At 35.5% G+C, this 72089-nt stretch overlaps 4 protein-coding genes across 5 annotated transcripts in view; 2 read left to right on the top strand and 2 right to left on the bottom strand.

The window, feature by feature from the left end:
- Positions 1 to 7229, bottom strand: part of LOC112032843 (sulfate transporter 1.3) — a 27093-nt gene extending 19864 nt beyond the window's left edge. Inside the window, exons 1-7 of one of the 2 annotated variants that reach the window (XM_065775246.1) lie at positions 6975 to 7229; positions 6508 to 6664; positions 2388 to 2704; positions 2237 to 2285; positions 1923 to 2130; positions 1470 to 1644; positions 1288 to 1353 (exon numbers count right to left, since the gene is read on the bottom strand). In XM_065775246.1, coding sequence (XP_065631318.1) covers positions 1288 to 1353; positions 1470 to 1644; positions 1923 to 2130; positions 2237 to 2285; positions 2388 to 2684 — 795 coding nt within the window. In that variant the 5' untranslated portion in view covers positions 2685 to 2704; positions 6508 to 6664; positions 6975 to 7229. The remainder of the gene's footprint in view (positions 1 to 1287; positions 1354 to 1469; positions 1645 to 1922; positions 2131 to 2236; positions 2286 to 2387; positions 2705 to 6507; positions 6665 to 6974) is intronic. The other variant, XM_065775247.1, reaches the window with a different exon arrangement.
- A 7931-nt stretch (positions 7230 to 15160) lies between these two features.
- On the bottom strand, positions 15161 to 35295 carry LOC112032846 (protein TIC 40, chloroplastic). Its single transcript, XM_065775219.1, has 10 exons — positions 34773 to 35295; positions 34625 to 34682; positions 34476 to 34512; positions 25482 to 25575; positions 23989 to 24029; positions 20963 to 21008; positions 20561 to 20655; positions 16320 to 16423; positions 16067 to 16114; positions 15161 to 15583 (listed from the first exon to the last, which is right to left on the bottom strand). Exons 1-10 carry the CDS (start codon positions 35018 to 35020, stop codon positions 15524 to 15526), a joined length of 831 nt encoding a protein of 276 aa, XP_065631291.1. The 5' UTR covers positions 35021 to 35295; the 3' UTR covers positions 15161 to 15523.
- On the top strand, positions 28458 to 31317 carry LOC136068294 (protein TIC 40, chloroplastic-like). Its single transcript, XM_065775243.1, has 2 exons — positions 28458 to 28744; positions 31001 to 31317. Exons 1-2 carry the CDS (start codon positions 28495 to 28497, stop codon positions 31108 to 31110), a joined length of 360 nt encoding a protein of 119 aa, XP_065631315.1. The 5' UTR covers positions 28458 to 28494; the 3' UTR covers positions 31111 to 31317.
- A 6520-nt stretch (positions 35296 to 41815) lies between the features above and the next one.
- LOC136068285 (uncharacterized) lies at positions 41816 to 42673 on the top strand. Its single transcript, XM_065775218.1, has one exon. It carries the CDS (start codon positions 41816 to 41818, stop codon positions 42671 to 42673), a length of 858 nt encoding a protein of 285 aa, XP_065631290.1.
- The last annotated feature ends 29416 nt before the right edge of the window (positions 42674 to 72089 follow it).

Genomic DNA, 72089 nt, shown 5'->3' with positions numbered 1-72089 from the left:
TCTCTTCTTGCAAAACTAAAGAACACACTTTGCTAAGAGAAGGAAAAGGTTCAATAAGCAAGATTTGTCCAATCAGATTGCCATAGCTATCATTCAACCCCATTAAAAAATGAAAAACGTGTTCTTTGTGTTGTGCATCTAATTGAGATGACTTAGAACCACAAACACAAGCACAGCTACAAAAAGTGAAATGTTGATTATTCACAAACTCATCCCACAAGGTCTTGAATTTGGTAAAATAGGAACTCACTGAGAGTGATCTTTGAGCCAAATGTGAAATCTCCTTCTGCAACTCAAACAATCTTGGCGTATTATCTTGAGAAAGCTTATTCTTGAGATCAATCCACAAATCTTTCATAGAATTGATGTACATAACACTAGCCTTGAGGTCAGGACTGAGAGAATTGGTTAGCCATGAAAGGATCGTAGTGTTTTACCTGTTCCAAGAATTGATCAAAGGTGAAGTTGGATTTGGTTCTGAGATCGAACCATTAACAAATCCAAACTTGTTTCTGGAACTTAAAGCCAGAAACATAGATCTCGCCCAGGTTATGTAGTTCTCAGGACCAGTAAGAGGCTAAGATGTGAGAATCAAACCAAGATTTTCATTTGCTAGTAAGAAGTACGGATTGTTAGCATATTCATCTGCTATCGCAGCACTGCCAGTTGGTGTAGAAGAAGAAGATGCACTTGAGGAATCTGAAGCCATCAGAGACTAAGAGATCAAATTTAGAAAGAAAAACTTTGTTTGGTTGGTGAGAAAATGAAAGAAAATCGCTCTGATACCATGTAAAATGAGAAAATGCAAAAGGGAAATGCAAGAACTTGCTTTGAGAGAAAACAACTCTGTATTTGCTTATCAATTTATTATAAGCAGTTAATGAATAATTAGCTACAAACTTTGTATACATACACGGAAAACAGAGGCTAAACATGGTGCCCAAAAATATTAACTAACTACTTAAAACATCAACCAATCAACTAATGACAAGTGGCAAAACTGTAACTAACTGCTACAACTAATGCTTAAGTGAAACGGTGCATTTTTCTTTTCCTTTCTTCCTTGCCGTTTTATATTTACACCCTTTATTTCCATTGTCGTTTTGCTTATTTCTGTTGCTTTTGTTGCTGCTGTCATTTAAGTCATCTTCAACAACTCCACCAAAGATTTTTTATTTTTTATTTTTCTTTATGAAGTAGATAAAATGAAAATTAAAAAAATAAATCGTTATAGTTGAGAGAGTATAAAGTGAAACATAGTATTTTTATTAAAAATAAGATACTTACGGTGTACTTGGTGAGCCAAAGGAAGGCCAAGAATGACAACCCAATTACTATGGTCTGCCAGTTCCACTGTACAATAAGTTAGAAAGTCATTCACACTCACTCATGGGATTTTCCTACCCATAATAAACATTGACATCATTTGATGAAGAGAAAAAAGAAATATAACGTTACAAACTCTTTACCCCATGATGTACTGTGCCAAAAACTGAATGCATCACCGAAATAATGTCAGTGTTCTTTGTGAAGTTTGTTATACCAAGAAGACCTTTGAGCTGTTGAAGGCCTATAGTAATGGCAGCCCCACCCATGAATCCAACAATGGCAGCATGAGACAGAAAGTCAATTAACAAACCCAATCTGCATGCAATGGTCAAGCCATCATTTTAATTTTCATATGATTGATGCATGTTAGGGACACTATAAGTTTTATTGCATAACAAAAAGTAATTTAACCATTCATTTATTATATTATTAAAATCTACCAATCATATTTATAAAAGTCAAATTATGGAGTATTTTTTAGCATTTTCCACCTGATATAGCTATCTAAAAAGTCTAATGCTGAATTGTCAATGAACAACAGCTAAAAATTACTTAACCAAAAAAAAAAAAACAGCTAAAAAATAATAATCTACCTGAAAAAACCAAGTGCAAATTGAGTGACTCCAGCAAAAAAGGTAGCAGTGAATACAAGACGCCTATAAGCAAGAGCATTTTTCTTTGGATCAATCTCATTCTGCGCCATAGTTCCAATCAAAAGAGACACCACGGCCACTGGTCCTATGGCAATATCTCTGGAGCTACCCATGAAGGCATAAATAAGAGGTGGAACACAGCTAGAGTCTAGAGAAAAGTCAACAACAAACAGCATTAATTATTGATTAATAAAGTAGAACATATTGTAGCAAAAAAAAAACCGAGGATGTTTATGTGAAACAAGGAAACTCACATAATCCATATTGGGGATCAAGATTTGCTAGCTTTGCATATGCAATATCCTAGTAGGAAAAATATTTGAGCATCATTAGAAATGGAAACTGGAAATTAATAAATATATTTAGCTAAGCTTATTTTATTTTATGCAAATATTTTTCACTCACCTGAGGGACACACAGGCTAGCTATGGTGAGTCCAGCAATCAGGTCACCTCTGAACTTTTGTAGGTTGTAGCTTCTTGCCCATTCAAGAATCGGGAAAATTGCTTGGAGTACAAGATAAAACTTTGTATGACTTCTTTGGCCCCGAAAAGCACGTAAGGGTTCATCGTGGAAGAAAGTTTCCTTGATAACAGATTGAAATTCTGTGAGAACATTTTGCTTAGGAGGCCTTTCCACCTTGTGAATTTGAGAAGAAGGTTGTGGATGGTGTCGCGATGAAGGGCCACTCCCAATCTCCATCTCGTGAGTAATGTTAGGTTCTAATAGTTTTGAACAATTGGCAAACCATGAGTACAAACTTGTCTAGGTATAGATTTTAGAGTCTATAGGATATATTAGACAATGCTCAAGGTACTGCAAGTTAGAATACAAGAAAAAAAAAGTTGCAATTCAAGAATTCAAAACATGCCAAGTTCGATCGATCGAGATGCAAGTTTTGCAAATTTTAGTTTCGACCCACTACTCATTAAGCCTAATAAGTTATTAGAGTTTCAGATCTATTTCACATAATATTTAAAGGAAACCCTAAGGCACGTTTTGTTGAGTCTTTGGAAATGTTCTTGTGAGATCTAAAAGGTGTTGTGCCTTCTCTTTTCAAAGTCACTACTGGAAATCATTCTCATACCTTCAGAACCGGTAGATCTGAAATTGTTGCAACAAGATCATACATAGTTAATAATTTAAATCTTCAATGATAGTTTTGGAGTCACAAACTGGAGAGTTTGTGTTGCTAAATCTTTGAGTGAGATCTTAAAGTCACAAACGTGGGAGTTTGGGTTTAGTAAATCCAAGGTAGAAGAGTCTGTGGAGTCAGAGCTGCAAGTGGTCGTGTTAGTAAGTTCTACAAGAGGTAACTTTAGATTTATGGTTTAGATTTATTGTAATATTTCATTTTATCATAGTAGATTTGTTTTACCTTGAAGATGGTTAGATCAAATCTTCCTCAAGATTTTACCTTGAAACAGTTGGTTTCATTAGTTTCTCTAGATCATTATATCGTTATCTTATTTATTTTTCTGCACTACATGATATAATCTATTACTGTTTAACCTAGATCTCATAATTAACCTAAGTAACTATTTAGCTGATTCATTAGGTTAAATAATCTGTTTTCAAGGGGTCTAAACAAATAAACAAGTAACACGCCCGCTCATAGGAGCAAGAAACTAGTTAGCCCTAATATATATGTATATCAAACCTATATTAAAACAATGGAGCAGAGAAATTGATTAGAACTCAGAAGCTACTGCTAAAAATGATTTTTATTCAACAGAAGCAAATTGTAACAAGTCAATGGTTACTAACTATGGAAAGTAAGGCTGAGTTAAGCCGATAGATAAAGATGGAAGTACAAGATACAGGGAAGTTCTCTTATTGCTTTATATATATAGGCAAGCTTAAACTTTTTTATTTTATTTTATTATTATTTAGCTTCAGATATGAGCATCTAGCTGTCACGGATATGAAGTATACAAAGCCTTTTTTTTTTTTTTTTTGTTCCCCTTTAAAGAATATATATATATATATATAACACGATATTCTCTTAGATAGGAGTACACAAAATCTGAATTTTATTAATCTGAATTATATTTGAAGCCTAGCTACAATATATTTAAATAGTAAGAAAAAAACCTACTGAACCATGTATTTGTAGGACAAGTATCCTAGTCACAGCATTGTGAATATTAATTTGGTCTTGCTCACTTTCTACATGGCATTAGAGCCATAGCTTCTAGAGCAATCTCTCTACTTGCGTTAGATTTTTTTTCCATATCAAATGCCTATTTTCTCTAAGGCCCCGCAACATGCAACGTCACGTGTATATATTCTTATCATCATAAGAACTAACAATTTATTCTGAGCAGAATGAAAGGAATACACACTACAACGAACCTCAATTGATCGTAGTAGTTTTTGTAGGTGTCTAATTTGTTAAAGATACTGAAATAGATGTGAAAAGCAGAAGTATAAAAGAGTAACACAAAAATTACATTGAGTAGTAGTTCAGTCTTTTCTTTTTCTACAATACTACTTTGCGTGGATAACATTTGCTTTTCTTCTTTATTTATAACTCACTCATTTGCGTGGAGTAGTATAAAGAAAGTTTTATTGTCCAGTTAACTAAGAACCCATTGAAAGCAACTTGAGATATCTGAACGTGTGAAAAAACTGTCGAAATATCAACATTTTTTTTCCACTTGCATTCAAATGAATATTCTCTAGGGAATCTCTCTCAATGTAAACTCTATATATCCAAGTTGGTCTTCTCGTTCTTATTTTTCTAGGGTTAAATTAAAAGTCCAACTTGGTCTTTCACAGTCTAAAATGACGAGTATGGTGGTGATGCCGTGATGGGTTCCATCATTGTCAAAACCAATCCAGACATAGTTGTAAGCAGAAAGTATAAAAAAATAAGTCAAATAGCCACAAGACCATAATTTTTTTATATATAGTGAATAAATTAAGTTATTAAACTTTAAAATAATGAAACAAGCAAACTCGAAAGACGTCCTCATATCGAGCGCCACCGTATCTCCGCATTGTATTCTCATATATATATATATATATATATTCAGCTCAATAAAAAATTTTAATTTATTATTATTATTTCTTAAGAAACCAATAAACAATGTCAAACATGAAAGAGAAATAGAAAGGAGGAAAACAAATTACGTCCAAATTCATTGAACCTAAAAGCGTTGAATCTCTCCCCGTAAAACTAGTAGAAGAATTCATTTAATTTTAAATTACTAAGCAGATAACATATACTAATATATCTACCAAAAAAAACATATAGTAATATTTACGAAAATCATACTAAATTGTAATTTACAATAATATTTTTCATTTTTTTTTTATTTGCTCATTTGCGGCACGACAGGTCATGTATGTGGGAAAAGAGAGAGGTATTATCACAGACAGTTTGGAATTTGATTTCCCAGAATTCACAGACAGTCTTATTATGTGGGAGTCACTAGGTTGTTCATGACCATCTATCTATAAATTAAAATATAAACGAAAAATAGAACAATTCCATTACCAAAGAATCATTCTAACAATCTTCTGATCGTCACTATAATCTCTCTTGGTTTTGGTTGATTACTAATTTTCTAATGACACGTAAATATAGTCCCAAACTCACAGCATGCTTAAGCCACGCCCCAACACTTTTGCAGTATCTGTGCTTGCTCTAAAAGCCTTTAAGCCATGCCCCCTACATTTGCACACGCCTTCCTATTCACACGTAGCACACGCACAAACACACTCGTTCCCAAATTCAAAACATGCTTATGCTTAAGCCATGCCTACAAACACACTCTCGCACTCGCACGGTTTTGATAAATTGTCTTATGGCTGTGCTGAGCTCTGCTAGCTTATGCTGCTTGTATTGGATTTGGTTTGTTTTAATGTAGTTTTATCACATTCATAAAGAACTAAAAATTAAACGTTGTTGGGCCTATTCTTGGGCTTGGGCTTCCTGATGTAATTGTTTGGGCAAACATTGATTTGGGTTAGGAATTGTGTTGATAAAAAGCTATCGATCATCGTTATTGGGAAAACGTTGATTTGGGCTAGGAATTGTTAACTTTTGCTTATATATCAAATCTGTGCCATATGATATGAGCCTCTTAACTTGTATCTCAATTGAATTGTGTGAACATGTGCTTTAGCATCAAATTGAAGTATACGTACTCTTGTGCAATTCTGATTCTTCCAAACAGATTAGAATGAAAGCTGACGCTAACAGTTTAATTTCAACCATGTTTCACAAAGGATGGACAAGTCTTCTATATATAGAGAGAGAGAGAGAGAGAGAGAGTGAATGTTACAAGTGAGTGAACAAGAGGAGAGTGAATTGAAAGAGTTAGGGGTTCTTTAATAAGTTGGGTGAGTTGTAGCTTTAAGTGAGTCCCTTTCCTTGAGTTATTTTTCCTAATTCCTATACTTATTTTATAATTCTTCTCTGATATAAAAAAATTGATCCAGCATCATCTTTTCAAAGAAGAGAAACTTCCAAGTAATATATTTCAACAACTAAATAATAAATTAATACAACACGTACCTGTAATAGGAGACTCCAGTGCCAATTCTTCTGTCGCCTTTTCCAACTGATTGTCCCAAGACGGAGAGGTTGAGAGGGTTGGATGATGCGTATAGATACAAACAAGGGCTCCTTTTAGCCATACTTTGTGAATCTTTTTCTCATTTTATACACTAAGCTGAAATGAGAGTTTAGAAACAAAAAGAAAACGTTAAAACAGGTTCTCCATATTATAAATATATATATATATATATATAGAGAGAGAGAGAGAGAGAGAGAGAGAGGATCAAATTTCACAGATTATAAATATTTTGTATCAATTTGTTGTTATTTAATTATTAGTCCATAAATTTATAATCTGTATTTTTTTTATCTTAATATTTTAGATGCATGTAAAAGATATAACAAGATAATTTAATCCAATAATGAATTTGTTAAAAAAATAAATCCAATAACATAGTAAATATTAGTAACACCACGTTGCATACCTGTGGTCCTCTGCATCGGTGTTACGCTTACTGCCTCTGCAAACCCTTTCATAAGAGAGAAGAGGTAAAGGGTTCTCTTTAATTAGAAGAACTCCATAGAGCTAAGAAAAAGAGTGCCTTTGCTGTTGGATAAAAGAACGAAAACAAAGAGAAGAGATTAGCAAGGCTTCATTACAATTTTATAGGCAAACATATATATATTTGACATCTGAGTGTGTGTGTGTGTTTTCAGCTTAAGAGAATTAGTTTTTTGCTAATTCCTGTCGTCTTAGTATTCGTTTTCTTGCTGAATCTAGGAATCTATGACCATTTCAACGTTTCGGCAAAGTTAGAATTGTGTTATACACCGCCAAGTTGTATTAGCCGACAAGTTTTCACCCGTGAAAAAGCTGAAAGAAAATATATATATACATACAAAACAGAGACACAGAGACAGATTTAGTCACTTATGGTAACGAGGGGGCATGAGAATTTCCAAAATCCAACGAGTAAAAAACAAATAAAGGAAAGTGATGTCCATAAAATTTAAAAAATTGCATTACACGTTACAATCCATGTTGTCTTCTTAAATGTTGCTTGATAAAAGTTAAAAAGATTTACGACAGAGAGTAAATTTTAGAGTTTTATCACCCTAGCTACTAATTTAATAGCCAACTTCAAATCCAATACTAGTTTGAATTTTATTTAGAGTACTCAATATTCTATTATGCCTAAAGTTTTAGTTTGAATTATGTTCAATATTGAGATTAATTTAGGCCTCGTTCATGCTCTCATACATTTTCTAGCAATTAAATCTCAAATGTCTTTGCTCAATATTAAAAAAATTATAAAACAAAATAAAATGTTTGTCCCAAACAGGAATGGAAGCAACCCACGTAGGCTTACACTCCAGTCTACCATATCCATACATGTTTCACACATTGATCAAGCAAGCATCACAATCAACCCACCCTCGCATGTATTTGCTATTTATTTATTTACTTCTTTTGTGTTGACCTGTACAATCATTGAATTAATGATGAAGTGATCGTATAAACTTGGCATTTTGACTTCTTTTATTTTTGGGCCTATAATGGAATTGACCAATTTTTAGGCACGGTGGGTACAATGGCACTTGGCCCATTAATTTGTTTTATTCATTATTACGTAGAAAATACAATTTTAAAAATGACTTATTTTCTAAAAATTACCCTAAAGAAATTATTTATTATTATTTATTATGGAGTTATTGTTTTGGTGACGATGTTTTCTAAAAAATGAGCTCTTTTCAAAAAGTATTTTCTATAAATCTATATCAATTTTCTATGTTTGGAAGAAAATTTAAATGAGTTAAAAAATAATCTTCTAATTTCTCTAGTTTAATTTGTTGTGAGATAAAATTGTTTTACAAAAAATTTAGCGGAAAAAATTTTCTAAAAATAAACTATTTTTTATTTGTTAATTTAAAATAGTTTTTCTTTAACTCATTTTTTCAGTACTACTAAACATTGAAAAACATGAAAAAATAAAAGATATCTTTACACAAGGTTTTCTATTGAAAGAAACGTAGCAGTAGTATTCTCTCCACGCACACACTTTTCTTCTTTCTCTGACCAATATGGCAATATCAAGGAACAAAATTATCTCCATTTCATTGAAAATAGTCTTTTCTCACTTGTTTTTCTGGCATGTTCTTCACTGTTAAAGGTGGCACTGCATGATTAAGGTCCAATACAAATTTGCATGATTAATTTAATGTGGGTATTTGCATGATTATCTTGAATATCATTGATTTTCTTTGCTATATGATGACTTCCTTTTTGTAATTAAACTTGGTGGTCCGCATGTTGTAAGGTTTATTTCCAACTTGATCTTGTGCTTATTCTTGTGTAACAATAGGGAAAGCGAAGAAAAATCCATTAGAAAAATTGGGAGACACTTTATAAACCAAAGAAGGAAGAGAGAATGGGTTTTAAAGAGTTGATAAAGTTTAACGATACAATGCTGGTCAAACAGGTATAGAGACTTGTTCATGATAAAAATTCATTATTTTATCGTGTTTTTAAGTCAAAATACTTTCCCAATTGTACTATTTTTGAAGCAAAACAATCTTCGGGTTCATTAGCTTGGAAAAGCATTTTGAAGACGAGAAAAGTTATTTTAATGGGTGCAAAATGGAAGGTGGTAAAGTCACATCTGGTTCCTCGGTTTTGGGCAGTGAGGCTCGGGTAGCTGCCTTGATGGATTCTGATGCGATCAAGTGATTGATACGTGCTTCCTCCCTTTTGAAGCACAGCAGATAAAGGCTATTCCATTATGTGTATCTCCCCAAGTTGATTTTCTGTACTGGGCACGGGAACAAGATGGGGTGTACTCAATGAAGTCAGGATATAAAAGTATCTGTGAGGATGCTAGAAATGAGGAGGCTTCAGCATCAAACTCGGCAGCAGCGACAGATTTATGGTCTGGAATCTGGAAACTTAATAGTGCCAGGGAAGATAAAGAATTTTCTTTGCCAACAAAAGAAAATTTGCTGAAGAGGAAAATTGTATCGGATTCGCTGTGCCATTGGTGTGGACGGTGTAACGAAGATACAAAGCATGCATTATGGGATTGTGAGGTGATTAAACGAGTTTGGTGCACTGATTTCAGCTGGGTAAATCAGTTCAAAGCTGGTTGTGGGGACTTCTTGGATCTGGTTGGTTGCCTGCTGTCACAACCTCGGGTGACTGAGATGTTCGCAACCACTGCCTAGTACATATATATGGGTTCACCGCAATAAAACCAGGCCTCAGGAGAAGACCGTACCGCTGGAGATGATCAGAGACACGGCCTGCAATTTTCTGCAGATCTTCAAGGCCAGCCGAGACTCCTTCTGCAGCAGCAAACCAAGAAAGGTGGGGTGGTACAAAGAGGCAAATGGTTGCCTCCAAAACCAGGTGAGTATAAAATAAACTTTGATGGAGCGATGTTTAATGAGAGCGAGGAGGCAGGGATTGGTATTTTGGAGTGTGATTCATCGGGTCAAATCTTGGATGCCTTGGCCGAAAAAAAAGGAAAGCCTTGCAGCATTGAGACTTTGAAAATTTAAGCGGCTAAGTGTGCACATTTCGACTTTCAGCTGTTTTTTTAGCCGAAATATTTGATTTTTTTATGAATAGTGCACAGTGTGCATTGTTTACAGATTCACAAATTTTATTTTTTAACAACTTTTTCATTAAAAATGAATTTTATGGTACTATTTATACATTTAAAAATTATTTTATTACAGTGTTTTTCAGTTTTAAACTATATCCAAACGAACTCTAAGTGTGCTGTGATTTTTGCCATGGAAATTGGTATACAACAGCCCCACTTTGAAGGTGATTCTGAAACAGTAACTAAGGCTCTACAAATGGGCAATGTGTTTTCCTCCTCTTTTGGCCACCTAGTTATAGAGGAAAATTAGTCCATACAATTAATTTGATTCATATTTTTAACGTGCTGTCAAATTAGTCCATACAATCATCTGAGTGTCAAAAAAAAGTCCATGTGACTAACCGATTGAACTACTAGCATGGCCAAAGGTTTCGTGGCTAATAAAATATTAAAAATGACATGATAGCATTTAAATAAATAAAAAATCAAATAAAAAAATTAATGAAATGAAAAAAAAAAAAAATCAAAATCTTATTCTCTTTTCTCTCCCTTTCTAGTAACCAAACGCAATAAACACACAGAAAATCTCAATACACCACTGCAGACTTCAAGAAAAATTAACCACAGCCTGCCCGCCATTTTCTATCACCTTTTTGACCACTCACCCATAACAACACAACAATCCACCCATTTTCCGATCTATCATCAAGAAATATCATACTTTCATTTTTTTTTTTTTTGGTATTTGTGGCCTTCATTGCCGCCCTAATCTTCAGATTTTTTTTTTTTTTTTTTTTTTTTTTTTTTTTCACTTAAAGTTGTTCACCGTCAAAGAAGAAGAAGAAGAATAGGATTTGAGATTGTCCACCGTCGAAGAATTGTCGTTATACAATATTGGCACTGATCAAGCTTTACCCATACTTTTAGGAATTCTTGGGTACTCTCTTTATCTCTCAACTCTCAAGAAGTAATCTTTTTTCTTCTTTCATTCTAATAATTTAATTTAATTGTATTATTTTTATTCTTCAAATCTGTTTTTTATTTGACAAAATCAAGGAAAATCTCATTAGGGGGTTTTTTATTCTTCAAATATATGTTGGACGTGACAAAAGAAGAATCTCATTATGACACACGAGGATAATCATTAGTTAGCACAATATTATCTTCTTCTTTTTAAGAATGAGCATAATATTATCTTAATTCCAAAACTAGTGTTTTCTATGCTACTACAATTTTCAAATGGTTTTCTTCACATGGACAACTACAACAACATTGACGGTTAATAATTTATACACACAAAAAAATCATGATTATTGTGATAGAAAATGGGAGCCCTTGTGAATTTTCTTGATGTTTGTAGTGGTGTATTGAGATTTTCTTTGTATTTGTTGTGTTTGGCTGTTAAGAAAGTGAGAGAAAAGAGAATTAGATTCTGATTTTTTATTCATTTTTTTTTTCATTTAAATGCTTACTTGACCTTTTTTTAATGCCAAGATTGAAATTATTATTATTATTATTATATTAGTCACATAAACTTCAAAGATGGCAATAGGGCAATCCGCGTGTCATATACATGTTTTCACCACTAAAATAACAATAAGGACTAACTTGAAAGCAAGTTAAAAATAACATGGACCAAATTAAATATTGAAAAAATTGATGAACTAATTGAAAGTGACCCCAATATAGACCAAAATGGTAATTTTGCCTTAATTTAAGGGTAAATCATAATGAAATCTACACTTCTAGAGAAGAAAAATGACGTTGTCAAAGTTCAATAAATTTTACAATTATCTTATGTAATATGTAATAAAAGTGGATGTTACATGCTATATCAATGTTTTAAGAAGTTCAAAACAATATTTTGACTAAAATTTGATTACTAAGAGTTTCAAATTTATAAAATCTATTTTTTTAATATTTATATTAATTATTGTTTTTATAAAACTCGCTCACATGTAACTTAAGGGTTTTTTTCCTTGATTATTTTTATTTTCTATTTTATTCTTCAATTTCAATAATATTGGCAAATGTTTTTTGTAAGTTAGATATGATTTAATTTATTATGTGCATCGTATCAACGTATTATTAGTATATCATATCATTTATTATATTTATAGAACTTGTAACAGTTCAATAAGTTCTATATAATTCTCTGTGTAGTTCCCCATTATACATGGAACCCGTTCAAGGTTTGAGCATTTAACATTTAAATTCCACGTAGTATTTTTTTATTATATGTAAATCATTAATTGAGTAACACTTAACCCCTTGGTCTTTTGAACAGTTTATATTGTGCACGTAAATTAATTAAAGATAACTACCTTTGCACTCTCCTTAACAACCCCCCCCCCCTCCCTAAAAAGGGTCACCCTTTTTTTTAATACAATAAAATTTCAACATGCGGCGCCAGCTACTTGATGATTAATCTTTATCATCCAACCCAGACACTAATCGATTTTTAGTATAAAAAAGTTCGAACCATTTAATTTCTTACTCACAACAAGAGACTTTATTATTTGAGCTAACTGAAACCTACTAAAAGGTAGCCCATTGAATACTCAATGCTCACACATCCTTTTTTGGTTGGTTGCTATAAGTCTCTACTTACACCACTCATGTGCCAAATTCATCATTGATCCAGTTTCTACTCTTATGGGATAGGTTTCAATAGAAATTGTTGAGTAACAACACCAAATGATTATATTAAGGGTTCCTTATGGAAATTTATTGACACTATAGATATTGTACTGGGGAGAGAAAATTGTAACAATCATTAATAAGAGGATTTGTGTATTTTCCTAAATTTATTTTATATAAATAATTAGTGCACCACCACCTATCGAGATAACTAGTTGATGTCCTAATCCTTTTTCTATATTTATTACATGGTAGAACCCTAGATTACTAAAGCTAAGGATCTTGCTTTTATATATACTAGTCGCAAACTGCACAATCTGTGGTTATATGTACTTATATCATAATGTGGTATAATATATAAGTTCTTCTGTAATTTGCTAAATATAATATATTAGGATTAGCCGTCTTGAGAAGAAGAAGACTTGTTTAACCAAAGACGTATTCTAACACTCAACAATTTTCTTTTCTAAGTTCCACTCTCCCCTCCCCACCCCCACCCCCACCCCCCTTCCTTTTTTCTCTTTCTATATTGCATTTAAGCATGATCCATTTATACTCTCTCTCTCTCTCTCTCTCTCTCCAAATGTGACAATGTCTTGTTTTTTAATAATTAACTAGCTAAGCAAATTTTGCTTTAATATAAACTCAAATTCTCACTTCCTGAAAACAACTTAAGAAACCATACTGAAATTAAACCTAGGCGATAAGAGGAGAGAGAGAATACCTATAATGGAAAATTAAAAAACACAACACCAAATTGTATCAACCCTTAACATAAAAATTCATTAAGGGGATGAAGGGCTGCAAGAAAGGAAATAAAAATGCACCAAAAAGAAAGAAGATAATTAGAGAGAGGGAGAGAGAGAGAGAGAGACGGGGTTGTAGTCGACGGACTAGACCCTACGAGAGTGATCATGGAGGGAGTGGATTGAGTTGGAGGGGATCTAAGTTTGCCTCAGTCTGCGTGGCCTTCATTACAAGCACATTAACAAAAAAATCAAGTCCCAAATCATAATGGTTCAAGTGGTTATTATGTTTTTATGTATGCAGCATGATGATGTGATCATTTTCAAAGAAATGAGTGGAATCTTCATCTCTCTGTCCTATGATCATCTAGATTTGTTCGAGTTTAATTTTTTCATCAATGAGTTATGCAAGTCTTTGGGATGAGTTGTTTCAAAGGTGGGTGAAAATTTTATGATCCTTTGTATCTTGTTCCCAACAGCAAATCCACACAAGTGTTGTTGTTGTTGTTGTTGTTGTTTTTTTTTTTTTTTTTTTTTTTTTTAAATCCTATATTTCCGCAAAAAGGAAATTTGTTTCCTTACATAATTCAAGTAACTAATACATGGTATGTATGTTCGGAAAAATTATTAGGTACTCCCGGAGTATCATAAATATGCACTCAGGCTCTCACATAAATAGTAGGTCCTACCATGAATTTAATTAGTGAGACCCACCATTCATGTGATAGGAAGGAATACGCATTTATGATACTCCGGAAGTACGTACACAATAATTTTCTGTATGTTCGTTGTTGTTTTGCCTAAATTTCGGGTCCTATATGACAAGATCATGGAAAAGTATCCAAATCCAAATCACTGCAGAGGATTCTCCGTCCAAATGGTTCCTACACAGAACTAGTGTGAAGATTGCAAACATATAAGAGGTTAAAAATACAGAAACTTTTTGACTGGTGTTTTTAAAGTCATACCCATCTAAGTCATACAAGACTACTAGCTTTAGGTTTAGATGGAAATCCGTAAATCAATTTTTGGGTCTGATGGCAGGCTCGAATTCTGAGTTTGATTATTTGTTGATAATCAGGTTGTTGATTGTGTTTAAAATTTTCTGAGGTTGATCTTGAATGGTTGGGTATGCCTTGATTTGGTTGCTAAGAAAATGCAAGAAAAGAAAGGCCAAAAATGTTCTCCCCTGAAGGAAAAACATGAACCTAGAACATGAATGTCCTGAAAAAATTAATGAAAAGCAACCCAAAAAAAAAATGTTTAAGTTAATTAGAATTAAGGTTTTTTTTTTTTTTTTTTTTTTTTTTTTTTTTTTTTAAATATTTAGAAAATGCTGACATAGCATTTAAAAAATACCCAATAAAATATTTTATTATTATTTTATTAGCTATGTCAGCATTTACCATGCAAATAAGGCACTCCGTCTATTGTGTATGTATTTTCTGTTAGTAGGTTGATAATAACCAAAATGAAAGTGATTTTTTGTTTTTAGGGACTTAAGTAAGCGCAAAATCAAGTTGGAGACCAAAAGTGCATTTTCACCTAGCAATTAATCAAATTAGAAAGGCACCATTGTAATTAGCAAACTCAAAATGAAAATGAGTAAGAAGACAGTAATTTTATGCAGTCAATGAGCTTCCGATGCTTAAGAAAGAGAAGAGTCTGTGTGAGGCGCAGAGATGGATCCCAAGTGGAGTATTATTGCAAGGATACAATCAAGAGGTATATAGCTATGAAGCGAAACTAATTCCAGTGAGTACAAAAAAGTGAGAAAATTAACTATTTAACTACAAATCACAAAAAGTAAAACATCGAAAAAGCCATTACGAAAACTTGTTCAGCCAACTACTACATATTCTTAACCATATGATATAAGGTGAGAGAACTCTTAGCTGAACTTCATTGAGAACTAGCAGCCAAAAATTTACAACAGGATACGGCAAAAACAGTCTCGACATGTAGCGGCGAGCAATTGAACATTGGATTTGTTTTAACAAATGAGCATTTTCACTCCAGCAATTGGCAACTATGGATGAAAGAAAATCAAGGTGGACCTGTCACTCCAGGGAAGAGTTCTGATAATTTATTGAAAACATCCATAACCTGGAATCAAAAAGTAAAAGGAATGTGATATATGCCTTAGTGGCCAGGAAAAAAAATGTTATATACATAAAAGTTATTATTATATGCCAGGATGAAATAAGGAAAAATCTTGGTCTAAGAAAAGAAAATTGACACATGTTACAAATCAATGTTCCATCTACAAGGGTGGAGATTAAATATTAAATAATTAATCAACCTGAATGTCTATGGAACAAGCAATGATATAATGAACCAAAGTGTCGTACCAAAATGCTAAATACAATTCACCATTTGGTAATCTTTCAAAAACATACTGAAATTTTTCATGCAAAGTACCTTTAAAACATGTTTTAATTGGTCATGATGTCAAAACTAGCTTAAATGAAAGAAGATATTGAAAGAAAAAAAAAAAGGATAATATATACTCTTAATATTAATTAAAATGCAAATACTCCCATGAATGGAAAAAAACTGTCTTTTAAAGTAAAAAATGCTTGTCCGTACCTCCTTGTCATTTTGATATTTTGCAATGCTCAGTGGGTTCTGTGAACACTGGAAAAGAAACAAAATGTTAGAAATTTGGTATTACAGAGTAAATAAGTACTTTGGGTACGACCAAGGCCTTGTAACTCAATTAGCACATCCTTGTGTTTCCAACGCAAACATCCATGATTCAAATTTCCCTACCCTAACTATCAAATTATCAACAAACAAAAAAAAAAAAAAAAAAAAAAAAAAAACTTCAGGTTTGACATACATCCATGATGGCAGCTTGAACTCTAGGGTTTTGAAATGCCATGGCAACTTCAGGATTGGCCATAATTCTTGAAATAGCTTCTTCAGGTGTGAGCCCAATTTGATCTGCAAATTGCAAAATAGAAACAGAATTAGGAGAAGAGAAAATAGAATACTGAACAGCCAAATAGGGTTTTACCTTGATAACATGATGTAATGTAACCATATCCAAACAGAATCATAAAACACAAAACTAAATGTTATGGGAGAGATTAGAAATGTTCACAAATTCAAGTCAATCGCTAACTGAAGGGGGTAGCAATCAGTTAGGGACTATGCCTTATGAAGCAAAGGTTATTAGTTGGAATGCAGACAGCCTCAAGAGGACTACTTCATATAAACAGAAGAAGAAAGCTGTAAATAAAAGACTTGTCAAGGTAATTGGTCCCTACTGTGTTGCGCTACCTACCAAATAACTAAGGATAAATAGTGTCAAGTCACATTTGAAATTGGCAAGCTTTAAAAAACCGTTACGTGTAATGTGCTATCTTCTAAGCTTTGGCACATACTTTTAGGTCGCACATGGATATGGGATGGTGATGCACACCATGCCCAGCATGCCAAATACTCTATTTCCTTGATGGCAACAAGAAGTATGCTTTCTATTTTATGTTTCAGTTGTTTTTTCTAGAGTATTTTCAAAATTATGTAATTGCGAGTTGTACGTCATAGTTGCTGATGCAGCACAAAATACTCTAGCAACATTTGCAGCTAAAAAATAAAAATAAACTTAAAAATAAATATCTAAGGCTGCTTGGATCAGCACAAACGGGATAGAAAACCTAGGAATCAACATCTAAGATTTATCCAGAGTCAGCACCAGGCAATTATATTCCAACTGAAATTTTATTAATCAAGCAAATTTTCTCCAATGGAGTACAATAGCACACTTAAATAGACTACCAAAACCCTAATCCTAATTGACTTGAGTCAAATATCAATTGTCTAACAAAAAAATTAACACTATGAAACTAAACATAATAATAATATTGCTAATAAGAACTAAATAAAACCCAATGGACTTATAGTAAAAAAAAAATACAAGTGACATCTCAAATTTAGTAAAACTAAATTAAAATAGAATTGTCTTCCTGTCCCTTAAATAATTCTCTCTTGGTTGGAGAAAACATGTCCTCAAGTTTTAGGTGTTTACGAATATGAACTCTTACAATGGATAATTGCACCAATCCTTGAAACACCTTCTTTTTTTTTTTTTCTTTTTTTTTTTTTTTAAATTATTTTTAAATATGATAAGTAATGTAAAAATATTATTAATAATAAAAAAAGTGCCAAAGTACATTGGGGATGTACTATGGGGGCACAAATCAAGAACTAAAAATACAACGATAAAAAAAAAAAAACAGGAAAAGAAGAACAAGAAAAATGAGAAAAAACCACACTCCAATCATAGAGCGTGCAAGAAGAAAGACTTAATCTCTAGCACAGAACATTCACAACCCTCAAAACTTCTAGCACAGAACGTTCACAATCCTTGAAACACCTTTGACAGCACTAAAAATAAAGAAGCTTTCTTTTCCACCATATCATTAAATTCGTCTAGAAAGATAAAATCAATGGGTATAACCAATGTTACAAACGATAAAGCCTTATCTTAATCCACATAAAGCATATTCATATCAAGATTTTCCACTTTACACACCATGGCAGGTTGATCAATAGCAGATACATCCAACTCATTATTCATTGCATATTTGCATGTAAACTGTCAAATTCTTTGCTCTTGTTGAACTTTCTCTTCATTAAGTATTTGGAAATCTTCCTTCTCAGTAATAAGCAATATACCCCAACTAACGCAGGACAACCAAAACAAAATTGAAACAACAATAAAATAAATGGATATGACCTAGAAGTTAGCACCTAGGCCTTGCTTAAGGTCAGCACCAAGCGGGAAAACCATTAGGAGTTAGCACCTAGGGTGGACCTGGAGTCAGCACCAGACCAAAAGAGACCAAACGACCATTTTTTTCATTCATCAAAATATCAACTATCTCCTCAAGGAGTACAATAGGTTGCTTATAAAGGATTATTAAACCCTAGTTCTAATTGGCTAGGAAACCCTAATTGCCTTATTACGAAAATAACCTTGCTTCCAAATTAAAATATTAATAGCCTAATAAACTACTAGGATCTAAAACATAAAAACTACAATTGACTTGAAAACATAAATAATACTAAATAAAAATCTTCTTGCGTCTCCCACATCATATGACGCAGGACAACCAGAACAAAATTGAAACAACAATAAAATAAATTAATATAACCTAGGAGTCAGCACCTACGCCTTACTTGGAGTAAGCACCAAGCGGGGAAACCACTAGGAGTCAGCACCTAGGGTAGACCTGGAGTCGAAACCAGACTAAAGAGACCAAACGACCATTTTTTTCATTCATCAAAATATCAACTATCTCTTCAAGGAGTACAATAGGTTGCTTATAAAGAATTACTAAACCCTAATTCTAATTGGCTAGAAAAATTGCTTTATTACGAAAATAACCTTGCTTCCAAATTAAAATATTAATAGTCTAATAAACTACTAGGACCTAAAACATAAAAAATACAATTGACTTGCAAACATAAATAATACTAAATAAAAATCTTCTTACGTCTCCCGCATCACCAACTCTCCAACAAACTGTGTGAGTTTGGCATCCCATAGTTTCTAGCTTATTTGTTAAAGGTGAAACAAATAGATAAAAGTTAGCTTTTTTTTTTTTTTAAAAAAAGGTCAAAGGTGAGACAAAAAACAAAATGCTGAAGCAAAACTTGTTTTGCCTAACAAACACTAGACAACACATGGTTCAAGTATTCCAAACCCCTTTTTAGACTCTACAGTGTATTCTTTCTGCTCTAAAGTTGTAGCAACATTTGTTGGCACTTGTACTTCTCTTTCAGCACTAGGTTTTGATGGCTCATGATCTTTCTTCATCAACAAAATCTCATTACCTATGTCATTGTCTCTCATGTGTGGTGAATATGGCGATAACAAAATGCTAGAAGTTTTGAGGACCAAGAAAGAACTATAGATCCTTTTTTCTTACTTCTCTGTTTGTTTAGCTGCCTTCATTGGGTTCTTTTTTCTGTCTTCTCTTTAAGATTTCATTGATCATTGTACTCTACACCATGATTATGGTGGTCTCTAGTATACGTCCTGTATTCATTGTCTTTATTCTTCAATAAATTACATTATTTATCAAAACAAAAATTCTCTAGTGTGTGAAATATTTCATTGCAACCTATCATCCTTTGGGAGGAAGGATCCATTGACTTGATCCTAGTAGACACGTCTCAAAAAACTTTAACTATGGCATCCATAGATACCAGAGCGGGCTCCATGACTGATTAGGACTCATAACTAGAAACCACACAAGCACTCATCTTATCTTCTTCAAATTGTACTATGTAGTTAGTAGGAGATCTATTAACATATCTTAAGACTATTTATTTGATCCAAAAACAGAGAGGTCAAGCAAAGCAACATTACCCTGCTGATCCCCTACCCAGGTTGTCAACAACTTCAACAAAATTATTTTCCGTCGTTGAGCTTCCTAGTGGCAAATTGAGCATTGACAGTGGAGGCCGTCTCCATGAGCACAGAGTGAGGATGTGGACCTCAACCATGATGAAGCTTTTGAGGATTTTTTTTTTGCTTGATTTGTGGGTCTGGTTTTGTTGCTTGATGTGGATCTGATTTGCAGATTTAATTTGTGAAAATTGTTGATCTGTTTTATCTTGTAATTATGTGCATCAAACTAAAAGACTTAACAGACCAAGAGCCTTGTGGCTCAATGACACAATCTGATCTTCCCCATAGGGAGAAACTAGGTTCAATCCCCATCCCCCCACTTGTTGTAAGCGCCCCCCACCCCTCCCCCCCCCCCCCCCCCCAAAAAAAAAAACCCAGCAAAAACCATAACAGATTTAACAAATTTGTGATTTGTTAGTTCATGATTCTTCTTCAAGAAAAGAAAACCTGTGATCTGACCGACCACCTTAAGGTAGGTGCAAGTGAATTTTAACAGATCTGATGGCTGACTTTGGGTCCAAGAACCCTTCACCCAACATGCAGTTTGGGTTACAGGTTTATATGAAACCTGACCCAATCCAAACAGTGATCACCCCCTGATGAATCCAAAATGCAAGGAACATGAACATAAAGCAGAGACTTGTTCAATTCAAACTTACCAAACTGCTGCTTAACTTCTGGACTGTTAAGGTCAAAACTTTTCAAAGAATCCATCACACGGTTGTCCCAGTCGCTGCTTCCACTCATATTATTTCTGGAAACAATATCAATTATGGGAAAGGAATTAAGAACCATCACAAATTGGCCAATTAGGCTATCAGATTTTAACAGAACCACCAAGAGACTGCAGCCTACTTGGCCCAGAGGGCAAAACTTAATAATGAATCAGCAATAAACATTAAATGAAATAAAGAATTAATTACTTAGACATATTTCATTACAACATTAACATAGATACTATGGAATGGCTTCCAAAGCACTCATTCACAAAAAATAAGTGCATTAGTGAGCAGCAGTATTTAAACAAAATCAAATGCATATAAGGTGAAAAGGGATCTTACAGCATCTCCTCAAGTTGTTGACGATATTGCGGATTTTGAAGCATCCCTATCAAACAATAGACATAAAAATTCAGCATCCCTATCAAACAAAATCAAAGTCGGCTGTGGAGGGGAGTAGAAAATTATTGCTAAAGTTTTATCTAACAGGTTGAAAATGGTGCTTGGGGATATTGTTCACGAATCTCAAAATGCTTTTGTCAAAGGAAGACAAATTTTAGATTCTGTTCTTATTGCCAATGAATGCTTGGATAGTAGGCTGAAATCAAGAGTTCCTGGGCTGTTGTGTAAGCTGGATGTAGAAAAGGCATATGATTATGTGAATTGGGACTTTCTCATTTATATGTTGGATCGTTGTGGTTTTCATGAAAAATGGAGAAGATGGGTTTTCTTTTGCATCTCTATTGTTAAATTCTCCATTCTCATTAATGGAACTCCGTGTGGTTTCTTTGAAAGCTCTAAAAGTATAAGACAAGGTGATCCATTATCCCTTCTATTGTTTGTCATTGTTATGAATGCTTTTAGTAAAATGTTGGATAAGGCAGTGAGGGATGGGCTCATGTCTAGTATTAGGGTGGGTCCCACAGGAAACTCTTTGCAGGTGACGCATCTTCTATTCGCTGATGATACACTGGTCTTATGTGATGGTGATCTTGGCTAGATTCTGTTTCTCCGGCTGGTGCTATTTTGGTTTAAAGTAGTTTCTGGGCTGAAAATTAATGTGGGTAAGTCTAAATTGGTCCCTGTGGGTGTGGTTCCAAATATAGTAAATATGGTGGATGTGCTAGGGTGCAAGCAAGGCTCCTTTCCGATGAAATATTTAGGTCTTCCATTGGGTGCTAATGTCAGAGATAGATCTATTTGGAATCCAATTATTATGAAGGTGAAGAGGAGGTTAGCAAGTTGGAAACGATTGTATCTCTCAAAATGAGGTAAAGTTACTCTTATTAAGAGCACTTTGTCCAATCTTCCCACTTATTTTCTCTCTTTTTCCTATCCCGGTGAAGGTAGTAAACCGTATTGAGCAACTTCAACGAAATTTTCTCTAGAGTGGTATGGGGGATGTTAAAAAAACTCACCTAGTGAAATGGGCCACGGTTTGCACTCCTCTTCATTCTAGAGGTTTAGCTATTAGAAGTTTGAGAAGTTTTAATAAAGCCTTGTTTGGAAAATGGTTATGGAGATTTGGGAATGAGCAACAGGCCTTGTGGAGGAGAGTGATTGGGGCAAAATATGGTCGTGAAGGGGGAGGTTGGTGCTCTCTTCCCGTTATTGGCCCTCATGGAGTGAGTTTGTGGAAGTCTATTAGTTGTGGTTGGCCATCTTTTGTTCGTCACATCCAATTTGAGGTTGGGGCCGGGTTTATTGTTAGATTTTGGCAGGATATTTGGTGTGGGGACACTTCTTTGTGTGTGCTCTATCCAAGACTTTTTTCTTTAAGTCAAAATAAGGAGGCCTATGTGGCTGATTTGATGAAGTTCCCAAATGGTGTTCTTTTTTGGGATCTAACTTTTAGAAGATATAGCGAAGATTGGGAATTGGAATCCTTATACAATTTAATGTCTAGAATTTATGGAGCTTCTTTGAAAAGAGTTGGGGACGATAAGATGTGTTGGAAACCTGCAATAGGAAGAGGTTTTGATGTTTGTTCTTATTACCAGGTGTTGACAAAAAGTTTCAATCAGTCTTTCCCTTGGAAGTATGTTTGGAAGTCTAAGGTCCCCTCTAGAGTTGCTTTTTTTGTGTGGATTGCAGCTTTGGGGAATATTTTGACCATTGATAATCTTAGGAAACAGCAGATTTTGATTTTGGATTGGTGTTGTATGTGTAAGAGAAATGGGGAATCAGTTGACCACTGCCTCATCCATTGCCCTATTGCTTTTGATTTATGGTCTATGGTGTTTACTCTGTTTGGCATTCACTGGGTTATGTCAAAAACAGTGGTGGAGCTATTGGCTTGTTGGCAAGGAAAGTTTGGGAGACATCGGAATTTTGCTATTTGGATGGCTGTGCCCCATTGTTTGATGTGGTGCATTTGAAGGGAGAGGAATAACCGGCATTTTGAGGATTTATAGAGATCAGTTTCAGATCTTAAACTCTTCTTCCTTAAAACTCTTCTAGATTGGGTTACAGTGTTAGGCTTTCGTTCTTTTTCTTCAGTCCATGATTTCATGGACTTTTGTACTTTATGCACTTGATTTGTTTTTGTCCTTGATGTATACTTCCTGTATACTCAAGTGATACCCTCTTCTTTTTAATATATTTTTATTACTTATCAAAAAAAAAAAAAAAAATTCAGCATTGCTTAAATTAATGACATGACTAACATTTGCATAAAATAACTAGACTCAAGCCCTTGATTGGGAGCAACAAGCCAATCAGCTCTAGCTCAAATGGCACCTTTTTCTTTTGTAGAGCAAGAGGAGGGTGACGTGAGGTTGTGGGTTTACACACCACTGGGTGGTGTGTAACTACCAATCGAGGAGAAAAAACAGCAAGCAACAAAATTTATTCTAGCCCTACATGTTATACCATGCTAATAATACATTCTACCATGGACAAAACAAATTATTTGCTTGCAATAAAAGGAAATGAAAATGGCCAATAAGCTCTAACTCAAATAAAACCTGCTCCCCTTGTAAGTACAAGGAGGGTGAGATCTTGGGTTCAAGGCCAATCATGCATGTGTAACTTACCAATGTAAAAAATAAAAGGAAATAAAAATGTACAAAAAGGGACCAGATATTCCATGCAATAAGGGTGATAATGTTGCAGAGACCCTCAATAAAAGAAGAATAGACATCAGCTCCACTAGGCATAGATGCTAACAAATTCAAGTTCTTACTAATTGTTTCCACAGCCGACTTTACAAGCTAAACAATGAAAATATTGTCATTACATTCCATTCAATTATATAATTTATTCCAAAGTAGAGCCATGACCCACCATTCTCCAACAGAAGAAGTAAAACATAGTGGCATTTTTTTATCTATTTTTTAATTATGCTCAGCTACATTGAACAGACTTACATTTGAAGGTATCAGGGTTCCTCATCTCCTCAGGCAAATGGCTGCAAATAATATGAAGAGAATTTAATTTCAAAAGACCCGAAACCAGATACCAGTATAAGCTATAAAAAGATTATTAGAGGAGCAGAAAACACAAAATTACTAATTTCTACAAAATCTATGTGAACAACAATTCTAACTTCCTTGGAGCAAAGTTTAGTCATAACCAGCATGCCAGCAATCAAACAAGATTAATGATATTTGTAAGCTAGGAGAAAGAATCAGAGGATAAACACAAATAATATAATCAAGTTCAAATATACTTTTCAATCCATGCAATTTAGTTTAAGTCCAGCTTCCTGCCCTTAAATTTAAAAGATTACAATTTCATCCTTGAAAATGTTTACAGGTATCAATTTTATCATTCCATCCATCTAGCATTCATTTATTCCAGGAGATGAGCTTGCCCACGTTAGCATATGACAGCGGTACACTGCCCTAGATTCCATCATCATAAATTACTGGAAAGTTCCAAAGGGCAAGTATGTGTAATTTGTGACCATAACAGCATGCTATTCCTATGCCAACTAGATACGCCCTAGAAATAAAAGTCCATCCAAACATTATAACACTTTTGAAATCCAAATGTGGGCTAGTCCTATGCCATGTCTACAAGGTTCATCTTTCAGCAAGCAGACCTTTTTCTATTTCTTTTTAGTTTTTTAATAAGTTAAAAAAATTTATGGATGAAAAGGATCAATCCCATGCTGGAAACAAGGAACAATCCAAAAGAATTTCAAAAGAAGAGAATTACAATCAAAAGGGAAGAGAGTCAACAAAATCACAAATAGATGGATGTGTAACTGAAATTTCTATCAACAATTTTTCTTTTAGTACGTGAATTCTAACAACCAATTAGCATGAACAACATTTCTTGATTCAGGGACTTACTTATAATTTCAATGAAAAAGATTACTCAGGCAGGGATTCAAACCATAGCAACACACATATAAGACTATTATAATAAATAGATAAAATGTAATATTAGGGACAAACAATCTTCTGCCTGTAGAGAAGAAAAAATTTTATTCTTTCAATTTTTTAAGGGTACTCCTGGGAGCAAATCAGGTGGAGACAATGTGGGACTTGCAGCTCAGAGCACTCTAGCACATGGCCATGGGCCATGGGCCATGATGTCAATGAGTTCATACTACAGCCCCTTCATACATTGGGCAGAACAGATCTACTAATCTTTGATTATTGGACCTGGGTCCATCATCGTCTTGAATACTGGGAAGGGGGAAGAAAGAATATTTGTATTCAAGTTGCTTGTATATTGCAAATATGAAAGACATGAATGACTATTGAAACTTTTGATATCTGATAAATGTTTAAAACTTTGCAACAAGAAGAAACATTAAGGAAGAAATTTAAACATAGCAACGTGGCAAAATAAATCATTTATAATAATACGAACAAGCATAAATGTTAAATAGACAAAGAAGGCATATTACGGATAAACCATCTTCTGCACTGTTGGATCTTCCATCATTTTCTCCAAAGCTTCCACTGATAAGACAGGTTTTTCTGTCCAATATAAATAACATACTTAGAAAGTTAAATTAAATCTTGAAAACCACCATAATTGAGACTAACAAGTCAAAGATAGTCTGCAACCCCATCTATGGTAGCATACGAGATCTGATCAACCTTCAAGTCAGACTATCAGAAGTAAATACAATAGCTTCATAAGTTCACAGCCCTTTTATGACAAATGTGTGACCCCATGAACAAAATTTGGTCCAACACTAGACGAAACATACATTCACAGAATTTTTGGGTAAAGCAGACAAACATGTGCCCTTGCACATGATACATCTGTTGATATGCATGAAATCACCATGGCAAAGGAACATCTTAATAAGTCTCTAATTGGGGAGACTGGACTATGGTTGTAGTGAGACGACCTCATGGATGTAGCTTGTGGAAAGGAATTCAGGCTGGTTGGGATAGATTTTCTCCCTCTGTCTTTTAGGGTAGGAAAGGGTAAGAGAGTAAGGTTTTGGCATGATGTTTGGTGTGGAGATCATTAACTGAAAGAATTGTGCCCGTAGCAATACTTGATTGCCTCATATAAGGATGCTTCAATGAATTCTTTAATTACTCAATGAATTCTTTAATTACTTTTAGAGGGGAAAATGGAAGTTTGTATTGGAACCTATAATTCTTGATTCTTCAGGGATTTTCATGATTGGGAATTAGAACAGGTGAATGAAATGATGCATTTGCTTTACTCCATGCAGATTTCAGAAGGAAATAAGGATCGCTTATTTTGGACTCCTGATGGAAAAGGAAGGTTTCCCTTCGAAACGTATGCGGGGTAGTAAGGTATGCAAGGTGGCTTTTTTTTTTTTTTGCATGAACAGTAACCATGAATTATATCCTAACATTGGATAATCTTATTAAAAGCAAGGTGGTGGTTCTTAATAGATGTATAATGTGTAAATGTAGTTGTGAAATAGTAGAGCATTTCCCACTTCATTGTCCTCTAGCACAAGAGTTGTGTTCTTTGCATTTTCAGCCTTTGGGATGTTATGAGTAATGCCCAGAAAGGTGATAAGACTTTTTGTTTACATGGAGAGGAGCATGCAGACGTCATCAAAATCGGGTTGTTTGGCAAGCAACTCTTCATTGTATCATGTGGACCATTTGGAGAGAGAGAAACTGTAGGACTTTTGAAGATGAAGAGATATCAAAGCTAGATATTAAGTATAGTTTGCTGAGATCATTGTTTGAATATTGCACTAAATTGTGGGGGGGGGGGGGGGGGGGGGGGGTGTGGGGGGGGGGGGTGGGGGGGGGTGTGGTTGTGTTATGTAGCTCTATAGTTGAACTTTTGGACCATATGAATGTCCATTTGTAATTATTTTAAGGAAGTTTGCCATTTCGAGCTATCCTTTCTCTAAATAAAATATCTTACTTATCAAAACATATACAAATATAGTTTTTTCCTATTAGTAAAATGAAAATTTTATGACCTGAAAAAGAGAAATGCCAAGTATACACAAAGAATGCATGGGCCATAGGGGATTTATTCCAGCACGATTTTGATCAAAATGTTTGCTAAAAACAATTGCCTATGCTGTTGTCTTTATAGTCATTTAAAAAAAAGGGATTTATTTGAGCAATTTCAAACTCTAAACATAACTATAATAAGTATTGACATAAATAAGAAATTGAAATAAGATATAACCCTATTGTGCTTCATTTATTTTTTCTTGCCACATGACGTTTCAATAAGTTCTTCCAATTTAAGCTCATCAAGACCATGTTCCTGGCGGGTTAGTTCACTTCCATACTTTTTGAGCTTCTCTATCTTTCAATATTACTGAGATTCTATGAAAAATCATTGAGTTGTTAAGCTTACCCAACATTTGATGCTCTTGTTGGAAGTGTAGAACGATTAAAAGTATAGTTCTTAATGTGTAAAATTGAGTTGGGTCTGTGCAAGTCATCCATTTGTGGGTGTTTTGCTTGGACATGAAGAGGGGGAGGATGGTAAGCCGGGACCTTTCTTTAGACAAGATGGATTTGATAGTAAAGTATTCGGGATTTAGGTTTGGGGAATTGGGAATGGAGAGAGAGAACTAAGATCAATATGAAATTTGCTTAAAACCCACAATTGAAGGTAAATTCGACATGGTCCATGCGCACATACCAAATTGCTAACAAGAAGTGCCACAACACACCATCTAACCTAATGACCTCCTCAACCAAATCACCATGAGAGAAAGACAGAGGATTGCTAAAGTATCAAAATGGTAATGGCAGTGCTGACTTTTTTTGGTGTTTTGGGGGGGGGTTTAAAGAGTTGTGGTGAGAGGAAGCATGAAATGGAGGAGGGAAAGCAAAATTTCGGTGGCTAGGATTTGAATTTCAAACGAAAGAAATGTGTGAGGAGGAATGAGGCAGAGTGATAGAAGAGATCTGAAGAAAATGGGAATGTGAAGAAGGGACAAGGTTAAAGGGATTTGATAACATGAGGGTGGGTTTACAAAGGTTAGTAGGTTCATAAAAAATATATTTGACTTGTTCTCGTTGTGTGAATTCTTGCCACTGAGACTGACTGAAACACTGAATTGTTTAAAAAATTGGAACTAATACCGACGGCCGACAAACTGAAACTGGCCAGAATTGACTTTTTGGGTCTGTTCTGGTTGGTCGGATCAGTTTTTCAGTGGTTTTTTACAACCCTAATCATAGCAAATGCATGCACACATACATTCATTAATGCTTATTTTTAAGATAGAGATGCACTTGTATATTGTTATATCTTAAAAAATAAATGTATTTTGGTATCTTTTATTGTTGTGTCTGTATCAGTATGTTGTTGTGAGATTGATGTATACTCTCTTCTATGTGACATAGGGTTGGATCTTGTATGGCATAGCATAATTCAACCTTTCACTCTTTCAACATATATCCCAATCCTTGTAAAGTTTATTGTTAATCTTTCAGAAATATGCGATGCAACAAGCTTTCAAGACATTGATGGGACAGATGAATACTCAGAATAACCAATTCAACAATGCAGCCTTTCCTTCTGGATCCCCTTTTCCATTTCCTATGCCTTCGGCACCAGCGCCTTCCACTTCACCTGCTCCAGCAGCTACTCAACCTGTAGTTACAGTAGACGTGCCTGCAACAAATGTACAAGCAGCTCCAGCAACTGTTCTCAATCATGAAGAAGAAGTAAAACAGGAACCGAAGAAAGTTGGTAGTAAACTTCTAAGCCTAGTTTTAAGTTCCTAAAAGAATTTGTTTCTGCCTTTTGATCTTCATTGTATGCTGCATGTGCCTATTATAGGTTAGATGCAATTTGTGTGAGCCTTTGAAGATTTTTCTTAGTTTAGATATATAAATTTGATTTATTAACTGCTTCATCCATGTTTCTATTTTATAGATGATAAACTACTACTTGACCCAAAAGCTAAAGTTGTTAGAAAACGATGAATATAATCATTTAACCATTATTCTAATATTTCCCTTGTGGGTCTAGATGCCCCTTAACAAGTGAGGGCCTACAATTGGGATTTCAAACCTTTTAAATGGGAGGTAGACTGGAGATAGGGTTAATTTTTAAGAAACCTTGGGCTGGGTCGGGTTCAGGTTGATGAATTTTCAACCCAACTCGACTTGACCTATTTAATAATTTAAAAAATATATATTTTAATTTGTATTTTTCCATTTACAGCCTTAATACCTAACCCTCTCTAATTGTCTCATTATGTTCTCATTAGCCAAAATAATTTTGCCTCCTTTCTCTCCCCTCACCTCACATCCTCCTCTGTTGACAACCGAAACCCTATCCTAACCCCACTTCTCTCTCTAACCTTTGAGTCCTCTCTCCTCCCTCTCTCTTTCCCGAGCCTTAGCCTCTCTCTCAAGTGAGTCCTCCAAGCCAACTCTCTCTCTCGTTGCTATTTCTCAAGCAAGAGCTTCTATGTGAGATAATTCTTTAGGATACTTCATGTCTCTTTTCATGAGGTAGTCTTGTTTCAATAAAATTATTTTAACCTATTAAAGAAAGAGCTTCTTCGTAAGATCTCTTTTTACCTTAAATTTTGATCTAAAAATGCTATGTTATTTGTTAGTTTCTGCTACTTGAATGCTACAAATCAAAGGTATCTATAGAACTGAAATTATTTCTTTCTTTTCCTAGATTTCTCTGCAACCAAACAGAGATTGTGATGAGTTAGGATTATGGAGAGTGTATATGTAAATTAGATTTGTTTTTGTTTGTTGATTTCATTTTGTTTCTTTTGCATTGGCTTAATTTTGAGTGTCATTTCAAATTCATCAACCCGAGTAAATGACCCATGACTCATTTGTTTGGTTTGTTTTTGTTTTGCACCGCCTGCAGTTTGGTTTCTGAGAAAATAGAGGAAATTGAAGAAAAATGGTTGTTAAGTTACTGTTAATAGTAGGGTCTTGGTTTTGGTATTGTGTATTTCAAAAATGAAATTATAATTTGTTTTTGTAATGAGCCCAATCCAATGAACCAACCGACCCATGTGGGTTGCTTTGGTTTTTTGACTTTTATTTTTTTGATTGGTAAGTTACACACACACTTGATGATTTGTTTTTAGACTTGTGATGGGTTGGGAATTCTCCACCTGATGAGGTTGGGTTGTGTTGAAAAAACCCCAAAACTGACTCATGCACACCCTTACCATGAAGTGATTATCTTCATAATGAGTATTCTCTTTGTCTGAGTTGTTCATTGCTCTCTCATTTTGGTCAAAGCTCCTACTATCTTTCCTTATTAAATCATTTAGTTGCTCAAATAAAATGAATGGATGATCTGATTTAGTACTTGACTGCTTAATTTCCTTTCTCAGTAACCTTTATGGCAGANACTGCAATATCAAACAACATTTTTTGATAAGCTGTGATATCAAACAATTTGGGGAATAAAATTTTCAAAGGTACTTCTCTAAACTATAAATCATGCAGAAAACAAGTTCAACTACTTATCCCAAAAAAAATAAAAAAATAAAAGAGAAAACAAGTTCAACTTGTAGGTGTGTTATGTCACTGATAAATTGAAAGGGAAAAAAAGAAAGAAAAAGAACTGAGTTTGATTACCAATCCCGCTACTAAACTTTATGTATTTCAAAAACACCTATTATGTTACCTCTGTGTGCCCCTTTACTTCATCTGAACATCATTGACCCCACTTGTCCCCATATTTTGCTCTCACTTCCCTCCTCCAAATAAATTCCTCTCCATAAACAGGATGTAGTAGATGCCTTACATTAATGCCTACAGATATTCTTGTTTATGTCTTAAGCATTTCTTACCATTCAGAACTTGAATATTACTTATTAAGAGAAAAAAAGGGAACATTAAGAAAATGTCTGTCTTTAACAAATGATATCCATAATTTCAGTAAATTTGCAAAGTCTTTGGATTTATACCAGAATTGAAAAAAAGTTTTCTACTAAAATTCTAATGCAACGTGTACTAACAGCTTTTGTAGATGTTTCTCCGGAAGAGGCTGAGCAAAAGAGTCCTTATGAAAGCTTTAATGATGTGACTGGAACAAGTTCATCCAATGATGCTCAGATTGTGGGGTGGTAAGTATTTGCTGTTGAGCTTTTGTACAAGTCTGTAATGGTTTAAGTTAATATTTAAAGATTTTAACTTTGAGCATGGATCAAGTTTTCTCAAAATGGAGCTGCTTCTAAGGCATTGGTGGCACTGAATGGTCCCAATCTAACGCTGCTGGTTCTGTATGGTCCCAATCTACCCGAAACTCCACTGGTTCTGAGGGATCCCAATCTACCCGTAAGTAGTCAATTGTATAATTACTAACTACTGTTTCTAACAATTGCCTTATCTTAAACCTATATCCATGACTTGTTTTACTGACAAAATATGTAAAAGTAGTTACTTATCCCCCACCCCCCCCCCCCCCAAAAAAAATGTAAAATTAGTTATTTAACTTCTAGACTCTATTTCATAGTTCAAGATTCCTCCCTGGTCCAGATTAATACATACATATATATATATATATATGTGTGTGTGTGTGTGTGTGTGTATGTATGTATGTACGTATGTATGTATTTTGATAAGTAACACAAAACATCAATATATCTTTGAATTCATAGTACAAATATTATACAGTTTTGGCGTATCTTGAAACAATATAAATGAATTTCTATTGTTTTTTCTATTTTGATTTCATATGATGTAACATATAAATTTGAATGTCAATTCCATCCTTTTATCATAAAAAGGGAAGGGATTTGGAATATTTTTTTGCGAGTACCATGTCATATCTCACAATTGTCAACCATCTTAGCTTCATTATGCCTATCACCACCACAACTACTCTCACTGCTTTGCCCTCCACCACCATTTTTCCACTATCTATTCACCACCTTTTTTTGCTACCAGTGCCATCAATGCCAGCACGTCCATGATTTGCTCTCATTACTGCCACTGCCACTACCTTTAATGAAAATACAACCCCCCCCCCCCCCCCCCCCCCCCCCCCCCCCCCCCCAACCCCCCCTTTTTTTTTTATTTCTTCTCCTTCAATTTTAGAAGCATCAACAGCTTGATGAGAGAAAGAGTGATATCAAACAGAGATAGGACTTGGGAGGAACTTGTTTTAAGAAAAAAGAGAGAACGCAGTGGGTGGCACCACCATCTTCTTAGTTCTCACGTTCAACGTCTACTAAATGCTCAAGATCCAGAGCCATATGATTGAGATTAACAGCCAATCCAATGGACCAGGTCCTCTCCATTGATGTCCATTTCTTTTAATGTTTATTCTTTATTAATACATATATTAACTCTTATCCTTTGGGTTTTGGGTTTTGTGTAGGTTTAAAAGAAAAATGACTCTGACACATGGGCATGTATTTCAAAGTCCAGCCCCAAACACCCAAACCACACTGACCGAACCTGTTACATTAGTGAGGTTCAATGGTTTGCATGCTCCTTTCCAAAAACCGACAGGTTCAGTTCCCTATCCACCAACTGAACCAAACCAAAGCAATTACACCTCTAGTTATGAATTTGTCTTCAAAACTACTTGAGAGTAAAAATTAACTGTGGTTAAACTAAACTAGAGTTATCAGTTATTAAATGAGTTGGCATAATGTAGACCCTAGATTTATTTCACTTTGAATCATGGCCTTTAAATGGACACTCTCCATTTCACTTTGTAATGAAGAGGATCCAAATCCTACACGCACATACATGTAGGAATAATACATCAACACACAAACTCAAGAAATCAAAATCCAAGCAATCACAAAGATGGAAGCTAGCACATCTCCTCACTCACACACACACACACATAGAATTTACTAAGAAGAAAAAGTGAAATAAAAAGGGATAACCCTACTACATGGGAAATACATGAGAAGACCAAACAAGAAAATCTAACATTTAAAATTCAAAAGATCCAAAAGCTCACACATTTCTGGTAGGAAATGGAACTAAAGGCTACTGTTCAATCAAAGAGAAAGCACAAAAAACAGAAACATCAATTGCAACACAGGTAATTCACATCTCTATAATTCCTTGCATTCAACCTATCAAAAAAAAATAATTCCTTGCATTCCTCTTCCTCCAAAGACATCACATGATACACAAGACTTTCACCACTACAATGTTTTCAAAACTATCCCTTTCAACATGCCAATCAACAAACAACTGCTTTAGCCATCACCCACTAGGCCTCAAACATTCCAAAGTCCAGACACCAAAGACCACAACTCTCTAGCTGTATCACACTCAATCTACACATACAACAACAATCCACAATTCAACATCACACTTGGTCCATTGGTAAAATATTGATGTCCAAATAAAAAATGGCAAAATTGATGGTCCTCTAACCTTCCCAATACTCCTACATGGAAAGAAATTACCGCCATCAAACTTAGAGAATTATAAAAAGAGTTTAATTGAAAGCCATGACTATCTGAATTTAGTAAGCTTCCAAATCATTGAATACTCATCCTCCCTTTAGACCTTGGTAGAATATAATACATCAAAAAAAAAAAAATCAAGAATTTGAGTTCCCAACCTTGCACTAATCTATTAAATCTAAGATTCTAGTTGGCATTTCCATGCTCCTCACTTATATATTTTGCCACAATAGGATTCTTTTCCCTTGCAAGAAGAAAAGGTTTTTTTTTTTTTTTTAAAATACCACTATCAGTGTAGTGTCCCAAACAATAAGTCATAAGAAAACCAGTTTTATAGTCATCCCCATTTGGATCTAAGTCAATTTTGAAAAATCTCCCCACCACCACCCCCCTTTCTCTCCCTTCCAAAAAAAAAGTGATTTTTTTTTCATAATCTAACCCTTTAAGGGCCCAAAACTTCCTGTAAGCACCACTCTATCCATAAATCCCATATTTTGAAGTAATTCACATCTCTCAAAATTCCTCGCATTCCTCTCTCTCAAAAAACTTTCTTTTTCTTAATCTAACTCTGTAAGGGCCCGAAAATTCCTTTAAGCACCATTCTCTCCATAAATCCCATATTTTATATGCACCACCCTCCATCAAAAATGATCCCTCTCTTCCACACACCATAGCCAAATATTTACCCACCAAAGCTTGACCAAATATCAATAGTCTTCTAAACACAATTGCATTTGGAATAGGAACACACAATCTCAGGATCTCATTTTGATAGTCCCAAGATTTCCCTAAAATTTTGCATATTTCTATTTGACACACTAAAATTCAACTATGCAACAATACAAAGCAGTGAACAGAGCAATGCAGCCTTCTTTAAAACACATCATAAATCATATTTGATATGGTAACAGAGAAAAAAATGGGCACACCCATGAACTCTTTTCTCTTACAAGTAAAAAATAACAACATATCCATGAACATAAGAAAAAACCCGTGTCTTCGCATCCGCTAATTTTCTCAAATATTGAAATACATGAATTGTGTACTTATTACCTTATAGGAGAGAAACAACACTCACCTTTAAATTTGTAGCCACCTGCCATTTCCATTGAACTTGTTAAAAAAACAATACAGCACATAAAGAAAACCATATTGATAAGAAATAGGAAAAAAGGCCAAATGGGTATTGTGTTTTTTTGAGTTCTCACCCATGAAAATAGTGCTGAGAGCCCAACACCAACTCCAATCCAAAACAGAGGTGACCCTCTACAAACAAAGCAAGAAAGAAGTTAAATTGCAATACACAGCAAAAGAATGAAAGAAACAGTGAGTGAGAAAGAAAGAGAGAATGGTTACATATATGAGGGTGGTGGAGGTGGTGGCACTGAGAGTTGTGGATTGACACCAATTGAAGTTGTCTCTTTATTGCTACTACTTCTTGAAGCTGAAGCAGAAATGCTTGCAAAGCGTCTCCTCGGGTCGGGCCCAAACGCCAAACGGGTACGGGTACGGGTAAGGATGAGGGTGTGAAATCTGGGTGGTCCGAGTCGCTGACGTGGCAGCCGCGGGGCTGTTGAGGCGGTTAGAAACGGGGTAGTTATCATGATTTTCGATTTTTTTTATGTTGTTGTTGTTGTTGTTGTTCTTCTTCTAGGATAAGGAAACAGAAAAAGTGTTTTTTTCTTGAAGGTTTGATTCTGTTTTCAAAGTGGTTTTTTGAGGAACCCTTTTGTGTCTGTGTGACTGTGTGTGTGTGAGTGAATGTGAGAGAGAGAGAGAGAGAGAGAGAGAGAGAAAGAGAATTGAGGGTTTTGTCTGTGTGAGCGAGAGTCGAGTCTCACCGAGAATGACGATGGTTTTAGCACTTTGGTAGTTTAGTATTAAAGCTATATTTTTATGTCTTATTTAGTTTTTATTTTTTATTTTTTTATTATGGGATTGTTATATTTTTTATATAAATATAATTTGACATCTAAAACCATTGGAGAAAAATTAGAAAGAAATGAATGATACAAAAGTTTTGGTGATTTATTTGATATTGTTTTTACTTTTTATAATGATACCGCTTTATTTATATGAAATTATTACACACAAAAGATATAAAATGTCTAAAATAATTTAGATTATTTTCATTTCAATTTTTTTATTCAATTAGGAATTTTATTTTTAAAAAATAGATTACAGAATTACATGTCCATCAGCAAGCACCTCTCTATTAGTATCTATTTGGAAACTATTTCCAATATATTTTTCATAATAAAAATAATGCAAGTTTCATAAACAAAAACTTTGTTTTGTTGTAATCTTCCTTTATTTACTAGTCTATCTGCTAGCATACTAGTTTCACGATAAGCGTTAAAAAGATGTACAATCCACTCTTGCTCAATAAGGTCATTTTAAAAAAAAAATTGAACTATTTTCCTTGATTGGATTCTTTTAATTTCTATTTATATTGATTTTCTTAATATATCTCTAATATTTCTTTTAGAAGTACAACTTTTGATTAATCTTTTTTATTACTTATTTTATAATATATTATAGACATATATCAAGAAAATCTTCTTCTTTTTTTTTTTTTTGAAAAAGATATCAAGAAAATCAATGTATACGAACCTCACATTATTACAAATTTATTGACTTTTATTATATTTTACTTTGTGTTAATGATTTTTTTACCCCACTACATGTAGGCGCACAACTTTATTGGGCAAATGTTTCAAAAAAAAAAAAAAAACCTTTATTGGGCAAATCTACCACTTCATTTATTTTACAAGCAAAAATTGATAGGTCTTGGGCTAAATTTCTTCAAAGCCCAAAAAAAAACCTAATTTTATACAATTATATAGGTTGAATTTCCTCACCTAGAATCCACATATTTTTGGATTGGCTCACGGCCCATAAAGTTCTTCACCTCATGGACAGGCTCATGACCCACATCTTCACACCATCACATAAAAGGCTCCTAGCCTACATTATTACTCCAAACCTAACATTCTTGAAGCATCTACCTTGGTAGAGCCATAAATTTAGTAATTTGACACTATAAAAAAATTACTTTATCTATTTTACTATCACACTTTACAAAACATCCAATATCAGTAGTTTTATTTTAGCTTTTAACACAATAAAATAATATAAACAACACAATAAAATAATATATCTACTATAATAAAATAAGAGCTGGGTTCAAGTTACATCTAATATAGCTTTAAAAAATGTTACACTACTTAATATTTCTTAATTGGATGCGAATTTTGATAAATCCGCCGTTAGATTACATTATCTTTGTATATTTTCAATGCTTGCAAAATTTCAAAGTGATCAAATATTAATAGTCATTTTATCAATAAATTGTTTAAATTTAAGTTTTTGTAGTTTAAAATAATGTATAAAAGATGAGTTCATAGATTAAATAGTAAATAACATCCAATTGATAAGAAAATTAGCATGAATGTTCAAAACATATAGATCATGGAATTCAATGGTGGAATTTTCAAAATATTTATTCTATAACAAGTTATTAGATTGTGTAAAATTGCTTAGAGTTACATTAGGTGTAACTTAAACCTAACTCATAAAATAATATATATCTACTACAATAAACAACAATCACAACCATCGCAACCGTCGCCGCCAACTCCAATGCTAACGCCACCATCGCCACCACAACAGCCACGACCACCACCGCCACGACCACCATCACATGATAGCAAATAATTATCTAGTGTAACAATAATATTTTTTTAACCCCAAATTATATATATATATATACAATTTTTTTTTTAACTAAAACAATTTCTCAATTGTCAATAAGCAATCTTTGAACAATATAAACTATAAAATGGAGAAACCTCATCAAAAAACATATAAAATGGAACACATATTATGGCTGGAACAGTGTAGTCTATAGATTACTCACATACATAACTCATATCAAATTACAATAAAAACTCACATCAATAACTCACACACTCAAGTTCCAATAACTCATGCTTCTCAACATATAAATAAATAAATAAATAAATAAAGTTCCAACGACTGGCCTTGCAATTGCCATAAATGTTCAACGAGGTATGATTGGAGTTGAGACTAAATTTCTTAGTCTCTAATGCATTCATAACTTTGAATGTATGTCATAAATCCATCAACTTGTTTGCGTGACACTTGTATAGGAGGATTATCCACTCCATCAATTTGTTCATAATCCAAGTCTACCACTTCATTATCATCTTGCTCATCTTTAACAATCATGTTATAGAGAATTATGCATGCTTTCATGATCTCTTGGAGTGTTTCAAGATGGAAAAATCGTGCAAGTCCACGAACAATTGCGAAACGTACTTGAAACACTCTAAATGCACGTTTAACATCCTTCTAATACACCTCTTGGGATGTTACAAATAATTTTCGTTTTTGTCCTTGTGGAGCTAGGATTGTTTTTATAAATGTAGCCCACTTTGAATATATGCCATCAGTAAGGTAATATCTCACTGTGTAGTCATGACCATTGAGTAATTAACTACAAGAGCACATCCTTGTGCAAACTCGAAAAATATACGAGACCACTCTAACACATTAATGTCATTATTTGACCTAGGTAACTCAAAAAATGCATGCTATATCCAAAGATCATATGATGTTTCTACTTCCAAAATAATAGTAGGCTCATGAATATGATCACAATATTGACATTTCCATATAGTTTGACAATTTTTTCATTTCCAATGCATACAATCAATTGAACCTAAAATACTTGAAAAACCTTGGGGTTCGCCATTAGCTAACAATCTAACAATGTCTTCATTGTTTGACTTTCTCAAGTATTCTTCAGAGAAAACATCAACCATTGCAACAACAAATTTTTTCAAACTTTGTAATGTAGTGGTTTCTCCAATCTACACATATTCATCCATAAAATCACCTGATACTCCATACGCAAGCATTCTAAGCGCAGCAATTATCTTTTGTAAGGAAGATAGACCAAGTTTGTTGACACTATATCTTTATTGGACAAAGTAAAAGTCATGAACTTCTCCCTTAAATTGAATATGGAGAAAAAGAAAATGCCTCATTCGAGATTTCCTTCGAAATAAAGTGGGAGGAAATACTAGTAAGGGGGGCAAAGTTGTCAAGATAAAGCCTCTCATTGCCTGCCAAATTATTACATATGAAATAATGATGATGTTTACATTGTGATGTTGAACCCGTGACAATATCTTTGATTATCTCATCCTCATCTAAGTCATCAAAAAGCAACTTGCGAAAACATAGAGCAACCCATTGATGAACAATAAATTTGCTTCTCATATCAATCCAAATTTTTAAAATCATAATATTAAACACTAGTATAACATAAGCCAACAATGAGAAAAGAGTAATGTGCAAGGCAGATACAATGCTAAGAAAGCATTTGGATTTATACAATCATCTAGTTTAAGATTAAAGGCAAGTGAAATAAATTACTACCAAAATACATAAAAGCCTATCATAAGCTACTACCAAAATACATGAAGGCCTATTATAAGCTATTACCAAAATACATGAAAGCCTAATCTACATAACAAAAAAAATAAAAAATAAAAAAATAAAAAAGTTATACCAAAGCATCATCTACATATGCCAACATTTTCCTAATAGTACAAAATACATAAAGGCCTAAGCTACATCTAAATTAAGGTCAAACCCACTATTTACTTGAACTTCGTCTTGTCATGATTCTTTCTTAGAGTTGTTCATAAAAAAGTTTTTGTGCTCCAATCAAGGCCCTTATATCTTTCATCATGATTTTCTCCTCCTCTAACATATGGTGCATCTCAAGTTTTTCCTTCTCAATATCAACTTCTTCCTCTTCCAATCAAGTTCTCTCCTTATCCCTCAACTCTTCCAAGCGCAATTTTTCTGCATTGATACAATGACCCTCATTTTCTTGTTCTTGTGATTCCTCAATAAATTTCATTTTCTTGGCCAAATATTTTCCAACATCTTTTCCAATAGTTTTGTTCTTTCGGTTGGCCTTTTCGACCTTCCTACCAATTGGTCTCTCAAAATTGGAAGTGTCACTAAGTCCGGACCCATCATCCCTCTCGCCAATAGATGTTGAATATGAAGTTTGAGGTATAGATGTTCTCGATCTTTCCTTAGGATCACCCTACTTTGGTTGTTCTTTCAACATGAGTCAACAATGTTCAAGTTGAAAGAATCTACCATAGTTGTTTTTATACAAAGCCTTCTTGTTGACAATCTAAAAAAAATTAAAAGAAATATAACTTGATTAGTACCTTCAAACTATTGATGAATGGGTATGTTAACACTATTGCTATATAATTTATACCTTATCTTGTTCAGTTGTACCACTTTGATGAATTGCATTAACTTTAGCCATGCACCCACAAAACCTATTTGTCTCCTTGTTAATTGTTGCCCAACAACTTATTAGGGAAATAACAGTACGTGTGGTACCGAAGGTATTGTGCTCCATGAAGTATTCCCAAACTTTTTGATGAAATGTATTATGTGTTTGTTCATTACTATGTATGGCATCGACACTAGTATTGAGCCATGCCGACACTAAAAGTTGATCTTTCTCTACATTAAAATTACTACCCTATTTTACTCTCTTAGAAGAGGCATTCCCAACTTAAGGTGGAAAATCAAAAAATGACATAGGACTATTTTGAGATGTACCCAAAAGTAGCGAGTCAATATCAATATCCCCGTTTATGATACCGGTGTAATATGGCATGTCTCCTTGTGACTCCATAAATTAGCATCAGCAATATATGATGGTGCAAGAAAAACGCCAAGCTGATTACTCGTCCATATGGTCGTCCATAACAACATACAAAGTGGAGAATAAAGGGCTGATACGCTCGTCCCTCTCTTACCGTCCTCTTACACTCGTCCTTCATTCACTCGTCCAGTGAAGGACGTACTAGCAGTGAACCTCGTCCGTCTTTAGTGACGGACGACAGTGAACCTCGTCCGTCCTTAGTGATGGACGAGTGAGGTTCACCAAGAGTCATGACACTTCCAAAAGCCAAGAGTCATGTTGTTTGAATTAGAACACAAGTCCTGATGAGGTAACTCCCATGACAGTTATGGAAGTTACCATCTGAATCCTCCAAACTCTATGACGATAGGAGAAATAACTGTCAAGCTAACACTATATAAAGACTCTTCTACGCAGAGGTATGGACACTTTTTTGATTCTAGAGAAAAATTGGCGAAGTCTTTGAAGTGCTTTCTTTTCTACTTCAATCCATTAACTTTACCATCGGAGGATTCAAGACCGGCCTCCACCGGTCTTCTCTGATCTTCTTTGGTTTTTCAGGACTCACTCTTCAAGATCATCAACATCTGAAGACCTTTTAACCCACTGATTTCTAAAGACTTATCAGTTGGCGCCGTCTGTGGGGATAGTAAGAAATTTGTTGTCTTTTGAGCTTAGTTTATTAAGTTCTGTAATTTCTTTCTCCAATAAGGGGTTGAAATGGTTCAGACAAGATCTAAGGCTACTAGTCTAGGCCCTCAACAAAGCAGGGATGCTTCCAGTAACCCTCATCGTGACTGTCAATCAGCACCCACCATGCAACCATCTTCATTCCAACATATGCAATCCATGGCCGCTGCTATGGCGGAGTTAACTCGTTAGAACCAGGAGTTGGTCAGACAAATTGAGTTAAGGAAGCAGCATCATGAATGGAACACCGAAGAACGGGCCCAAAGTCAAGAAAAGGAAAGGAATGTTGAACCTGAAAACCAAGGGGTACCGCTTCACGGAGGGTACCTCATTTGGAAAGGGAAATGAATCAAATGAGAAGGGTTATGGACGAGATGAGGGAAAATATGAGGAAAACAAACCCTGTGGAAGACTTAGTTCACAGGACTGATTCCCCCTTTGTGGCTTCCATAATGCTCATCCTTTGCCACCTAAGTTCAAGATGCCTCCTTTAGATTCGTATGATGGGACGCGAGATCCTTTTGACCATATTGCCACCTTCAAAACTATTATGCATCTTCAAGGAGTTCCAGATGAAATAATGTGCAGAGTTTTTCCTACTACCCTCAAAGGACTTGCACGAGTGTAGTTCAGCAAAATACCTCCTAACACAGTGACGTCCTTCGAAGAGTTAAGTAAGTTGTTCGTTAACAATTTTATTGGAGGGCAGAGGTACAAACGATCTTCGTCTAGCTTGCAAACCATAGAGTAAGGGGAGAATGAAAGTTTGCGGTCGTTCATCACGCGGTTCAACAGGGATGCCTTGGCGGTGGACGAGGTGGATGATAAGCTCCTTCTGGCAGCATTTTATAATGGAGTTCATTCTAATTTGTTCATCCATAAGTTATATGAACAAGCGCCTCAAACCATGGCTGAACTAGTTCATTCAGCCTAGAACTTTATGAATGCAGATGATACTATCATAGCCAAGAAGAGGAAGAGAGTTGAGAAAGTTGAAGCCAACCCAATGCGTCAGTCGGAGCAAAGCCCTCGTCCTAAGAAGGGACGAATAGAAGATAAGAGGGATCGAGAGAAAAAAGCAGGTCCTTCAACGCGAAATCAACAGTACACCCCCTTGAACGTGCCACTTGAGCAAGTCCTTATACAAATCAAGGACGAGCCTTTTTTGAAATGGCCAGAAAAGATGAAGGGAGATCCCAACAAGCGCAATAGGAATAAGTATTGTCGCTTCCATAGGGATCATGGGCATGATACGGACGAATGCTTTGATTTGAAGCAGCAGATTGAGAATCTTATTAAGCAAGGAAAGTTGAGAAATTTCCTTGGACAAGACCACAAGGACGAGAAATTGAAAGGGAAGGTAGAGGAATCATCACGTCCACCGCTCGGAGAAATAAGGATCATCCTAGGGGGAAGTCCTACAGGACAGTCGTCCAAGTCAAAGAAAGCATACTTGAAAGCAGTACAGAACGTTCAACTCTCTGGACGATTACCGAGCGAGAGAACTACGGATGAGCAGGCGATCACCTTCACGGACGAGGATGCAGAGAGAATTCACCATCCTCATGACGATGCTATTGTCATCACCCTCCTTATTGCTGACTACAAGACTAGAAGGGTGTTGATAGATAACGGAAGCTCGGCTGATATTTTGTATTATCCAGCCTTTCAGCAGATGAGATTAGGACGAGATCGGCTCCGACAAGCAAGCTCCCCCCTAGTGGGTTTTGGTGGAATGAAGGTACAACCTGTGGGCAGTATTTCATTGCCAGTGACAGTGGGAGCATACCCGCAGTAAGTTACCAAGGAGGTGAACTTCCTTGTGGTAGATTGTTCATCCTCCTACAATGCCATAATTGGAAGGCCAACTTTAATAGTTGGAAAGCTGTAACATCCACTTATCACCTGTCGGTTAAGTTTCCAACAGAGCAAGGAATAGGACAAGTGCATGGAGACCAACTAGCAGCGAGAGAGTGTTACTTGGCAATGTTGGCCATGGACGAACAAGTCCAGGCCATGAGTATTGAAGAAAAGAGAGTTGTAGCAGAACCTGCTGAAGTGTTAGAAGATATTTCTTTAGATGAGACAAACCCGGAGAGATGCACCAGAATTGGGGCAGATCTAGAAGAAAAAAAATTAAAGAGGACCTCGTCCAGTTTTTGAGGAAAAATACTGATGTATTTACTTGGACTCATGAGGACATGCCAGGTATAGATCCTAGCGTCATCACCCACTGTCTAAATGTATGTCCTTCCTCAAAGCTAGTGTGACAAAAGAAAATGGTGTTTGCCCCGGAGAGAGACGATGCAATTAGAGACGAGGTTCAGAAGTTGATAACGAAAAAATTCATAAGGGAAGTATACTTTCCAGATTGGTTGGCCAATGTGGTGATGGTCAAAAAGGCGAACGGCAAATGGAGGATGTGTGTGGATTTTACTGATCTTAATAAAACCTGCCCCAAGGATAGTTATCTATTACCGCGCATTGACCAACTGGTGGACTTTACTGCAGGCCATAGATTACTCAACTTTATGGATGCTTTTTCAGGGTACAACCAAATAAGGATGAATGAGGCCGACCAAGAGAAGACATCCTTCGTCACTAGTCAAGGACTATTCTGTTATAAAGTAATGCCTTTCGGATTGAAAAATGTTGGAGCGACATACCAACGACTAGTCAACCATATGTTTCATCTATAGATTGGGCGAAATGTCGAAGTTTATGTGGATGACATGCTTGTGAAAACTCAGGACGAGGAAAGGCATCTAGACGACCTACAGGAGACGTTTGACACCCTAAGGCAGTATCACATGAAATTGAACCCAAGCAAATATGCTTTCGGAGTCTCATCGGGGAAATTTCTTGGTTTCATGGTTTCGCACAGAGGGATTGAGGCGAACCCGAAAAAAATAAAAGCAATTCTAGATATAAAGCCTTTTCAGAGTATCAAAGAAGTCCAATCTCTTACTGGACGAGTTGCTGCCCTTAACAGGTTTGTTTCTAAAGCTACTTACAAGTGCTTACCATTTTTCATGGTTCTAAAGAAAGCATTTGAGTGGACGAACGAGTGTTAGAGAGCCTTCGAAGACTTGAAAATGTACCTCGTTATGGCTCCGTTGCTGAGTCCGTCCGTGGCAGGAGAAGAGTTATTTTTATACCTGGCAATAACCCCGCATGCCGTAAGTTCGGCATTGATAAGAGAGGAAGGGAAAGTACAAAAGCCAGTATATTATACAAGCAGAGCATTGAGGGGAGTGGAAGAATGATATCCCCTAATGGAGAAGTTGACTTTCGCATTAATAACGGCCTCAAGAAAACTAAGGCATTACTTCCAGGCTCATATCATCAATGTCATGATGGACCACCCACTCAAAAAAGCAATGAACAAATTGGAGGCTGCAGGATGATTAATTCAATGGGCTGTCGAGCTTAGTGAATTCGACATAAGGTACCAACCCAAGCATTCTATAAAAGCTCAAGCACTGGCAGACTTCATTGCAGAGTTCACCCTAAGTCATGATGATGTAAGTAAAATAGAATGCAACCAGAAATGGATCATCCATGTAGATGGATCATCTACGCAGCACGCCGGAGGAATAGATGTGGTTTTGCAATCTCCAGAAGGTGATAAACTGAAATACAAAGTTCACCTGCAGTACCAAGCAACCAATAATGAAGTTGAGTATAAAGCTCTTCTCAAAGGGCTAGAATTGGCCAAATCCATGGAAGCTAAGTCAATACTCGTCTTGGGAGATTCTTAGCTAATCATGGGCCAAGTGAATGGGGTGTACGAGGCTAAGGAAGAATGAATGAGGAAGTATCTTAGCAGGGTTATGCGACTTACGAAAAAATTTAAGGAAACTAACTTCGTTCAAATCCTAAGGGAGGAGAACATGGAAGCAGATACATTAGCAAAAGAAGCTTCGGCAAGTGAAGCCGTCGACAAGTTTGATGAGATTCAGTACATGCCGAGTATAGACATCCCAGAAGTGCAACAGGTGTAGAGCGAAGGAAATTGGATGGCTCCCATTGTATCGTACTTGAAAGAGGGACGACTTCCAGAAGAAAAGGATGAAGCAAGAAAGCTGAAGGTAAGGTCAGCTAGGTATGTTCTTACGGATGAGATTCTATACAAAAGAGGCTTTTCCCAACCTTATCTCCGGTGTCTGGCTCCGGACGAAGCGAACTATATACTCAGGGAAATTTATGAGGGAGCATGTGGCAATCACTCAGGGGCCAGATCATTCGTCCACAAAGTCGTCCGTGCAGGATATTACTGGCCAAACATGGAAGCTGATGCTAAGGCCTATGTCAAGGTTTGCGATCAATGTCGACAGTTTAGTAACGTCCCTAGACAACCATCAGAATACCTAACCCCAATGACGACCTCATGACCCTTCGCGCAATGGGGACTAGACATCCTGGGTCCTTTCCCAATAGGTGTAAGGCAAATGAAATTTCTTGCAGTTGGTATCGACTATTTCACCAAGTGGGTGGAAGTAGAACCTTTAGCTAATATCACACAACAAAATGTCAAGAACTTTGTGTGGAAGAACATTGTGTGCAGGTTTGGCATGCCCAGGGTGCTGGTATCTGGTAACGGACGACAATTTGACAACGCACTTTTTAGAGATTTTTGCATACACTTTGAGATTCAGAATCATTACTCCTCACCCGCCCACCCACAAGCAAATGGACAAGTTGAAGTTGCAAACTGATCCTTGTTAAAAATAATCAAGACTCGGCTTGAAGGAGCAAAGGGAGTATGTCCAGATGAAGTACTAGGTGTTCTGTGGGCATATAGGATGACAATGAGAACTCCTACAGGAGAAACTCCTTTCAAGCTAGCCTATGGAACTGACGCAGTCATATCTGCAGAAGTGCACATGGCCAATCATAGAGTGGCAGCCTATCAGGATAAAGATAATGAGGAGCAACTCCGTTTAAACCTCGATCTAATAGACGAGGCGAGGATGGACGCTGAACGGAGGATGGCAAGATATAAAAACCTTATGGCTAGGCAATATGATGCGACGGTAAAGCCAAGGCGGTTTGACATAGGCGACCTCGTCTTGAAAATGGTCTCCTTAGCCACAAAGAATCCAGCTCATGGGAAATTGGGACCTAATTGGGAAGGCCCCTACAGAGTTGTCAATTGCAAGAGACAAGGATCCTATTACTTGGAGGCCTTAGATGGGAGGAAGTTGGAGCATCCTTGGAATGTGGAGCACCTGAGGAGATACTACCAGTAAAATGCCAGTTTAGATGAACATAACTTTGAACGAGTCTGGAGGCTGTCTATCTACATAAAAGACTTGTTTATTTATATTTGTCTTATTATTATGTTAAGGACAAAATTATGGTTTGGCTTGTGTTTGTTTTTCTTTAAAGGCAGGCATTAGTTTCTTAAGACATGCCTCGTCTATGAACAATATCTGTGTTGTGAACAGTATTTGTGGCATGTACATAATATTGTGTGAATCCATGATTTCAGTACCGTTTTTTGTTCATATTGACTTGAAAAAAGCTAAAAAGCTCAACACGAGAAAATTCTCTGGACGCGGAGATGTAATCTCAAGATTTCCTAGTAAGTGAAATCGAGGCATGCTCATCCAAAGCAAAGGACGAGATAAAGTTCGTGCCTAAGATCAAATTACAAGCGAAACCAAGGCATGCTCGTCCATAAAATGGGGCAAGGTAAAACATAATACCTAACCATACCATGGACGAGGAAAAGCATGGGCATTTTGAACTTGTTTAAATCACCTACTAAAAGACTGTCCATAGACGAGCAAAATGCAAAGACAAGTCTAAGGACGAGAAAAGAACACACAAGTCTAAGGACGAGTAATGCTTTTGCTTAGCCATTTCAAGTGATGCTTTTGCTTACCATTTCACAGGGACAAATCACACTTAAGTGGAATTCCAATTAAAATGGTTTAAGTATGTATATGAAATGTAGACGAGCAAAACAGGAAATCCAGTATATAAAATAAACACTCTCGTCCATGCATATATAAGACAAACAGTATTCATTTGATTGTTTCAAGGGCGGACGAGAAATGTCCTAAACACCCTTACTGAACTGTTTTATCAAAATTTGTCCTTAAACATGGACGAGCTAAATGTACTCAGAATTACATATATATAAAAAAAAAAAAAAAAAAAACCTAAGTCATCAGGGTATTTTTTAAGCTGAGGCATCTAAGTTGGGGTCGTCCTGGGGTTGGGTCGTGGCATCGTCCTCTATGTTGGCGTCCTTAGAGTCGAGACCAAGGAGAGAGCTAGTGGTGGCAGCATTCAAATTGAGCATGATGGAGTTGAAGTCCACATCAGAAAACTTCTCAATAGCGTCCATCCTAAAGTCTTCAAACCCTGCTGCATAGTTGGTATCCATAGCATCAGTATATTGTTTAGATGCTTTGAATTCAGCCACTACATCTTTCTTGGCTTTGGAGAGGAGAATGTTGTGCTCGTCGCTCTTCTTCTGCAAGTCTTCAAGACGAGCATCTTTTTCTGCAGCACTAGCCTTCAAATCCTCAACCAAAGCTTTCAGGTCCCTCGCCTTGTCCATCGTCTTAGCGGCCACCTCAGCCCATTGTTTAGCTTCTTCCTTTAACTCCTGTATCCTCGTCTCTAGCAAGATCCTCGTCTTGTCCAACCCGGTGGCCTGTCTGGATGCTGCTATAAACTTGGACATGTCCTATAAAAGTCAACCAAAAAAATATAAGTTAAAAAAAAAAAAAAAAAGGAAAAATGTACATTCGGTCAAGATGAAGAAAAATGTTACCTTGAAAAGGTCATGGACACTTGTGTTCAAAGTCCTTGAGGGACATGTCATAGTAGATGTTTATATCCTCGTCTAAAATAGCGTTCTTGAAGCGTTCCCAGGATAGATCCTCGTTTTCAATAATGTTTGAAGGGGCCTTTTGGGACGGTTGAGACGAGGTGGGAGCAGTTCTGGACAATAGAGTCTTGGACGGGGTGGACTCTACAGGAGTAGACGAGTCAATATCATAGACTTTGGCTGGCTGATGGGACGACGGAGTAGGCTTAACTACTTGAGACGAGCCATGCTTGACCTTTTTACCATGTCTGCTAGGGAGGTCTTCCAAATCCAAGTGTTTGGATATGGTCTTTCTTTTATCTCCAGCTACAGGACGAGCTTGGCGATCAAGCTCAAGACGGGTCCCCTCAGCACTTACCTCCTTTCCCTTATTGCCTCTCATGGTTGCCATTCCTATAAAGAGACGAAGAGAATTCACTTAGGAAAATGAAAATAAAAGATACAAGGAATGCAGAAATCTAATACTTACTTTTTCTTATTGTAATCTCGTGTGCAAGTGCAATGTCAGACGGATTAGGACCTAACCCCCACTTGGCTAGTCGTCTGAGATTGACCAAGGAATGGAAATCTCTGTCTGTGTGTAGACGAGCCCTGTGGACGCGATCACGGTGCAACTTACTCAAAGTGGGTCGTCCAACGGCTGTAATGAAATAAATTGGAGTTAAATGAGATAATAATAAATAAAAGGAAAAAGAGAGAGAAGAGGGGGAAAGCTAAGGGACTTACCTTCAGGACGAAGGTTCCCTAGGTCCCCAGTAAAACGACCAAATGTATCTCGGCCAACGTCTACAGGATTTCCAGCCCAGAATCCAGAGACGAAGAAAAACTCTGTCTTCCATTTTCTGTCAGATGAGGCCAAGGATTTCACCAATCTACAATCTTTACTTCTGGCTATGAATTGATAAAAGCCAAGAGATTGATGAATCTCTGAGAGTTTATACAAGTAGAGGAACTCGTCCACAGTAATAGGACGGTCCCCTCCAAACACTTCCCTCCACAAAACTTGCATAGAGATAATTAATCTCCATGAATTTGGGTTGAATTGACACACTCCTAAACCTAACCTAACTAATAGCTCTCTGGTAAAAGAATTTAAAGGAAACCTAAGACCTCCAAGAAGGTAGGCCTCATATACACCTATCCCAAAATGGGGGTTACAGCACCACTCTCCACGGACGGGTAATCTAAGATTAAACTCGTCTGGGATTTGGTACCACTCCCTAAGGTTATTTAATCTCTCCTCATCCGTCTTGGAAGGAATATCTACAGCACAACTATATACAGTTACCTCCGTCTCGTCTAAAGGACTGGACGGAGGGATGGAAGACGAGGTACCTACCTGGGACCCTAAAGTTTTTCTAAGCTGTTTCTGTACTTCTTCTAAAGGAAGCCCAGGGACCCCTGAGACATACTCCTCATCAGTGGTGTTTCCCCTGCTAGTACTACTGGTATTACTAGAGTTATAACTACTCTCGTCGTAATACTCGTCTATAGCTTTTTCTGTACTATCGCTAGACGAGGAAATGGTGATTTCTGACATTTTCTGAAAAGAAAATTTTGAAAACCTAAAAGACGAGGAGAGAGGGAGTACCTGGCTCTAGGATGAACTGAAACTATGGACCTGAGGAAACTCTTAGACGAGACTTTAAACGATGAATGTCAAGGAAGGAAAATCTCAGAAGTGAGGAGGGTAGTGGGGGCATTCCACTATTTATAGATGGCTGACCTAAGCACATGAAACGACAACCAACCAGATGATGACACGTGGTCTTTGTCTCGAAAAAATTAATCGACGAAATGAACCATCAATTAGATTGTAACACGTGGCATCTCTGATTGTTGAAAGAAACTCGTCCATCCAGAGAAGTAAATTACTATATTTTCTTGGACAACACATGGACGAGGGGGCAACTGATGGTGCAAGAAAAATGCTAAGCTGATTACTCGTCCATATGGCCGTCCATAATAACGTACAAAATGGAGAATGAAGGGCTGATACGCTCGTCCCTCTCTTACCATCCTTTTACACTCGTCCTTCATTCACTTGTCCAATGAAGGACGTACTAGTAGTGAACCTCGTCCGTCCTTAGTGATGGACGACAGTCAACCTCGTCCGTCCTTAGTGATGGACGAGTGAGGTTCACCAAGAGTCATGATACTTCCAAAAGCCAAGAGTCATGTTGTTTGAATCAGAACACAAGTCCCGATGAGGTAACTCCCATGACAGTTATGGAAGTTACCCTCTGAATCCTCCAAACTCTACGACGATAGGAGAAATAACTGTCAAGCTAACACTATATAAAGACCCTTCTACGCAGAGGTATGGACACTTTTTTGATTCTAGAGAAAAATTGGTGAAGTCTTTGAAGTGCTTTCTTTTCTACTTCAATCCACTAACTTTACCATCGGAGGATTCAAGACCGGCCTCCACCGGTCTTCTCTGATCTTCTTTGGTTTTTCAGGACTCACTTTTCAAGATCATCAACATCTGAAGACCTTCCAGCCCATTGATTTCTAAGGACTCATCAATATATATTTCCAAGCAAACTAAAAGTAAAGACTATTATTATAATAAATTAGAAACAACAAAATATATAATTCTCTGCACACAGAAAATTCCCAAACTAACATTTACACCAGTAAATTAGAAACAAAAAACATGAACTTCAATGCAAACACAAAATTCCTAGTGTTGAAACTAAGAAAAGTACTTCATAAAAAATGTCATTGGTACATACATTTTCATGGCAACATAAATTGCATTGACAATAATGCTACGAACAAAACAATAGGATAGGTCCAAGGGTATGGTCATCTACAAAAAGGTGATTAGCATATATTTAAAAATAATAATAATAATAATAAACCCACATGAGTTAAAATAATCTTAAAGTGGTCTACTGCCTAGTACCTATGAAAAGGAAAAGATAGAAAAAAAAAAAAATCAAAAGCCAAGAGTCATGTTGTTTGAATCAGAACACAAGTCCCGATGAGGTAACTCCCATGACAGTTATGGAAGTTACCCTCTGAATCCTCCAAACTCTACGACGATAGGAGAAATAACTGTCAAGCTAACACTATATAAAGACCCTTCTACGCAGAGGTATGGACACTTTTTTGATTCTAGAGAAAAATTGGTGAAGTCTTTGAAGTGCTTTCTTTTCTACTTCAATCCACTAACTTTACCATCGGAGGATTCAAGACCGGCCTCCACCGGTCTTCTCTGATCTTCTTTGGTTTTTCAGGACTCACTTTTCAAGATCATCAACATCTGAAGACCTTCCAGCCCATTGATTTCTAAGGACTCATCAATATATATTTCCAAGCAAACTAAAAGTAAAGACTATTATTATAATAAATTAGAAACAACAAAATATATAATTCTCTGCACACAGAAAATTCCCAAACTAACATTTACACCAGTAAATTAGAAACAAAAAACATGAACTTCAATGCAAACACAAAATTCCTAGTGTTGAAACTAAGAAAAGTACTTCATAAAAAATGTCATTGGTACATACATTTTCATGGCAACATAAATTGCATTGACAATAATGCTACGAACAAAACAATAGGATAGGTCCAAGGGTATGGTCATCTACAAAAAGGTGATTAGCATATATTTAAAAATAATAATAATAATAATAAACCCACATGAGTTAAAATAATCTTAAAGTGGTCTACTGCCTAGTACCTATGAAAAGGAAAAGATAGAAAAAAAAAAAAATGAAAAGTGAGATGGCACAATCAGAAAACAAGAAATTAAGTTTAATGGTGGGATCAACACAAAAAATAGAACAATAAAGTAGACCTGAAAAGTTGAAAAGTTGGGATGACACAAACGAAAAATAGGGAGTTAAAAGAGATAGAACAAACAAAAAGGGAGCAAAAAGCTAAATATTGGGGCACAACTGAACACAAAATTAGGAACTGCTAAAGAGAAACTAGGGCAAAGTGCTCCATGAATTGATTAGTTAAGAGAAAACAAAGGGAACGGTTTCTTTAAAACTTCTCTATAAATTGACAGAACTAACAAGAGAGTAACACACACGAAGAATACACAGCAAGCATGCATACAGCGAAAATACAAAGAGAAGAAAAAAGAGAGGCACAAACATAGAGAGCAACATCAAGCAAAGGAGGAATACGATAGCATAGGTTTGTATATGGGATTTTATTAGTCCATTTCTTCTCTAAATCTTTCTCTTTTCCTCTTCCTCAAATCTAAATTTTTATTTGGTAAAACAAATAGGTTCAAGTTTCATAAGGAGTTCCTAACTCCATACATGAAGCTTAAAATACGAGTCCCTGACTCGTAAATCCTATTTGAAAATTACTAAATAAAAATTCTCTCAAGTTTTGATTCAATATTTTCTCAACTAGAATCCTTGACTCTACCAAAATCTCTCTCTCTCTCTCTCTCTCTCTCTCTCTCTCTCAAATTTGAATTTTTGTTTGGTAAAACAAATAGGGTCGGGTTTCATGAGGAGTTCCTAACTCCATACATGAAGCTTTAAATATGAGTCCCTGACTCATAGATCCTATTTGAAAATTACCAAATAAAAATTCTCTCAAGTTCTGGTACAATGATTTCTCAGCTAGAGTCCTTGACTCTAAACAAAATCAATGGAGTCCTTGACTCTACCATGTTTTAATGGAGTCCTTAACTCTACCAAATCAATGGAGTCATTGACTCTACACCATATCAATGGAGCCTTTAACTCTACCATGTTTTAATGGAGTCCTTGACTCTATTATGTTTTAATGGAATCCTTAGCTCTACCAAAAATCAATGAAGTCCTTGACTCTACTCAAATCAATGGAGTCCTTGATTCCCAAAATTATGATTCTAATTCCTTGAAATTCCAAACTGGCTTATTTTTTTGGAAATCCTAATTTCTTAATTAAGATTGAAGTTAATAATGTCCAAAATAAAATGACCATAAAAATTGATTTGAGTCAATTCCCAATTTCTAAAAACTTGCTCAAAAAAATAGAATAGGATTCTTGACATTCTAAATCATGTTCATAAGTTGAGATTAAAATCAATCATCTCACCCAATACAAAATTAAGTCAATATTTAATTAAACACCAAGTATTTGACTTAAAGGTCCATCATATAAAATTGGACAAAACAATATTTGAGGACTTTAAATCTAAAATCTCATGATTAAGAACTACGAATTGACTCAATCCCTATCAAGGATACGTAGGCAACCTAAATAAATTATTAGGTGCCGCTACAAATAAATAAAAATACATATTCCCTTAAACATGAAAATAAATAAATTTATGTACAAAGACGATGTGGTTGGAATCAAAGGGTTTTCCCTTGAAACAAGGGATTGTAATTAAGAGATATATTATCTTGAATGGGCACTACTCACATCAATAAAACTCATACGCTAAAAGGCCTATGAGTGAAATTATGTTTGATGAATTTGACTAAATAACAATTCTTTTGTTAAACATAATTTGACAATGTTTGTTAAACATAATTTGACAATTCTTGATAAACATTGTTGAGGACAAATTTTTCACACCATATGGCTTTATTTCTTTGGCGATCCAGAAAACGTCAACACTATCATAGATTTTGAAAAAATCTCTTCTAAAGCCCAAAAAAGCCCATATTTACACAAAAATGCGTTAAAACCCATAGTTCAAGCTCATAGCATATCATCTCATTTTTTAGCTCATGATCCTAGCTCATAAGTCTCATTGGGAGAATTTTAGGAGTTGTGGTTTGGAGAGACAAAAAGTATGTTCAATAAAACTCCAGTAGTTCAAAGTTGATAAAGGAAAGCATGTTACTTGGCATGTCTTCCCAAATTTCCTGAACTCTGATGGGTTAGTGTGTAATAGATAATATTTGGTAAGTCTCTCATATCACATAACACTTAAAATGATGAAACTCTTCATGCTCTTTATATAAAAATTAATGTTCATCATATAATATAAATTTAAAAAAGTAATTATAGTACTTCATATAAATTATATTTTTATCATCTAAATCAATTCAAAGCACATGGCTAAATATATATTAATATCTCATATCTAGTATTAAATGCTCTCCTTACTCTCCAAGATTTGGTTAAAATACAAAAAGACTATAATTACATCTCTAAAATTTCATCAAATATCAACCAACTAGTCTATTACTTACCAAAATTATATATAGATTAAACATATAATTTTTCAAAAGAGAAAACTAAGCCAAAAATACCAATAGCAACTCTAGCAGAGGCTGCAACAACTCCAACGAAAGCTACAACAGCTTCTACAGATACAGCTCCAGCAGAAGCTGCAGAAACATCTTCTGCAGAAACTGCAACAGCTCCTTCAAAAGCTGCAGTAGCTCCAGCAGATTGACACATGTCCTAAAATGACATCACTTTCCCATTAATGCACAATCCCAGCAGCTTGATGTCATACCCAAAGAAATAAGAATCCCATAAAAGAAATCTTACCATTTTAAAGCTAAAATCCTTAGCCTCCAGTTGTAATACCAGAAAAAGAAAGATCTTATAAAGATTATCTTACCATCTTTTGTCAAATCATGAATTTAATGCCAAAAAATGTCATTCAGATGACATCATCCAACTGTAACAGCTGTGACATAACATTAAAGCCTCAAATTTTCTTCTTTTGGCTAAAAAACAAAAAACCACTTACTTTGTCAAAGACTTTTTCTCATTTGTTGAATTTTCCTTCAACTAATTTTGATCTAGTTACATACTTGGCTCTATATAAATAGGACCAAGCCACACACCATAGGGGGATCTATCCCTCACTCATCCTCAATATTTTGAAACTTCATTCACTTTACTGTACATATCTCTAAAATTTTCCATACTTCTTTATCTCCTTACAAAAATATCTCTTTTTAGATAACACCATTACATTACACCATTACACCACACCATTATACACTATCCATCTTTGTCACACTTTAATATTCTGAAATTTCATCATTTTGCTACCCAAAAACACATCTCCATCTCATTCTTTATTTCTCATACAAGATCTCTCTTCTTAGAAAGTAACATAACCCATGACATAACATAAAAAAACACTCCAGTAACAACTATAATCTCATGTATTTACTATATTTAACCTTCATAATATCTATCTCACACTTCCATATATTTTACAAACACATTCCCCACAAAATACCCATACATACTTCTCATATATCTTTAAACTCTATGTCTCACAAAGTATATATATATACAAGATCCATGTCCAATAAAGTATCTATATATAATTTCTATACATATTACAAACACCATATCTCACAAATTATGTATATTTCTTACCATCCCCACACATCTTAAAATATATCAAATACTCTTCCAATAACTTATTACTAAAAGCTCTTTCTCATGGAAGACATATATTTATAACGCTAAAAGCCCTTCTTATGAAAGACAAAAACTTATAATACTAAAAGTCATTCTAATAGAAGGCAATATCACTTATATTTGACTAAAAACTAAAAGAAAATTACATGGGGAAAGTTATTTAAGTGCATAATGAAAGAGGATAAACTTAACCAACCTATGCACATGGCTGGACATATTCTCTCTTCCTCCAGTTGCACTCATTTTTCCCCTTCAATCATGAAGTCACCATGGAAGGACTCATTTTATCATGCTGTTGAAATGTCATAAGTCCACTGCTGTTCTACGACTGGAGCTACAAACTGTGAATCTCACTAATGCTATGCGGCTAGAGCCACAAATCGTATAAAAAATAAAGTGATGCTATACAACTGGAGTCAGAAACACACAAGATAAGTCAATATTTCTTTATTTTCAAGATTACATTATTAAGTATATGTTAATTCATTATTATTATATCGCTAGGTGCAAGTTACTTTAATATCATCTCATTATTTAATGAAACATGGTCATACTAATACTTCATTAATGAATATCTATATTAATAAATTGATCTACCATAGCTGGATATATTGTTCGAATATATACCACCAATGGACATATATTACTTGAATATAAACCATTGTTGCATGTGTATTATTTGGACATAAACAATTGCTGGACATACATTATTTGGACATAGACTATTACTGGACATACCTTATTATATTGAATATGAACTATACTACAGTTGAATATGGACTATTAGACTCATCCCATTACTGGACGTATGACACATAATTAATTACATTCTAATGAACATCACTTAACACACATAATAATAACGTTCAACTCACTATTTAATCAAAGCTATTATGCTAAGCATACTATTTATATATTTCACCCATTATCATGATTTTAAAACTTTGGGCCTTATCTATTTTATAGGCTTAAAATGTACCGGAAGCCATTGGTCTATGTGGCCCAATGTCGAGTTCTGACTTAGCTTCCCCAAAACAAATCCGGGCCTAGCAAAGTCACGCCTCCAACGAAAGACAAGTGGCTATGCGCAAAAACCGCCCGCGACAAGCATAATTTGACAATGTTTGTTAAACATAATTTGACAACATTTGTTAAACATAAGTTAACAATTCTTATTAAACATAATTTGACAATGTTTGTTAAACATGGGTTAACAATTTTTGTCAACACCCAGAACATTTCCCAAACTAACCATTTACTGTAAGGTTTAGTGTGTAAGGTTATTTTACTTTTTTCTGTTTAAAAAAGAGCAACATCACATGCATATATAAAAGCTTAATTTATTACTTACTTCACTTTTGAACTCAGCCAAAGCTGCACTTGAGAAATCTTGATCTAAAAATTTCTTCATGGCAGAAATATATAGAAGGATTAACAAAAAAGAAAGTGATAAAATCGCATAACAAAAAGTGGTTGAAGCAACTTTTATATTCCTATTCAATTCTAGCTTCTTCTATAAACGACCAAAAGCAAAAATCTTTTAGGCAATTATTGTTGTGACTTGGTTCCCACAATTAGCATTTTCCATAGCTCATCATTTCTAACTTCTATATGACGGGGTGCAATACATTGAATAATGAAGCCAATGAAGTCTATAATGGATCTCTCTCCATCAGCAGAGAATATAAAATCCTCCCCAATCTTTTCCATTTACTCTAGTTATTCACATTTAGGCCCACTGTATATAACTCTATATTTGAAGAGAATGAAAAATCCTCCAAACTTTACTCTAGGTTCTCTTGTACACAGGATGAAAAATCCTGACTCACAATTATATATTGAAAAGTAATTATTAATGTACGGCTCTGGGATATCCAGGCCCATTTGGGCCTTGAGCTCCAGCCAAACAGTATGGCCTATACGACCTTAGGCCCAGGCCTCAGGCCACCTTAAAGTCCATTGGACCAACGACCTTAATTAGTGCGCACTATGCTTGATCACTCGGATCACACTGGGTGAACCCCTTACTGAGCGTTAAGATATTTGTTCGGGTTTGCCTCTTCTCGGTTGCACAGCAGTGCCGTAAGGAACATCACTGCCGAGCAGTTCTGCTTAAGTGGGAACTAGTTTCAATGCCACTCTCACCACACCCCGCTCCCAATTAAACACCCACTTAGCAGTAACAACATTGGACCTCCTCTCCCACTAACCATAAGAGTAATCATAATTTTTGGTTATAAATATGAGAAACTAAGAAAAGGAAATGGTTGTTGAAAGGTTCTGAAGAAAGCTTAGGGTTAAGAGCAATAGAGTCATAAGAGTGAAAGGGAAGGAATACAAAGGTTGGAGAGGTATTGTTAGATCTCTAAGTTAGAATCACCTAAAGTAGGAATCTAAAGTCCACATCACAAATAGATTGTGAGCCCAAGAGAAAGCCAGCCCGTTAATCTTGTTTTGGGTGCACACAATTGATAAGAGGAACTATCTCATGTACACAAGATGTATACATATATAGCCTAAAGAATTAGAAATAATGGAAATTACAAATGAAAAGAGAGAAATCATTGGCATAGTTTCACACTACACTGCCAAAAAGCATGATTTTACCAATCTTATCATTCTCCAATCACAAACGAAACTTCAACAAATTTAGGATCATTTCAATAACCCCAAAGCAAAATCAACAACATAAACAAACACACACACACACAAAGACCCAAATGCAAATTGAGAAAAAGGGAAAAAGGGACAAAGCTGATAGAAAATACCTATAGATTCGATAATAGATAGGTCAAAGCTGGGGAGATCGGCGAGATGGGTTAGCACCGGGGGTGGATCAAAGCTAGGCTTGCAACTGGGCAGTGAGTTGGCGATGTGGGTTTGTGGCGGCTGGGCAGCAGATCGGCAAAGGTGGAGGGAGGAAGAAGAGAGAAAACGAAGGAGTCTAAGGAGAGAGAAGGCATCAGGAAGAATGACCGAAGAGAAGGAAAATAAAAGAAAAGATAAAAAATTATTTAAATAATTGTACAAGGTGTAAACACAACTTAATATATATATATATATATATATTTACATTTGAGCTTTAGTGCATAGCCAAAAGTACCTATGCACTGTAGCTAAGAAGCCAAATTATTTGGTTCTACCTCCACCAATGCAGTCATAACCTTACATTAAATAGTTAGTTTGGGAAATGTTCTGGGAATTTTGTGTTTGCATGGAAGTTTATGTTTTTTGTTTCTAATTTATTGGTGTAAATGTTAGTTTGGGAATTTTCTGTGTGTAGGCAAGTTTATATTTTGTTGTTTTTAATTTATTATAGTAATGATCTTTACTTTCAGTCTGCTTGGAAGTATATATTGATGTTTCCAATTTAAGGAGTCACAAGGAGACATGTCATATTACACTAGTATCATAAACAAGGATATTGATATTAACTCGCCACTTATGGGTAAATCTCAAAATAATCCTATGTCGTTTCGGATTCTCCACCTCAGGTTGGGAATGCCTCTTCTAAGGTTGCGTTTGGTTCGATGTAAATCGAATTTCGAGTGTAAAATGAATGCAGGGGAAAATGATTTCCCATAAGGAAATAAAAATCTGGGCGTTTGGGTGTGCAATGGAAAATAGTCCGGAAAATGATTTCTAGTGTTTGGTAACATTTTAAAAATGCTATTTTCCTACAAATTTTTCACATTTTCTCAGCCATTTTCTCAGCTTCCAAAAAAATTTTATATCAGAAAATCCACCTGTACCCACACACCAGCACCCATAGAAAATCCACCACTATCCACACAAAACCCACCAACACACAACACACAACACAAAAACCACCAAAACACCACCACTCGCACCACCATAACAAAAAAAAAAAAAATTAGAGATCAAAGAGATAAAGATTGAGAGATTGAGGGAAAGAGAGATAGATCGGGAAAGAGAGATCGGTCTTTAATGGGGATGAGATTGGTTTTGGGAGGGTCGAAAACGAGATCGATCTTGGGGGGTGACAACGAGAACGAGATGCAAGGCTCCCATTTAGATGGCGGCGACATTGAGGAAGAAGGGAGAAAAAATAGGAAGCTTGGTTGGTGCGTGATCTGGGCGGTGGGGCGACACGATCTGGGCCAGCTGGAGCTTGGTTGAGGAGTGTGCTCATGCTTTCTCTTCATATGTGGTTCAGTTTTTTTTTTTTTTTTTTTTTTTTTTTTTTTTTTTTTTTTTTATTGAAGCAACTTTTATATTCCTATTCAATTCTAGCTTCTTCTATAAACGACCAAAAGCAAAAATCTTTTAGGCAATTATTGTTGTGACTTGGTTCCCACAATTAGCATGTTCCATATCTCATCATTTCTAACTTCTATATGACGGGGTGCAATACATTGAATAATGAAGCCAATGAAGTCTATAATGGATCTCTCTCCATCTGCAGAGAATGTAAAATCCTCCCCAATCTTTTCCATTTACTCTAGTTATTCACATTTAGGCCCACTGTATATAACTCTATATTTGAAGGGAATGAAAAATCCTCCCGAAACTTTACTCTAGGTACTCTTGTACACAGGATGAAAAATACTGACTCACAATTATATATTGAAAAGTAATTATTGATGTACGGCTCTGGGATATCTAGGCCCATTTAGGCCTTGAGCTCCAGCCCAACAGTATGGCCCATACGACCCTAGACCCAGGCCTCAGGCCACCTTAAACCCCATTGGACCAACGACCTTAATTAGTGTGCACTATGCTTGATCACTCGGATCACACTGGGTGAACCCCTTACTGAGCGTTAAGACATTTGCTCGGGTTTGCCTCTTCTCGGCTGCATAGCAGTGCCGTGAGGAACATCACTGCCGAGCAGTTCTGCTTAAGTGGGAACTAGTTCCAATGCCACTCTCACCACACCCCGCTCCCAATTAAGCACCCACTTAGCAGTAACAACATTGGACCTCCTCTCCCACTAACCATAAGAGTAATCATAATTTTTGGTTATAAATATGAGAAACTAAGAAAAGGAAATGGTTGTTGAAAGGTTCTGAAGAAAGCTTAGGGTTGAGAGCAATAGAGTCATAAGAGTGAAAGGGAAGGAATACAAAGGTCGGAGAGGTATTGTTAGGTCTCTAAGTTAGAATCACCTAAAGTAGGAAATCGAAAGCCCACATCACAAATATATTGTGAGCCCAAGAGAAAGACAGCCCGTTAATCTCGTTTTGGGTGCACACAATTGATAAGAGGAACTATCTCATGTACACAAGATGTATACATATATAGCCTAAAGAATTAGAAATAATGAAAGTTACAAATGAAAAGAGAGAAATCATTGGCATAGTTTCACACGACACTGCCAAAAAGCATGATTTTACCAATCTTATCATTCTCCAATCACAAATGAAACTTCAACAAATTTAGGATCATTTCAATAACTCCAAAGCAAAATCAACAACATAAACAAACACACACACACAAAGACCCAAATGCAAATTGAGAAAAAGGGAAAAAGGGACAAAGCTGATAGAAAATACCTATAGATTCGATAATAGATAGGTCAAAGCTGGGGAGATCGGCGAGATGGGTTAGCATCGGGGGTGGATCAAAGCTAGGCTTGCAACTGGGCAGTGAGTTGGCAATGTGGGTTTGTGGTGGTTGGGCAGCAGATCGGCAAAGGTGGAGGGAGGAAGAAGAGAGAAAATAAAGGAGTCTAAGGAGAGAGAAGGCATCAGGAAGAATGATCGAAGAGAAGGAAAATAAAAGAAAAGATAAAAAAATTATTTAAATAATTGTACAAGGTGTAAACACAACTTAAAATATATATATATATATATATATTTACATTTGAGCTTTAGTGCATAACCAAAAGTATCTATGCACTGTAGCTAAGAAGCCAAATTATTTGGTTCTACCTCCACCAATGCAGTCATAACCTTACATTAAATAGTTAGTTTGGGAAATATTCTGGGAATTTTGTGTTTGCATGGTGGTTTATGTTTTTTGTTTCTAATTTATTGGTATAAATGTTAGTTTGGGAATTTTCTGTGTGTAGGTAAGTTTATATTTTGTTGTTTTTAATTTATTATAGTAATGATCTTTACTTTCAGTCTACTTGGAAGTATATATGAATGTCCGAATGTTCATTCCAAGTGTGAATGAGCATTATGATCACTTGGTTATAGTGATTGAATGTTTTGGTCTTACCATGGTTTATTGCTTTATTCCTTGTGCTTGATCGCATTGTGCTTGTTCCATTTGCTTTACAAGTTTTCTACATACAATGAACTTATTATGTTGTTATGTTTCAAGAGTTACTTGCTCTTATGGTTCTAAAGCTCCATAGATTCTAGAGTTAGGTGTGAGTGAGTTTTCCAACTGTTCCCAACTCATGCGTTAAGTCTAGAGTTTGTTTTAGGGTTTTGTCATGGAATAGCCAAAGGGGGAGATTGTAAGGTTGAAATTTATCAACCATCTTGTTGGGTTTATTCCGTGCTAATTTGCTTGTAATTTAGCACTTAGTAACCCTGTATTTAGGTGGGATTATTGTAAGAGTAGTGTGTGAGAAAAGGTGAAGAAAAGCTCAAGTATGTGCAAGAAAGCAGGGTTTCGCGGCTAGGACTCACGGCTGACTCGCGACTAGCAAACCGCCAACTGCAAGCACGTGAGATGCACACATGGAGAGCTAAAGGGACATGCCAGCTATCGCACTATAGGATAAAAGTCCCAGGCTGGCCAGGCCGTTACGTCGCGACTTGGACAAGCTGCAAGGTCAAGCCGCCAATCAGCCCTATTTGGCAAAAACTGACTCTTCGTATTCCAAACACACACCACTATATATAGACCCTTATACCCACTAATTTGAGAGAGCTTCTAGAGAGAATTTTGTGAGAGAAACCCTAGAGAAAAACAAGATTGCCTCATCCCCAATCTTTACCTTAGAGACTCTATAAATTCCTCTACTCTCTTCCTCTTCATTGTCATACCCTTAAGAGGTCATTAATCAAATCTTTATCTCACCATACCTACGTTTGTGAGAATGTTCATTTGGTGCTAAGGGAAGTAGTTTGGAAGGAACCAATATACATTGGTTGATGCTATGGTCTAGTAGCGGAATCCGAGAAGCTAAAGAAAAAATAGGTTCGGCGTAACCTCGTTGGAGCAAGAAGTTTGGAGGGCTTAGGTACTTTGGTAGATTAGGCTTAGAGGGTCTTCTGCTGTTCATGTATCCCAACTACATTCTTTAGTGGATTATTTGGCCGCTTGGAGGGCGGCGAAGAGGTTTTACACAGAGGACTTCAGTTTCCTCTTCGATAACACATCGTGTGTTTGCATCTTCCTTCCCTTTATCTTTGCCTTATATTTACTGCTGTGAATGTGTTTATATTTGGCATAGATTAGTTATCAATTCTGTGATTGGCTTATGTTCATGTTCCGCATATTAATTGTTTGATTATAAGCTTGAATTGATAATTTTATAATTTGAGGTCCAAACGTTCAAGGGTGTTTTATACACATATTGAACTTTCATCTAGCATTAAATTCTCTCCTTACTCTCCAAGATTTGGTTAAAATACAAAAAGACCATAATTACATCTCTAAAACTTCATCAAATATCAACCAACTAGTCTATTACTTACCAAAATTATATATGGATTAAACACATAATTTTTCAAAAGAGGAAACTTAGCCAAAAATACTAGTAGCAACTCTAGCAAAGGCTGCAACAGCTCCAATGGAAGCTACAACAGCTTCTACAGATACAGCTCCAACAAAAGCTGCAGAAACATCTTTTGCAAAAACTGCAATAGCTCCAGCAAAAGCTGCAATAGCTCCAGCAAAAGTTGTAGTAGCTCCAGCAGATTGACACATGTCCTAAAATGACATCACTTGCCATTAATGCACAATCCCAACAGCTTGCTGTCATACCCAAAGAAGAAAGGATCCCATAAAAGAAGTCCAACCATTTTTAAGCTAAGATCCTTAGCCTCCAGTTGTAATACCAGAAAAAGAAGGATCTTATAAAGATTATCTTACCATCTTTAGTCAAACCATGAATTTAATGCCAAAGGATGTCATTCAGATGACATCATCCAACAGTAACAGCTGTGACATAGCATTAAAGCCTCAAATTTTTTTCTTTTGGATTAAAAAATAAAAAACTACTAATGAAACCACTTACTTTGTCAAAGACTTTTCCTCATTTATTGGATTTCCCTTCAATTAATTCTAATCTAGTTACATACTTGGCTCTATATAAAGAGGACCAAGCCATACACCATGGGGGGATCCATCCCTCTCTCATCCTCAATATTCTGAAACTTCATTCACTTTGCTGCACATATCTCTAAAATTTTCCATACTTCTTCATCTCCTTTACAAAAATATCTCTTTTTATATAACACCATTACATCACACCATTACACCACACCATTATACACTATCTATCTCTATCACACTTTAATACTCTGAAACTTCATCATTTTGCTGCCCAAAAATACGTCTCCATCTCATTCTTTATTTCTCATACAAGATCTCTCTTCTTAGAAAGCAACATAACCCATGACATAACACAAAAACCCACTCTAGTAGCAGTTATAATCTCATGTATTTACTATATTTAACCTTCATAATATCTATCTCACACTTCCATATGTTTTACAAACACATTCCCCACAAAATACCCATACATACTTCTCATATATCTTTAAACTCCATGTCTCACAAAATATACATATAAAAGATCCATGTCTAATAAAGTATCTACATATAATTCCTATACATATTACAAACACCATATCTCACAAATTATATATATTTCTTACCATCCCCATATATCTTAAAACATATCAAATACTCTTCCAATAACTTATTACTAAAAACTCTTTCTCATGGAAGACATATATTTATAATGCTAAAAGCCCTTCTTATGAAAGGAAAAAATTTATAATACTAAAAGTCATTCTCATAGAAGACAACATCACTCATATTTGACTAAAAATTAAAAGAGAATTACATGGGGAAAGTCATTTAAGTGCATGATGAAAGAGGATAAACTTAACCAACCTATGCACATGGCTGGATATATTCTTTCTCCCTCCAGTTGGACCCATTTTTTCCCTTCAATCATGAAGTCACCATGGAAGGACTCATTTTATCATGCTGCTAAAATGTCATAAGTCCACTGCTGTTCTATGGCTGGAGCTACAAACTATGAAGCTCACTAATGCTATGCGGCTGAAGCCACAAATCGTATAAAGAATAAAGTGATGTTGTACAGCTGGAGTCAGAAACACACAAGATAAGTCAATATTTCTCTATTTTCAAGATTATATTATTAAGTATATGTTAATTCATTATTATTATATCACTATATGCAAGTTACTTTAATATTATCTCATTATTTAGTGAAACATGATCATACTAATACTTCATTAATGAACATCTATATTAATAAATTGATCTACCATAGTTGGATATATTATTCGAAAATATACCACCAATGGACATATATTACTTGACTATAAAACATTGTTGGATGTTTATTATGTGGACATAAACCATTGCTGGACATACATTATTTGGACATAGACTATTACTAGACATACCTTATTATATTGAACATGAACTATACCACAGTTGAATATGGACTATTAGACTCATCCCATTACTGGACGAATGACACATAATTAATTACATTTTAATGAACATCACTTAACACACATAATAATAACGTTCAACTCACCATTTAATCAAAGCTATTATGCTAAGCATATTATTTATATATTTCACCCATTATTATGATTCTAAAACTTTAGGCCTTATCTATTTTGTAGGCTTAAAATATACCGGAAACCATTGGTCTATGCGGCCCAATGTTGATTTCTGAATTAGACTCCCCAAAACAAATCCAGGCCTAGCAAAGTCACGCCTTCAACGAAAGACACATGACTATGCGCAAAAATCGCCCCCGACAAACATAATTTGACAATGTTTGTTAAACATAATTTGACAACATTTGTTAAACATAAGTTAACAATTCTTATTAAATATAATTTGAAAATGTTTGTTAAACATGGGTTAACAATTTTCGTCAACACCCAGAACATTTCCCAAACTAACCATTTACTGTAAGGTTTTGTGTGTAAGGTTATTTTACTTTTTTCTATTTCAAAAAGAGCAACATCACATGCATATGTAAAAGCTTAATTTATTACTTAATTCACTTTTGAACTCAGCCAAAGCTGCACTTGAGAAATCTTGATCTAAAAATTTCTTCATGGCAGAAATATATAGAAGGATTAACAAAAAAGAAAGTGATAAAACCGCACAACAAAAAGTGGTTAAAGCAACTTTTATATTCCTATTCAATTCTAGCTTCTTCTATAAACGACCAAAAGCAAAAATCTTTTAGGCAATTATTGTTGTGACTTGGTTCCCATAATTAGCATGTTCCATATCTCATCATTTCTAACTTCTATATGACGAGGTGCAATACATTGAATAATGAAGCCAATGAAGTCTATAATGGATCTCTCTCCATCTACAGAGAATGTAAAATCCTCCCCAATCTTTTCCATTTACTCTAGTTATTCACATTTGGGCCCACTGTATATAACTCTGTATTTGAAGAGAATGAAAAATCCTCCCCAAACTTCACTCTAGGTACTCTTGTACACAGGATGAAAAATCTTGACTCACAATTATATATTGAAAAGTAATTATTGATGTACGGCTCTGGGATATCCAGGCCCATTTGGGCCTTGAGCTCCAACCCAACAGTATGGTCCATACCGACCCTAGGCCCAGGCCTCAAGCCACCTTAAAGTCCATTGGACCAATAACCTTAATTAGTGCGCACTATGCTTGATCACCCGGATCACACCCGGTGAACCCCTTACCGAGTGTTAAGACATCTGCTCGGGTTTGCCTCTTCTCGGCTGCACAGCAGTGCCATGAGGAATGTCGCTGCCGAGCAGTTCTGCTTAAGTGGGAACTAGTTTCAATGCCACTCTCACCACACTCTACTCCCAACTAAACACCCACTTAGCAGTAACAACATTGGATCTCTTCTCCCACTAACCATAAGAGTAATCATAATTTCTGGTTATAAATATGAGAAACTAAGAAAGGGAAATGGTTGTTGAAAGGTTCTGGAGAAAGCTTAGGGTTGAGAGCAATAAAGTCATAAGAGTGAAAAGGAAGGAATACAAAGGTTGGAGAGGTATTGTTGGGTTTCTAAGTTAGAATCACCCAAAGTAGGAAATCCAAAGCTCACATCACAAATAGATTGTGAGCCCATGAGAAAGTCTGCCCGTTAATTTCGTTTTGGGTGCGCACAACTGATAAGAGGAACTATCTCATGTACACAAGATGTATACATATATAGCCTAAAGAATTAGAAATAATGGAAATTACAAATGTAAAGAGAGAAATCATTGGCATAGTTTCACACTACACTGCCAAAAAGCATGATTTTACCAATCTTATCATTCTCCAATAACAAACGAAACTTCAACAAATTTAGGATCATTTCAATAACCCTAAAGCAAAATCAACAACATAAATAAACACACACACACAAATACCCAAATGCAAATTGAGAAAAAGGGAAAAAGGGACAAAGCTGACAGAAAATACCTATAGATTCGGTAATAGATAGGTCAAAGCTGGGGAGATCGGCGAGATGGGTTAGCACCGGGGGTGGATCAGAGCTAGGCTTGTGACTGGGCAGTGAGTTGGCAAGGTGGGTCTGTGTGGCAGTTGGGCAGCAAATCGACAAAGGTGGAGGGAGGAAGAAGAGAGAAAACGAGGGAGTCTAAGGAGAGAAAAGGGCAACGGGAAGAATGACTGAAGAGAAGGAAAATAAAAGAAAAGATAAAAAATTATTTAAATAATTGTACAAGGTGTGAACACAACTTAAATATATATATATATATATATTGTTAGGTTCTAAAAGTTTAGGAATTTATGTATTTAGAACTCTAATTTGTAATATTGGCAAACCATGATCAAAACAATATGTTATGTCTTGTTAAAGTGTGCTCAAAGTTGATTAATTATTGTAAAGTTGGAATCGAGAGACTGTAGATGCATTGGGGCATTTCGATCTGGCTCAATCAATCGAAAAATAGATTCGATCAATTGAAAGTCGACCAGATTACGTTTTCTGCAGTTTTTCCAACTCAGCCCTAACTCATTAAACATTTAGGGTTTTATGTTTTTGCCCTAGGTATATAAGGAAAAACCCTAGCCACGTTTTTAGAGTTGCTCCAGTTGTATTGTTGCTCATACATTGCAGTTTTGTGTAAATCTCTTGTGAGATCTAGAGGAGCTTTCCTTTACACAAAGCTTAGGGTTTTCTAGATGGAGATTACTTCAACATCTTGATGATCAACTTGGTTGCTACCATTGAAGCTTAAAGAATATCAAGCGTAGGTGCTTGTAGCTGATTGAAGAATTCAAGAAAGAAGGAGTCCGTGGATTCGGAGCTTGCACGTTTAAAGAATATCAAGCGTAGGTGCTTGTAGCTGATTGAAGAATTCAAGAAAGAAGGAGTCCGTGGATTCGGAGCTTGCACGGGGTCGTGTCAGTAAGTTCTACTGGTAGGTAGCATTAGGAAGTCGAGCGGGGAGCTTGTAAGTCCTTTTGTATGAACTTCGATTCTTTCATAATGAATTCAGGTTTGCCTTGAGGATAAGTGGGTAAAATCCTCCCCAGGTTTTTTACCGGTTTGGTTTTCCTGGGCGATCATATCATGTGTTATTTATTATTCCGCTGCTATATTTTCTTGATATGATTGTTTGATTGTTTTAACCTAGAATTGCATAATTTGACTAAGTAACAACTTGGCTAATTAACTAGGCTACTCAATTTGGTTGTGTTTTAAGGGGTCTAAATTTTCCATCATATATATATATATATATATTACATTTGAGCTTTAGTGCATAGCCAAAAGTACCTATGCACTGTAGCTAAGAAGCCAAATTATTTGGTTTTACCTCCACCAATGCAGTCATAACCTTACATTAAATAGTTAGTTTGGGAAATGTTCTGGGAATTTTGTGTTTGCATGGAGGTTTATGTTTTTTGTTTCTAATTTATTGGTGTAAATGTTAGTTTAGGAATTTTCTGTGTGTAGGTAAGTTTATATTTTGTTGTTTTTAATTTATTATAGTAATGATCTTTACTTTTAGTCTGCCTAGAAGTATATATTGATGTTTCCAATTTAAGGAGTCGCAAGGAGACGTGTCATATTACACTAGTATCATAAACAAGGATATTGATATTGACTCGCCACTTATGGGTACATCTCAAAATCATCCTATGTTGTTTTCTGATTCTCCACCTCAAGTTGGGAATGCCTCTTCTAAGGCTGCGTTTGGTTCGATGTAAATCGAATTCCGAGTATAAAATGAATACAGGGGAAAATGAATTCCCATAAGGAAATTAAAATCCGGGTGTTTAGGTGTGCAACGGAAAATAGTCCGGAAAATGATTTATAGTGTTTGGTAACATTCTAAAAATGCTATTTTCCTACAAATTTTTCACATTTTCTTAGCCATTTTCTCAGCTTCCAAAAAAATTTTATATCAGAAAATCCATTAGCACTTATACACCTGCACTCATAGAAAATCCACCATTATCCACACAAAACCCACCACCACACAACACAAAAACCACCAAAACACCACCACCCACACCACCACAACAACAACAACAAAAAATCAGAGATCAAAGAGATAAAGATTGAGAGATAGATCGGGAAAGAGAGATCAGTCTTTAGTGGCGACAATGAGTTTCAACAATGAAGTCTTGGGTAGGTCGAGAACGAGATCGGTCTTGGGGGGGTGAAGACGAGAACGAGATGCAAGACTTCGATTTAGATGGCGACGACGTTGAGGAAGAAGAGAGAAAAAAGAGGAAGCTTGGCTGGCATGTGATCTAGGCGATGGGGTGGCACGATCTAGACCGATCGGAGCTTGGCTGAGGAGTGTGCTCGTGCTCTCTCTTCAGGTGTGGTTCGGTTCCTTTTTTTTTCTCTTTTTTTTTTCTTTTTTCTAAAAAAAAAAAAAAAAAAAAAGGAAATGTTTTGAAGGTAAAATGGATCTGTAATCTATTTTACACTTCAACTAGCCGCATTTTACATTTAATGGAAATGATTTTCCGTTTGACCAAATTTTCCATGCGCAACCAAACACACGACAAGGTGTAAAATGATTTTCTGAAATGCTTTTCAGTAGAAACAAACGCAGCCTAAGAAAGCAAAACAGGGTAGTAACTTTAGTGTAGAGGAAGATCAACTCCTAGTGTCTGCATGACTCAATACTAGTGTTGATGCCATACATAGTAATGAACAAACATATAATACATTTCGTCAAAAAGTTTGGGAATACTTCATGGAACACAATACCTCCAGTACCACACGTACTGCGATTTCCCTAATAAGTCATTAGGCAACAATTAACAATGAGACAAATAGGTTTTGTGGGTGCATGGCTAAAATTAACGCAATTCATCAAAGTGGTACAACTAAACAAGATAAGGTATAAATTTTATTGCAATAGTGTTAACATATCCATTCACCAATATTTTAAAGATACTAATCATGTTATATTTCTTTTGGTTTTTTTTATATTGTCAATGCAAAGGCTTTGTATAAAAACAACTATGATAGATTCTTTCAACTTGAACATTGTTGGCTTATGTTGAAGGACCAACAAAAGTAGAGTGATCCTAAGAAAAGATCGAGAACATCCATACCTCCAATTTTGGATTCAACATCTATTGGCAAGGGAGATGGTGGGTTTGGACTTCTTGACACTTCCCATTTTAAGAGGCCAATTGGTAGAAAGGTCGAAAATGCCAATCGAAAGAACAAAGCTACCAAAAAAAATGTTGGAAAATATTTGACCAAGAAAATGAAATTTATTAAAGAATTATAAGAACAAGAAAAAGAAGGTCTCCATATCAAAGCGGAAAAGTTGGGCTTGGGAGAGTTGAGATTAAGGGAGAGAACTCGATTGGATGAGGAAAAAGTTGATATTAAGAAGGAAAAAGTCATAATTGAGAGGGAAAAACTAGAGATGCATCATATGTTAAAGGAGGAGAAAATCATGATGAAAGATACAAGTGCCTTGATCGGAGCACAAGAACTTTTTTATGAATAACTCCAAGGGAGAATCATGGCAAGACAAAGTTCAAGTAAATAGTGGGTTTGACCTTAATTTGGATGTAGTTTAGGCCTTCATGTATTTTGTAATGTTAGGAAAAGGTTGGCACATGTAGATGATGCTTTGGTATAATCTTTTTTTTTTTTTTTGGATGTAGATCAGGCCTTCATGTATTTTGGTAATAGCTTATGATAGGCCTTCATGTATTTTGATAATAGCTTATAATAGGCCTTTATGTATTTTGGTAGTAACTTATGTCACTTGCCTTTAGTTTTTAAACTAGATGATTGTATAAACCCAAATGCTTTCTTAGCATTGTATCTGTCTTGCACGCTGCTCTTTTCTCATTGTTGGCTTATGTTATAGTAATGTTTAATATTATGGCATTAAAAGCTTGGATTGATATGGGAAGCAAATTTATTGTTCATTTTGCTTGTATTGTGACTTGTGCGTGTGTGCTTGTAGGCGTAATAATTGTTTATGGCGCTAAAAGCATGGATTGCTTATGTTTCTTGTATCTATAGTAATAATTGCTTTACGATTGTCTTGAAGGTTGCATCCATGGTTTGCTCTTTGTTTCGGAAGTTGCTTCTTGATGACTCAAATGAGGATGAGATAATCAATGAAGTTGTCATGGGTCAACATCACAACGTAAACATCATCACCATATCAGACGTAATCATTTGGCAGGCAATGAGAGGCTTTTTCTTGACTACTTTGCCCCCTCACTAGTATTTCCTCCCACTTTATTTTGTATAAGATTTTAGATGAGGCGTTCTCTTTTTCTCCATATTCAATCTAAGGTAGAAGCTCATGACTTTTACTTTGTCCAAAAAAGAGACAGTAACAACAAACTTGGTCTATCTTCCTTACAGAAGATAACTGCTACACTCAGAATGCTTGCGTATGGAGTATCAGATGATTTTATGAATGAATATATGAGGATTGGAGAAACCATAACATTACATAAGTTTGAAAAAATTTGTTACTGGGTGGTTGATGTTTTCTTTGAGGAATACTTAAGAAAGTCAAACAACGAAGATATTGCTAGATTGTTAACTCATGGCAAATGCCAGAGTTTTCTCGATTTTTTAGGTTCAATTGATTGTATGCATTGGAAATGAAAAAATTATCCAACTGCATGGAAAAGTCAATATTGTGGTCATATTCATGAGCTTATTATTATTTTGGAAGCAGTAGCATCATATGATCTTTGGATGTGACAGGCATATTTTGGGTTACTTGGGTCAAATAATGACATTAATGTGTTAGAGTGGCTTGCACAATGACGTACTCCTGCGATTAATTACTCAATCAATGGTCATGACTACACAATAAGATATTTCCTTATTGATGACACATATCCAAAGTGGACAACATTTGTGAAAACAATCTCAACTCTACAATGACAAAAACGAAAATTATTTGTAACAGTCCAAAAGGCATATAGGAAGGATGTTGAGTGTGCATTTGGAGTGTTTCGAGCACGTTTCGCAATTGTTTGTGGACTTGCACAATTTTTTCATCTTGAAACACTCCAAGAGATCATAAAAGCATGCATAATTCTCCATAACATGATTGTTGAAGATGAGCGAGATGATAATTAAGGGGTAGAATCGGATTATGAACAAATTGATGGGTGGATAATCTTCCTATACAAGTGTCACGGGAACAAGCTGATGGATTTATGACATACATTCAAAGTTATGAACGCATTAAAAACCGAGAAATTCATTCTCAACTCCAGTTAGATCTCATTTAACATTTATGGCAATTGCAAGGCGAATCGTAGGAACTTTTTTTTTATATATGTTAAGAAGCATGAGTCATAGGAACTTCAGTGTGTGAGT

Source organism: Quercus suber, unplaced genomic scaffold, assembly GCF_002906115.3.
Source record: "Quercus suber isolate HL8 unplaced genomic scaffold, Cork oak 2.0 scaffold_107, whole genome shotgun sequence".
Taxonomy (NCBI): domain Eukaryota; kingdom Viridiplantae; phylum Streptophyta; class Magnoliopsida; order Fagales; family Fagaceae; genus Quercus; species Quercus suber.
This window is presented reverse-complemented; position numbering and strand designations above follow the sequence as displayed.

Bases quoted from the DNA above. Each gene is read 5' to 3' on its own strand.
- LOC136068285 (XM_065775218.1), top strand. From the start codon at position 41,816: ATGAATGCAGATGATACTATCATAGCCAAGAAGAGGAAGAGAGTTGAG.
- LOC136068294 (XM_065775243.1), top strand. From the start codon at position 28,495: ATGCAACAAGCTTTCAAGACATTGATGGGACAGATGAATACTCAGAAT. The intron at 28,745-31,000 runs GTAGTAAACTTC...GTGTACTAACAG, and splicing joins ACAGGAACCGAAGAAAGTTG to CTTTTGTAGATGTTTCTCCG.
- LOC112032846 (XM_065775219.1), bottom strand. From the start codon at position 35,020: ATGATAACTACCCCGTTTCTAACCGCCTCAACAGCCCCGCGGCTGCCA. The intron at 34,683-34,772 runs GTAACCATTCTC...CTTTGTTTGTAG, and splicing joins CCTCCACCACCCTCATATAT to AGGGTCACCTCTGTTTTGGA. The intron at 21,009-23,988 runs GTAAGTCTGTTC...ATTGTTTGATAG, and splicing joins GAACCCTGATACCTTCAAAT to GGATGCTTCAAAATCCGCAA.